This window comes from Lotus japonicus, chromosome 1, assembly GCF_012489685.1.
Source record: "Lotus japonicus ecotype B-129 chromosome 1, LjGifu_v1.2".
In the NCBI taxonomy this organism is placed as follows: domain Eukaryota; kingdom Viridiplantae; phylum Streptophyta; class Magnoliopsida; order Fabales; family Fabaceae; genus Lotus; species Lotus japonicus.
In genome coordinates this window covers 108514808-108581907 of record NC_080041.1, presented here as the reverse complement: position 1 = coordinate 108581907, position 67100 = coordinate 108514808, and the positions used below count along the sequence as shown (strand labels likewise).

The 67100-nt window shown below is 36.8% G+C and overlaps 7 protein-coding genes across 10 annotated transcripts; 5 read left to right on the top strand and 2 right to left on the bottom strand.

The window, feature by feature from the left end:
* The first annotated feature begins 7346 nt into the window (after nucleotides 1-7346).
* Nucleotides 7347-11059, top strand: LOC130729023 (transcription initiation factor TFIID subunit 10). Of its 3 annotated transcripts, none has more exons than XM_057580635.1 (8): nucleotides 7347-7533; nucleotides 8220-8341; nucleotides 8436-8500; nucleotides 8587-8649; nucleotides 9238-9295; nucleotides 9373-9423; nucleotides 10434-10551; nucleotides 10794-11059. In XM_057580635.1, the coding sequence occupies exons 2-7, from the start codon at nucleotides 8252-8254 to the stop codon at nucleotides 10512-10514; spliced, it is 408 nt and encodes a 135-aa protein (XP_057436618.1). In that variant the 5' UTR covers nucleotides 7347-7533; nucleotides 8220-8251; the 3' UTR covers nucleotides 10515-10551; nucleotides 10794-11059. The 3 variants fall into 3 exon arrangements, with proteins under 3 accessions (XP_057436618.1, XP_057436619.1, XP_057436617.1); XM_057580636.1 differs by having other exon boundaries at nucleotides 10783-11059; XM_057580634.1 differs by having other exon boundaries at nucleotides 7348-7533; nucleotides 10834-11059.
* Nucleotides 11060-14351: 3292 nt separating this feature from the next.
* On the top strand, nucleotides 14352-20193 carry LOC130729022 (casein kinase 1-like protein HD16). Its single transcript, XM_057580633.1, has 16 exons — nucleotides 14352-14962; nucleotides 15079-15207; nucleotides 15295-15368; nucleotides 15644-15713; nucleotides 15799-15854; nucleotides 16368-16439; nucleotides 16561-16655; nucleotides 16752-16818; nucleotides 16960-17089; nucleotides 17187-17405; nucleotides 17531-17661; nucleotides 18471-18645; nucleotides 18736-18826; nucleotides 19269-19426; nucleotides 19572-19760; nucleotides 19841-20193. The coding sequence occupies exons 1-16, from the start codon at nucleotides 14666-14668 to the stop codon at nucleotides 19898-19900; spliced, it is 2013 nt and encodes a 670-aa protein (XP_057436616.1). The 5' UTR covers nucleotides 14352-14665; the 3' UTR covers nucleotides 19901-20193.
* Nucleotides 20194-23971: 3778 nt separating this feature from the next.
* On the bottom strand, nucleotides 23972-34788 carry LOC130729020 (DExH-box ATP-dependent RNA helicase DExH9). The gene is made up of 14 exons (XM_057580632.1): nucleotides 34320-34788; nucleotides 34025-34225; nucleotides 33482-33700; nucleotides 33048-33386; nucleotides 32833-32937; nucleotides 32428-32538; nucleotides 30584-30834; nucleotides 29091-29214; nucleotides 27601-27880; nucleotides 27361-27515; nucleotides 26153-26302; nucleotides 25831-26063; nucleotides 24868-25132; nucleotides 23972-24587 (listed from the first exon to the last, which is right to left on the bottom strand). Exons 1-14 carry the CDS (start codon nucleotides 34566-34568, stop codon nucleotides 24309-24311), a joined length of 2961 nt encoding a protein of 986 aa, XP_057436615.1. The 5' UTR covers nucleotides 34569-34788; the 3' UTR covers nucleotides 23972-24308.
* A 1059-nt stretch (nucleotides 34789-35847) lies between these two features.
* On the bottom strand, nucleotides 35848-40662 carry LOC130729019 (probable methyltransferase PMT19). Of its 2 annotated transcripts, none has more exons than XM_057580630.1 (6): nucleotides 39889-40662; nucleotides 39032-39242; nucleotides 38291-38588; nucleotides 37199-37606; nucleotides 36423-36500; nucleotides 35848-36232 (listed from the first exon to the last, which is right to left on the bottom strand). In XM_057580630.1, exons 1-6 carry the CDS (start codon nucleotides 40432-40434, stop codon nucleotides 36031-36033), a joined length of 1743 nt encoding a protein of 580 aa, XP_057436613.1. In that variant the 5' UTR covers nucleotides 40435-40662; the 3' UTR covers nucleotides 35848-36030. The 2 variants fall into 2 exon arrangements, with proteins under 2 accessions (XP_057436613.1, XP_057436614.1); XM_057580631.1 differs by having other exon boundaries at nucleotides 37199-37588; nucleotides 39889-40659.
* Nucleotides 40663-52539: 11877 nt separating this feature from the next.
* LOC130729018 (uncharacterized) lies at nucleotides 52540-59505 on the top strand. The gene is made up of 11 exons (XM_057580629.1): nucleotides 52540-52976; nucleotides 53066-53160; nucleotides 53586-53643; nucleotides 54178-54372; nucleotides 54587-54663; nucleotides 55787-55869; nucleotides 56454-56505; nucleotides 57119-57187; nucleotides 57645-57731; nucleotides 57840-57901; nucleotides 59063-59505. The coding sequence occupies exons 1-11, from the start codon at nucleotides 52856-52858 to the stop codon at nucleotides 59202-59204; spliced, it is 1041 nt and encodes a 346-aa protein (XP_057436612.1). The 5' UTR covers nucleotides 52540-52855; the 3' UTR covers nucleotides 59205-59505.
* A 1464-nt stretch (nucleotides 59506-60969) lies between these two features.
* On the top strand, nucleotides 60970-63981 carry LOC130718190 (uncharacterized). Its single transcript, XM_057568709.1, has 5 exons — nucleotides 60970-61430; nucleotides 61583-61817; nucleotides 61969-62290; nucleotides 62468-63300; nucleotides 63499-63981. The coding sequence occupies exons 1-5, from the start codon at nucleotides 60970-60972 to the stop codon at nucleotides 63979-63981; spliced, it is 2334 nt and encodes a 777-aa protein (XP_057424692.1).
* A 266-nt stretch (nucleotides 63982-64247) lies between these two features.
* LOC130729017 (uncharacterized) lies at nucleotides 64248-66754 on the top strand. The gene is made up of 5 exons (XM_057580628.1): nucleotides 64248-64724; nucleotides 65318-65599; nucleotides 65699-65821; nucleotides 66095-66254; nucleotides 66460-66754. The coding sequence occupies exons 1-4, from the start codon at nucleotides 64248-64250 to the stop codon at nucleotides 66236-66238; spliced, it is 1026 nt and encodes a 341-aa protein (XP_057436611.1). The 3' UTR covers nucleotides 66239-66254; nucleotides 66460-66754.
* The last annotated feature ends 346 nt before the right edge of the window (nucleotides 66755-67100 follow it).

Genomic DNA, 67100 nt, shown 5'->3' with positions numbered 1-67100 from the left:
ACTTTCTCTTTCCATCTACCATTTGGAGAGATGACCATCACACTAGATGATGTTAGTTCTTTGCTACACATTCCTGTGGAGGGAAAGTTCATCACTCTCCCAACCTGACTCGTGAGGAAGCAGCCACTGTACTGGTTAAGCAGCTTGGTGTTACACATGATGATGCTGAAGTGGAGATCAGGAGGTCCTTAGGACCTTATGCTCGGTATACATGGCTCATGAAGATGGCTGAGGAGATGACCAAGGAGGGGAAGACCAAGAAAGCTGCTAGAGCCTTCTTGCTGCGTTTGGTGGGGATGACGATTTTATGTGCCAAGACAAACAACAAGGTGGAGGTTTCATATTTGGGGCTGTTTCTGGACTTGGAAAAGGTTGGAGAGTATGCATGGGGCGTCATGGCATTGACTTACCTTTATGACCAACTTAAGGAAGCCACGAAGCTGAGCACTTCTAGCTTTGAAGGCTACTTGAATCTGTTTCAGGTATGATTCTAGCCCTCTTTTTTTGAATCCAATTTTATGTCCTAAGTATAACATTTTGAGGTTCACTTTGATTGCAGGCATGGATATTTGAGCATTTTCCCTCCGACTTGTTTGGTAGAAATGTGAACAAAAAATATAAAGAGGGAGATGCGAGAGCTTGCAAATGGGTGACAAGGAGGGGGAATATGGACCTGCATCAGAAGAGGCTTATCCTGGACGACCTTACAGAGAACAGTGTTATATGGATACCTTATGACAGGCACAGAGTTTACTGGCCTTTTCAGCAGGTGTGTCTTTATAGTGACTGGATTCGCCATTCAGGCATTATACGACCATACATGCCAGAGCGTGTGATGAGGCAGTTCCAGATGCTCAAGGATCAACCCAATTTACCAACAGCCCACATGCCCCCTGTTGAGGAGTTTCATGTCAGATTTCTTAATTTCACTCCTCATTGCGTGGCTGCTCAACATACTCCAAGTCCAATGACAATGCCTCGGTACTTCAAATGGTACAAGACAATCGCACACCGCTTTATGGTCCCTCATGAAACAAGAGGTCCGGTTGCAGTAACTCCCCCCCTCAACTAGTCTTTTTTTACAATTTATGCATGAATTTTTATTTTGTTTACATGTTGTTTCTTTCCAGGGTGTACTTGAGCAATTAAAGGAGCTGAGTGCTATAACAGTTGACCCCAGCGAGACACCAGAGCAGATCCTTGATGCAAACCAACGTATGCGGGCTATCATACTGCAGAATTCGTCGCACGTCCAATGAGCGTCTCAGACGCACGTTGGATGTAACATCCCGATCTGATGACTGACCTCACGCTAACAACACGAGTCTTTTCAGCGCGCTTTGTCCTCACTTACGCACTTCCCGGAAAAACTTCCTAGGAGGTCACCCATCCCAATATTGCTCCAAGGCAAGCACACTTAACCATGGAGTTTTTATGAGTTGGGCTCCCGAAAAGAAGATTCATCTTGTTGTTATGAGTAGTACCAATCAAATCATTTATGCCCTCCTCAACAGTATAGTCTCATACCTATACAGTCTCAGAATACCTCTTGTTCGGGTGCGAGATCGGTTCATTCATGTGTCCCTCCGCCTAAAAGCTTGTCAGGAGCCGCTCCTTGTTAGTGCCTCACTGCACCGGTGATCACTCCCCGCCCTCGTCGGCCATGGGTGTCACAGGCCCACCAGCTTCCGCTTGGTTCGTCCCTGAACCACATCGTACTGGGATAGGTCGGCTCTGATACCATTTGTAACATCCTGACTTGGCGACTGACCCCACTGTAACAACACGAGTCTTTTCAGCGCGCTTTGTCCTCACTTGCGCACTTCCCGATAAAACTTCCAAGGAGGCCACCCATCCCAATATTACTCTAAGGCTAGCGCACTTAACCATGGAGTTCTTATGAGTTGGGCTCCCGAAAACAAGTTGTATGATTTGTAAATACGCCAAGAACCCCCTTGGGGTAACCAACAGTCCTCCCAAGGTTTTACACATCGTCCATTGCAAATACGCCAAGAACCCCCTTCATGCATAACTTGAATTGCTTTGTAAATATTGCTCCAACCAGAGCTTGACTTGTATGATTTCCTCGTTGTCAGAATATTACCATGAGGGAAATAAACAGACCTAAAAACATGACAAAGTAGAGAATTTGGGTTACTATAAACTTGCCACAAGTTTTTTCAGGCCACCAAAGTTGTATTAAAAGTCTTAAAGTCACAGAAACCAAGCCCTCCTTTAGACTTAGAGTAACAATATATGTTAAAATGATGGATTATTATTTAATCCACATATAGATGAAACTCCCTAGACTCCCTCATGGATTGATCCCTAGACTTTTTTCTCCTTAATCCATATTTCTCCCTCATGGTAAATTAAAAAGTAAAATTTTTAATCATTAATCTATTTATTTAGTAATTTTGTTTGAATAGTATCTATCAGCCCATTAAACCAGGGAGTTGGGTTTGGGGCCCCCCCTATGGGGCTCCCCGCCCCACTTAAAGTGGGGAAATTACTGGAACGCCCCCCTTTAATAGAATACGGAAGCAACATTTCCGTATTCAATACGGAAGTCTTATATCCGTATTATATTAGTATGTAAACCGGCAAGGGTTTATTCAAACCCATTTCAAACTTCATTCCGTATTTTGCCAAGCTCTTCTCCCCTCTTCAACCTTCGATCTCTGTCGCTCCCCTTGCTTGAACCGTGTACTTGAAAGGTTCCATCATCTCCATCAAAGCACTTCACAACCCCATTCTCAGAATTGAAACCTAGAGGTAAGGATTTTTGGATTTTCCCCATTTAACTTGAAATTATGTTAATCATTGAACCCTAGGATAGTCGATTGTTGCTTGTGTAGAGGTATTGTTGGCTGAAATGTCTTGAATGTGGTTTGGGTTTAGGGCCGATAGCTCATTGTCGTTAATGGCGTTTCTGGGTAAATACGGATCACAGGTTTCCGTATTGAATATGGAAAATGGTATTCCGTATTCAGTATGGAACATGGTTTTCCGTATTGAATACGGAAAAACGTTTTCCGTATTCATCTCAGAACCAAACCCAACACTTATAATTGATTCTGGGTTCAGAATCAATTATAGAAGGTTTCCAAAGCATTTGTGAGTAGTTTCTAGATGCCATAATTGATTATTAGGAAAATAAAAGTTGATCCAAGCATGCATAATCCACAGAAGATCCGATTATCATCTATGTACTTATAAAATTCTAGGAATTTTCCATTTGCTTGCATCATGTTTCTATCTATGGCTGAAATGGTATATATAGTGAATGTTTGCTCTGAATATATAGTGAGAATGAAGAACAGAAAGAGGTCTCATGCTTCTAGTGAGGATGTCGGGGCTACTGAGGATAGACACCGGCGGTTACATGCTTCTAGCCGGCGCGGCGATCATGCTGCAACCTCTCAGGCGGTGGAGGCTTCAGCTCCAGTTGTTTATCCGCCGTCTCCCATGATTGAGGTTCCTCTGGTTGATTATCCGCCGTCTCCCATGATTGAGGTTCCTCTGGCCCTTGTGGAGCGATGGCATGAGGAGACTAGTAGCTTCCACATGCCGTTCGGGGAGATGACTATCACCTTGGACGACGTGTCGGCTCTTCTCCATCTCCCCATGGGGTCGAGGTTCTATACGCCTGGGAGGGGGGAGAGGGACGAGTGTGCAGCGCTCTGTGCTCAGTTGATGGGAGGATCTGTTGGTATTTATGAGGCTGAGTTTGATACGAATAGGTCCCAGACTATTCGCTTTGGGGTCTTGCAGACCCGGTATGAGGCTGCGTTGGCGGGTATGTCTTAATTATTATTGTATTGTCTTTGTATCTATTATTATTGTATTGTTATAAACTATTAACTTAATTCACTTCATTGTAGAGCACCGATATGAGGACGCTGCACGGATTTGGCTGGTGAACCAGCTAGGCGCCACGCTCTTTGCTAGCAAGAGCGGAGGCTACCATACGACCGTCTACTGGATAGGGATGTTGGAGGATCTTGGTCGAGTGTGCGAGTACGCGTGGGGCGCGATTGCGCTCGCTACGCTATACGACCAGCTTAGTCGAGCGTCCAGGAGGGGGACGGCCCAGATGGGAGGTTTTGTTCATGATATTTTATTTGTATCTAATGTATCTACATTATTTTTGCAGACTGTTATGCGTCGGGCCGTGGACTTGTTGGAGCAGTCACTCGAGGTGCCAGATGCTCCTGCAGAGGGCACGCATTCCCGATCCCTCACTGAGAGGGCGCTGGATCTTATTAGATCCAATGCCTTCATTGGTACCCAGGGGGTAGCCTTTGCTGCTGTCCGAGGAGCTAGAGCTGCAGGAGGCAGAGGTCGTGGAGACAGAGCGCGTGGAGGCAGAGGCCGTGGAGGCAGAGCCCGTGGAGAGGGTGCTCCTGCAGAGGGTGCTCCTGCAGAGGGTGCGCGTGGAGGCAGAGCCCGTGGACCTAGAGGTCGTAGAGGGGCCGGTAGGGGTCGGGGCGAGTGATTGACTGTATATTTGTATATTTTTTTTGTATTTTTATATTATGACATGTGACTCTTTGTATTAGGACTCTCTTTATATTAATCATGCTTTTTATTTTCACTCATTATATGCCGACTCTTGTATTGAAAAAAACCCGTATAACTACACCGTAAATAATCAAAGGCAGGATAAGTAACATAAATAATTCATGGCAAACAGTTTAAAGGGTACACGAAATTATTCAGAAGCAACACGAAAACAAAATTAATCCTCAGTGATATCGATGAAGTCGTGGGGTCCGCTATCCTGTGGAAATACTTTGACTATGTTGGGCAACGTTATATTCAGATAACGAACAGATTTACTCGGTGCAAACACAGCAACCTGCAAGTAAATTGCAAATTTAAAAGATTAATGCGTACTTGTTCAAAGGAAGCAAGTATGTTCATCGTCGATGAGCTGCAGGCATTTGTTTGACACAAATCCTCTAATATTTGTGTAAAATGGGAACATGAAAATGTGATCAATTCTGTGAATACTGCGCTCAAACGATGCTAATATTTCAGTATGTCGATTACATGTCAAACTATGCGACGCATCCCATGAAGTGGCCAGGTCACCCTTGCAATCCCGTAACATCTTCTTCAAACTGGCATGTGCACCCTCAGCCCTGCAAACAACAAATAGATATCTTATTAACAACAATCTATCAAATGAACAAACAACGCATAAATTAAGCTCATGTAATTTTTTTACCTGTTACTTGTTGTTGTTCCAAAGTGCATCACATGATTTGTCCATGCCTTGGCGAATTTCTCCTTGTGAACCAACCATGTAGTAAAACAATAGGAGGTAAAGTTGCTGTATTTTGCCTTGCACATATTAAACAATTGCATCCATTTCACTTCAAATTCTTCAACTGTTGCAGCATCCACCACCTCTGCCCACTTCATCATAACCAACTCAGCAAAATCATCTGTGCCAACATAGAGTTTGCACTTTGCCAAAACACACTTGTTGATGTGCCACAAGCATAATAAATGTGTAGTGTTAGGAAGGCTTTGCTTAGCAGCACTCAATAAGGCAAGATCCTTGTCAGTAACAATCACCTTAGGCAACATGGCTTGATCAGCTAATAGAGACTTCATACACTCCAGTGCCCAAACGTAGTCATCTGTGCCCTCATTAACAATGTAGCAAAAGGCTATGGAGTATGTCTTATCTGTGGAAGTCAGTCCAACAATCTCAAGCAAGGGAATTGCATATTTGTTTGTCTTGTATGTGCAATCCATAATCACTACATATGGAAATGTGTTGAACAGTTTGATAGCATTTGGATGAGCCCAAAATACATCCCTAATGACTTCCGATCCAGGCTCATGTCTTTCAAAGTGGACATACTTGTCACCGTCCAACTTCTTCAACAAGTGTTGCATTTCTGTCAATCCCCCGCGGAGGGATTTTCTTAACCTCTTGCAAACACCATAAATCTGAGATATGGTAGTCAAGTTTGAAGGATTGTTTTCCTTCAAAGTCAACAACATCTTTCTCGGTGGAACCCAACTCCTTGTCATTTTTCCCACTTGCTCCTTCTCTCCGGGTTTTAGACGACCAACAAAATTGTGCCCAAGTAGTGACCTAGCTGGTTCATGGTTGTGTATACCTTCCATCACCTTTAGCCGCCAATCTCTATCTATGCCATTTTTCCTAGGTCGTCCTTTTAGTCTAAAAGGACAACCTGTCTTTTGTGATCTCGTCCCTTCAACAAGGTCAGGGTCTCTATAAGGAACATATTTACCATGCTTCTCGCACCCCAACATGACATAAGCTTTTCTGCTTCCATTCCCACCATAATCTGACTTTGTGATCAACGTAACATATCCATTTTCAATCGCAATTCCATGAACCCAATTGATAAGATCATCACGGGTAGGGAAAATCTGTTATAATAATAAGAATTGATTACAAGGGTGATCAAGACATAATAAGAATTGATATATTACACTCTCAAAACAATGCAAAAATATGTTCAAAGAATACCTGATCAGTTGCAAATAAATGCGAGACATCTATACTTATACACGGGGGCACAAATGCTGGTGGTGGCACCTCTGTAGTGGCCTCTTCAGGTTGACCATTGTGAAATCCAGCTTCAATCAATTGTGACTCACCAAAGAAAAATGAATCTGTCATCCCTGGAAGAGAATACGGAAAGTTACATTCCATACTCAATACGGAAATCTACTTTCCATACCGAATACGGATTGTTACTTTCCATACTGAATACGGAAAGTACCTTTCCATATTCAATACGGAAGATAACAATCCGTATTATATCACGACTCAGAATTCAAAAACCCATCCTTCTAACTACTTAAACTACTTAATCTAACTACTTAAACTACTTAATCTAACTACTTCCACTACTTAATCCTACAAAATAACAACAAATAAACACATAGACTTACCTCTACTACAACACTTGTTGTAGTGGTGGAGAGCTTGGGAAATGAAGGAGTGGATGGTGGTGGAGAGCTTGGGAATGAAAGTGAGGTAGGAGAGGGTGAGAGAGAGGGTGGTCTGGAGGCATTGAGGAGGTTCAGGGGGGCTGGTGAGGGGTTGGTGAAGGTTGGTGAGGGAGGAGTAATGGTGGAAAAAGGGAGAATCCTGTCAGAGTTAAATACGGAAAATACCTTTCCGTAGTCATCAAAATATAATACGGAAAGTACCTTTCCGTATTCAGTTAAATTGAATACGGAAAGTACCTTTCCGTATGGCACTTTTGGGTTTAAAAAAAAAGGGTGGGGCGCGCAGCCCCATGGGGAGGCCCCAAACCCAACTCCCATTAAACCAAAATAAACGGGAACCCAATGTCCAACTCCAATCCTATATAGAGTTATAGACTCTCTCTTTGCTTCTCCTCTTGTTCTTGTTCTTCGCAGAGCCCAGCCACGCACCGCGCCCACCACATCCCACACGCACCGCACCCACCACACCTCTGTTTCGCTGAGCCACCACAGTCCACAGGCCCACACAGCCCTGGCTTGATTTTGCAGGTAAAAGCTTTGATTCCATTGATTTATGTAAAACCTTGAGCCTTGAGGTTGAATTATCAATGGAAGTAACCGAGTTTGATTTTTTCTTAGCATATTTTAACTTGTAATGACACATGAATTTGTTCACTCAGCAATTCAAGTTCCTTAATTCACTGTCTATGATTCACAAGCCACTTCCGTTCCACAATTTTCGTTGTCGTTTTTTGCTAGGTTTATTGTTTCTGGATGTTAAAAAACTTACCTAGTTTAGATGGCTGTTAAATTACTGAAAGAAATTCTGGAAGCTGCTAAAGTTGTTGTAACAGTTCAATGAAATAGTATGCTTTAATAGCTTTTGTGAATGAAACTTCTCTTATCATTTTTCTGACATTGTTTGCTAGATTTTCTATATATTTCATGCTTCATTCTTGCTTCAGATTTCTACTGTTATATTTCTGGTTGAATTAAGTTTGATTTTGTGTGTGAGGTCTCATTCTTCTGGTTCTAAAGTTTGGTGCCATTTTACATGATGTGTATCCAAATATTTGATTATGGTTTTCAAATTAGACACTTAGGCTTAACATTGCCCAGGCTCGACAAAAATCCTGGTTCTGCTATACTGTCACCGTCACTCGCTTGCTGCCGTTGCTCTTTCTCCTTTATTCCTTTCATTCAATTTTGATTTTGATTGAGTTTTGGGAATGCAGGGCGGTGTGATTGATTGTTGATAATAATAGAAATGAACAACCCTCAATCAAGTGAAGGAAGGCCCGATGATGATGCTGCACTCTCTGATTTCCTTGCTTCCTTAATGGATTATACTCCCACTGTCTCTTTTCTTTTCTCTTCTTTTTCTTTTCAATTTTCTACTTTCACTTCAATTATTCAAATTAATTTTACCTTTTTGTTTTGAGTTTATGTAGATACCTGATGAGTTGGTGGAGCATTACTTGGCCAAGAGTGGCTTTCAGTGCCCTGATGTTCGATTGTGAGTGTTTGTTTATTCAACTTCGATTCCAAATCTTAGCCTTTCATATATTCATTCCATCTTTGACTTTGAAATATTTGTTTCAGGACTAGACTTGTAGCTGTTGCCACTCAGAAATTTGTTGCTGAAGTTGCAGGCGATGCACTCCAGTACCTTCCCTTTGCCCATTTTTGTTTTTGTTTTATTTCGCATTTGTTTTAACTTTTAACCTTCAATCACTGCATGAATTGACACCCAAATATGAAAGGAAGAATGAAAATTAGAAAAAAAAGTTAGTATTTATAGGGCGTGTTTGGATATCCAACTCTAAGTTATTCAACTAGTATCCAAACACACATTATGTTGTTGAGTGGCTTTTACCCCCCTTAGGAGTTGGGAGATTGCCTGTTCTGCTCTCTTTGTTTTTTGGATGCTTGTTTCGTTGTCTAAGAGTGTGTTTGGATGCAGATCAAAGAGCACTTATTGGAGCTTATCCAATGCTTTTATTTTTTTCTTTCTAGTTGATTAGCTCCATTAAGATTTCTTTAGTCCGTTTCAAACTGGCTTTTAAGTTGTTTGGTTTTACCATTGTGTAATCTGAAAATGTTATTTCTCCTTTTTTTATAATCATCTATAATAATGGCATTGCTATTTCTTTCGGCTTAGTCATGAGTGCATTGTTATTTGCCATTTAGTTGCTATGTCTTTCTTTTACATGTCTATTCCCGCATGATGATTTCACTCGATGTCAACTGCAGGCACTGCAAGGCAAGACAGGCAACGATTCCAAAAGACAAAAGGGACAAGCAACAGAAGGTTTTGAAAGCTCTTAATCTGGTTTTAACTTTACACATTCACTGTATGTTTCTAGTACTTACATTTCATTGTAACAGGAGAAGCGCCTAGTTTTAACAATGGAAGACTTATCAAAGGCACTGCGTGAGGTAAGAGTCAGAGAAGTTATCTAAATTTAAATGGAGTGAAGTTTCCTTCTTGTTTAAGTGTCATAAGACTTGCAACAATCTGTTATTTGTAGTGTTTACTTTACACAGGCCATCAATCATTATGCTATACATATATACACTGCTGCTGGCTGTATATTTATCCCTTGGTGTGCTCCCATCCCTGCATCTGGCTACATATAGATATACGAATATCCACTCTTCTAGACCACTTTCTAACATTCCATGATTCCATCCATCTTTTAACCCTTTGCAACAATTTTTAGTCTAGTCTAGGCTTTTGGAACCATCCATTCCACTCCATTGAAAGCCTACTGCTCCGCTATTATTAGCTTGTCACATTTGTTGCAAGATTAGATAATAATAATGGCTGATATTCACTACGTAGAGTGACTTAAAGCCGTGACAAATCACATCTTCTTGGGGTCAAATTACTGTGGTCTCTGCTGCTTTGCACACCTCCACCTCGGATGTCATCTGTCACTAATTCATTTCCCTCTTATGTCTGAATTGAAGAATGAAAACGAAGACTGAGCTGGTTTGGATGCTTTCTAGATCAATTTATGATAAGACTTGTGGTTTGAATGTGTTCACTGGTTTTTTTAAACTTCCTGTTTAGGCTCCACTCTGCCTAATTAGGCTCCACAGGGTTTTGGGTGGTAACAGACACATGCCATAGGTGAGCAAGGCCTTGTTTGGGATTCGATTTCCCTTTGGGCCAGGAGCACTATAGGTAAAGCCCTCTCCCTTGGGATTTTGACCCCCAGGGATTGAATTAAGTTCCTCTTGCCAAAAGACACAAGCTGTACCCTTTGTGCCATCCCATGCTGGTCTATTCCCGTTTTTAGAATATTTTTTAAAGCTTCTGGGATCAATGTTATTGTATCAAACTGAGCTTGGTAGAAGATAAGATGTTGTTCGTTTTTCATTGATTGTGCTTGATGTGTTAACATCTCTTCACATTTAATTTACTTATTATCTTTTATGAACAGTATGGCGTGAATTTAAGGCACCAAGAATATTTTGCTGATAGCCCTTCTACTGGAGTAGATCCTGCCACCCGAGATGAATGAGACCAATGATGAATCAGGCTTCTACATTTTCATATGAGTAAGTACTTATACATACCAATGGAGAATTGAATCTTTTCCATTGATGTATTGCTAGTTCTCTAGTTTTATGTTATGCCCAATATACCCATTTTATGTTGTTGGATGCAATTCGTTAATTAATGCACAAACATAGCAGTTAAATTCTAGTCAAGTTACAGTCCCTAATCATCGCTACCATTTTAGTTTCATTCCATGGTTCTAACTAGTTCTGTTTCTAAGAGTAATTTAGTTGTTTTGTAGTCTAACTAATGGGGTGATTTTCATGATGCACAAACTGTAGCAACGTCTTGAAGCTGCAAAAGCACTGCAATTGGTCAGAACTATCATTAAAGTTGCTTGTCATAACTTGTGAATCTTGGTCCTTGGAAGTATCTACAATCAACTTGTCTAATGTTTTTCTCTCTAAATGCTCTGTCTGTACCATATTTTTCTTCCTTGGAAGTATGAGATTTGTATAATGCATTGCAAAAGTCATTAAGGTTGTTATGTTATTCATTTTCATCTTATCTCTTTTCATCATGACTTAATTCATAGCAAGATATTGCTCCAACCTGTCCTTGCCTCCGTGCTTTATTGGATACATTGTGGAAAATCACAGTAAGCAAAAATCAAAGTGGGCAGAAGTAATTTAGTTGGTTTATGTTTTTGCAACTTTTTTACAAACACAATCCAAGTGTTCGTTCGAGTGATCAATCAGGAAAACTTATGATTACAAAGGTTGTGGAATCAATGGTCACAATACTACCCTACATATCACTTTCATTAACACATTGTAAACTAGAATTGTCAATTGCATGCTGTTTCACATAACTGCTATATACAGATTTCCGTCACTTTAAAACAATGTTTTTGAATGGGCATGACACCCTTCATCCAATCTTAAACTGTGGTGACTAATTTCTCTCAAGCGGTGTTCTAGCTATGAGGTAATTTTTGTCAATCAAACCTTAGTGATTTTGCAAAGACACTTACATGCGAAGAACAAAGTAACAAAAACTAATAGGTTAGTTATGCAATGCTACAACATAAGAATAATACAAATCAAAAGATGCTCACTCATTAACGGAAACATTACAACTCAACAAACGGAAAAGTCAAGAAGAATAATTAACTAAACCAGCAATCCATAAATCTCCAGCACAATCTTTGACTCGTTGACCCAAAAGCGAATACACTTTTTTTCTACGCTTATTCCATTTATCACCAAATAGGCTTCTTGGTGCTACTGATGTTATGTAAGAGACACCGACTTAAATTAACATAAGGTGCGATAAACAACATTCCTCTGCAGAGGTAGACAAATATCAGATGATATCTTCACTTAGATATGTTAAGTCTCGACTGCGGGTACCTACAAATTTCTTAATAGGTTTTGATGATAAAAATCATGAAGATATCTGATTGAACATGACCTAAAGATGGATCTTTTAGATTTTTGAAGTACGACTAACAACAAAGACATCACCTACAAGGATGTAATGACATCGTCAACCATCTACATTGACATTGTCTAGATATTGAAGACATCGTTTGTCACCAAATGAAGACATCACCTAGCTAAGCAAGACATGGCCTACTAGGGCCTAGTCTTAGACCTCGTATGAACAAAGATCTAATGTGGCATATGCCTCAGACTCAAAAAACTAGTTTTATCATATCTTAGACTCCTTGGAAAGTCAAACTTGAAGTTTATGAAAAAACGGAATGCTAGTACATCTCCTAGGCTGAAGGATATATTTTGTTTATTTGTTTTGGCAAAGGTTAAGTTAAAGCTGAAGTGAAGATTCACGTAGTACAAAAATGGATCTTTGTATTTAATGAGGTACTTTCAAACCGTTTGAAGAATAACAAAGAAGCCCTAACCCTAACGCACTTTTTTAAGGGTTATATAAATTATAAAGATGAAAAAGAATGAAGACTAGTGAACTAACTTGATTATTCATATCTTGCGCACAAGCAATCTTTCTAAGTTTTTATTCTTTCATATGTTGTAAATCTCCAATGAAAGCTTAAGTTCCAAAACACTTAGAGAAAAACACAAGAGAGCTACTAAGCTACATCGCCTGTTCTATCATCTCTTAAGGAGAATACATAATTGTTCATCAATTTCTTTTAAAGAAAGTTGTAGAGCTTGAAGAGGTTTTCTAAAATAATGAGAGGTCTTGAATAATACTTGTTTAATTAGTGGTGGTAGCCCACGGCTTAACAGTGAACTAAAATATGTCATTGAGCACAGTGACGGATCCAGGACCCCGGGGTCAGGGGGTTCAAAATTTTTAAATGAACACATCGATAAAAATATAATTAAAAACAACTTTAATATGTTTATCCATCAGAAAGTATACAAGTCATAGTTGATACAAATAAGTGGGTTTTTGGTGCAAATAGGTGCAAAACTTAGTCTACTAGTATAATTTAAAATTTTCAGGGGGTTCAAAAAAAATTATATAGGCAAATAAGGGCAATTTTTTTTTGTTCAGGGGGTTCAGTTGAACCCCGAACTTAAGGTAGATCCGCCCCTGATTGAGCATTTATTTTCATCTCTTACTCTTTTATTTACTCATTATTTATTCCGCTACAACTTATTTTATTGAAAACTTTTTTTAAAAGATTTTATTCACATTGTCTTCCAAGTTAAAAGTTTGCAACAAATTTTGAAACACAAATCAATCCCCTTCTTGTGACTATATGATCATTTTAAGAGGAAGAAGAGGGCCCCAAGATAGGAAGTAAAGGAAAAAAATCAAAAGGAGATGGAACAAACAACTATCAACACCAAAGAAGAACAAGAACATTAACAAAAACAACAAAGTGCAAACAAGGAAGAGGGTGGCGACATAGGTGGAGGGTGGTGGCGAAGTGAAGGTCAAGGGTAAAAGAAAAATGTAACTCCCGCATAAGAGGAAACCCTCACCAAGGAGGGAATAAAACCCATTGGGAGTTGGAAGATATATATTTCATGTGAGTAAATCTTCGGTACTTCTACAATATGGAATTCGGTGCTCCATCTTTAACACCTACAATTATTATTATAATTTTTAAAAGATATTAAAAAAGGAATAAGTAAACCAATATCCAATTATCCATAAAGGATCCATGATAGCATTATAAATGCGTGTTCGTACTACTCAACACTGAAAAAGTTCCCCTCTCAAAGAAAACCTCTTCTCGAGGAGGTTAGAAACCTAGTGGCATAAAAGAATAGACAAATATGAGGTTCTTAGGGATTTTTAGGGTTCAGAGAGTGTCGATGTTGTGTTCCATGACAGACTTCCTTTCACTCTCAATCACTGAAGCGAACATTTTCTTGTGAAGTTTTCTAGGGTTCAGAGAGTGTCGATGTTGTGTTCCATGACAAACTTCCTTTCACTCTCAATCACTGTACTACATATTTTCTTGCGAGGTTTTCTAGGGTTCAGAGAGTGTCGATGTTGTGTTCCATGACAAACTTCCTTTCACTCTCAATCACTGTACCACATATTTTCTTGCGATTACAGCGTAACTCATTACTCTGACGACTTTTCTGTCAGTAACGAGTATTATATGATTAATAACCTTCGCTTTTCAACTGATAATCACTTTGTTTTGTTTATCCTTTTCGTCTTCTTTTTCTCTGTGCTCAATGTATTTTTTCCGAGTAATATAATATTTTCGACTCGAATAAAATTCCATTTGTATAAGATGATGTGAACTTTGTCCAAACTCAAGGAGGCTTGGAAAATGAAAGATAAAGAAGGTTGAATGGGTCTATTTAAAAAATAATGCGTGTATAATTTCATATTTCTCTAGACTTTTTTATCACCTAACAATCTTGTGATGTGAATGTCGGTCAGGTGACTCAGGTTGTACTATAAAGTTTAGATTTTTCATTTTCTCTGATTTTTGTTCATCTTATTCATCCAATTGGATATTTCTTTCGCCTCATCCATCAAACCCTAACCCTAATCCTCTGATTAAACCCGTCAATTCCCTTTTTCTTTCGATTTGTTCGTCGATTTCTCTTCATTCGAAAAATTCTCTCCTAAATTCACCGTCAATTTCATCCATGAATCAAGGCATATAATGATCGGGGTGATTCCTGGCGCTGCGAATCGATTGCATGGGTTTCGAGAATGCCGGAGCTTCGTAGTGAACCGCAACGCCGTCGTGGTGCTCCGGTAGGCCGTAGAATCTCTGAAACACCGTCTCCGGCTGCCAAATACGTCAAAACTCGGGCTGCAGTCGCGGCGGCAAAGAAGCTCGAGCAGGAGAAGCCGGCGGTGATCGTGATATCGGAGGACCAAAGGAAGGAGAAGGAAGAAGAAGAAGTTGAAGCAGGCTTGATGGGTGGTGGTGATAGTGGCGGGTTGAGTGCTAACAAGGGCATCCCTCAAGAGGATGAAGGCAACACTACCCCTTTTCCTGAGAGGGTCGGTATTCAGATGATTACCCTGTTTATTTTGATGGCTGATATAATCTTATTGGTTATTATTCATTTCTATATCCAGTTTTTTGTTTAAACTTCAATTTGTTTTTCATCTCAAAGGTTCAAGTAGGAGGATCACCTGTGTACAAAGTGGAGAGGAAACTGGGTAAAGGTGGATTTGGACAGGTCTTTGTTGGCCGTCGAGTTACCGGTGGTACTGACCGTATTAATGGCCCCGGTGCCACTGAGGTAAGCTAAGCAGCTGAGGAGGGTATATGGTTTTGGTTATAGAATCCTATGGCTTGAAATTGACTATTCTATCTTTAATTTTTTCAGGTGGCTCTGAAATTTGAACATAGGAACAGTAAAGGCTGTAACTATGGCCCTCCATATGAATGGCAAGTGTACAAGTAGGTGCCTTATTCATCATTATGTTATGGATATATTAAATTTGTTTTGCATTTAAAGGCTTGTTAATTGCGCGCCATAGCGGCGCAATAGTGCTATAGCGTAGCGCCCTGGGGGTTCTCCGCTACTCCACTATTCACCGCTATAGCGCTCAAAATAGCGTTTTTTGGGCCTGCCGCTACACTACGCTATCCGCCATTAACAACCCTGGCATTTATATACAGTGATTGAAGTTAATTAGCATGAGGTTTGATTTTTTGTTTTGTTTTGTTCAAAGCACCCTTGGTGGCAGTCATGGGATACCTAAAGTACATTATAAAGGAAGACAAGGAGAATACTACGTAATGGTATGGTCTACACAACAACCATTGTGTTGTTATTGCCAACATAACCCTTGAAATTGAAACATTTTTTTCTTTGGTATATATGCAGGTTATGGACATGCTTGGTCCAAGCTTATGGGATGTATGGAATAACTCAAACCAGGCGTGAGTATAACTATAAGATACCTTTATCATTGTATCTACTTCATTATAGGTCTCGTTTTGAAATAAGGGCTATTATACATTTTCAAAACACCCTTTTGAAGGTTTTTATTTAAGTGTGGTTACTGTTCTTAGATTTATTTTCTTCTACATGTATAGGTACCTAAGTACCTAACTATTAAAAAATGTTGAAGTCTGAGCTGTAATAGGTGTTGATGATCTGTTGTTCTTTTTCAGATAAAAATGGGTCTTAACTTGAGCTTTTTAAACATCTTGGTTTCCATTCTTTATGTAAATTTTTACTCAAGTGAATACTACTTATATTTTAACTTTGACACACGATAGGCATTAATTGTGTATTTCCCTTCATTGATGTTATAAATTGGTGCTTTCCACTTCTGACTGTTCAACCTTTTTCTGCCTTTTCATTTTTCTTCCTTTCTACAGCAAATTAGTGACTAATTTGTTTCTTGTTTTTTTCCTGACATTCTGTTATTGCTTCTTTTAAATGCAAAGGATGTCTGCGGAAATGGTTTCATGTATTGCCGTTGAATCATTGTCGATCCTGGAGAAGATGCACTCAAGAGGGTATGTTTTGTATTCAACTGTTCTCTTCCTAATTTGTTAGTTATACCCTGTCATCGTTACAATTTGAGTTTCTAATTTCTTGTTTTTTATGTGATCTTCTGGTTCCTATGATTCATTTTAGATATGTGCATGGAGATGTAAAACCAGAGAATTTTTTACTAGGACAGCCAAATACACCACAAGAGAAGAAATTGTTTCTTGTTGACCTGGGATTAGGTGAGTAATTTGAATTGAAGGATGAGATGTGTTCTTTCTTACTTACATTTTTCACTTTTTCTTTTTTTTACTTCATATGAGCTTTTATTTTTTCAGCAACAAAATGGAGAGACACCTCCAGTGGACAGCATGTTGAGTATGATCAACGCCCTGATATGTTCAGGTTTCCTGTGTTTCCTTTCTTTTAATTGTTTTCTCAATTTCTTCTGGTTGCTATTTTCTTTTTTACTCCTCTTGTTATTATGGTTTTTGTTCTTGGGATGTTCATCAAACTTCTTAACACTTATCATTTTAAATTCTCTAGGGGGACTGTTCGATATGCCAGTGTTCATGCACACTTGGGAAGAACTGCTAGTCGAAGGGATGATCTTGAATCTCTTGCATATACACTCATTTTCCTACATAAAGGCCGGTTACCGTGGCAAGGTTATCAGGTATTTACATTTATTTATATTCTCATCAAGTAGGTTACTGTGGTAATTGGATTTCTTCGCCTATTTTGCTTTAATCTGGTTTTGCCTTCTTTTTCAGGGTGATAACAAATCCTTCCTTGTTTGCAAAAAGAAGATGGGAACATCTCCTGAGATGTTATGCTGCTTCTGCCCTCCTCCCTTTAGACAGTTTCTTGAGTTTGTAGTGAACATGAAATTTGATGAAGAACCTAACTATTCCAAGCTAATAACTCTCTTTGATGGTATGCTTGGACCAAATCCTGCATTGCGGCCTATTAATACTGAAGGTGCTCAAAAGGTAAGCATGATTTTGTGATTTGGAGGTCTCTTATTTTTTGTTTTATTTATATTATGTTTTCAATTTTTTGGTCGGTCTTCATGCATAAATAATGATCCTTTCTTCCCTTATTCAATATTTACCAGGTTGGGCAAAAAAGGGGTAGATTGAATACTGAGGAAGAGGATGATTCACAGCCCAAAAAGAAGGTTCGTTTGGGGGTTCCCGCTACCCAGTGGATTTCAGTTTACAATGCAAGACTGCCAATGAAGCAAAGGTAAAGCTGCCATAACTCTATAGCGTTTCCTTTAATAGGGTAATCAGATATCTATAAGGTCTTAGTTTTATTCATGCACTGAATCTTATGTCAGGAGTGTAAAGAATTGTTTTCAAATGGAAGAATTGTTTACTTTAGTGTTAAATTGTCTGAACCTTTTTTCAGCTCACTTATTCTATATCTATATATTTTTGTTCAGCATATAATTACACCTAAATGATATGGGTCATGTTGTTTATAAGTTTGGAGCCATTTTTGAACTGGAAATTCTCTTTGTTATATAGAAGTTGAATCCTTAAAGTAGATGAAGTTCAATGTGTCCTGGCGTGTCTTAAATATTAGGCTCGGAGAATTGGGTTTTAATGATTGGTTGCACAGGTGGAAAAGTTAAATCGATAGGTGTTGAAACTAAATTTTAGCAATATGAAGATCTTTCTGGTGGCGATTGTGATATTCATAGTTGTTAGATTAGGCACCAATAGTTCTAAAGTTTATTTATCTCAACACTTGAAGCAAGAGTTAGGGGACGGACCTAGTGCTGATCTTACCTGTTAGTATGCTGGAGAAAATTTATTGATACAAATTTTACCCATTGCTATGCCAAGGACTACATTGCATGGCATTCTTTGTAAATTTATACATTTTGAATGTGTATTGATTTGACTTGGGTTATTAAAGGTGTATTTTTCTTGATCTGCACAAATTAAGCTATGGCTAGTCCTTGAAGGCAAAACTGTCAACTGTTTGAGTGTTTTGTTGTCACCATGATGTTGTGTTCATACTAAAGGCAAAAGTGGATATATCATTAGGTATCATTACAACGTAGCGGATGCAAGATTAGCACAGCATGTGGAGAGGGGGATTGCAGATGGGCTTCTTATTAGTTGTGTGTCTTCTTGTACCAATCTCTGGGCACTTATTATGGATGCTGGAACTGGTTTTACATCTCAAGTTTACAAGTTGTCGCCTTTTTTCTTACACAAGGTGAAATTATGTGAAGTACATCAATGCATGTCATAGCTTAGTTATCTGTTTTCATTTTATGCAAGTTACTCATATGATTCTGTTTCCCAGGAATGGATCATGGAGCAGTGGGAAAAGAACTATTACATTACTTCTATAGCTGGGGCTAATAATGGGAGCTCTCTTGTCGTAATGTCAAAAGGTCTGTTTGCTTTGTTAAGTTACATTTTACAAATGGTGAATGTGATTTTATTTTTTCCTCGATGATCATGCATCCTGTCTAATAACTAATACATAATAAGTTTTTTCCAGATTAGTAACTCTTACATACATTTATTCTTGTTTTTGGGCTAAGATTTACACACAGTTAGGAAGTTAGTAGAATATAGAAAGGGAAAAGGGACTCATTGGGGATTCTCAGCAGCTGTGTTCATTTTTCTTTGAATAAATCAATTCTTTTTCTTTTGAAGCCATTCCTATCAGTAACCTTTTAAGTATAGGTTGTGTCTTCCCTGTTTGTTTAAGTGAGCTTTGCTTAAACCTTTTTATTTGGACTACAATTTGAATTTTGCAGACCTCTAAATACAGGGATTATGCAGTTGTTATCATCGATTTTTTTGTGACTTGTGTTCTAATTTATGCAGGCACACAATATACACAACAATCATACAAAGTAAGTGATTCCTTTCCCTTCAAATGGATCAACAAGAAGTGGAGAGAAGGCTTTCATGTGACTTCGATGGCCACTGCTGGAAGCCGCTGGGGCGTTGTTATGTCTCGAAATGCTGGATTTAGTGATCAGGTTTGCTGTTTAGTTTGTATTCTTTTGTATGATAATTTGGTGTTTTGTGTATTTATTGTCCTGGCTCGGTTCTAAATGTTCGTATTCTATTGTTTCTATGCCAACCGGCATTTTTCTTGCTCTCATATCCATCTTTTGAATGTAGGTTGTCGAACTTGATTTTCTCTATCCTAGTGATGGAATCCACAGACGTTGGGATAATGGTTACAGGATTACTGCAACTGCTGCTACATGGGATCAATCTGCTCTTATATTAAGCATTCCGAGGCGCAGGCCTGGTGATGAAACCCAGGAAACTCTGCGTACATCTCAATTTCCAAGCACACATGTCAAGGTTTGGATTGAATTCTGAATTGATTGTTTTTTTTTTTATCAAAACCGTTTTCTTCTCATTTCGGTTCTGTTTTTGTTCAGGAGAAATGGTCAAAAAACCTATATCTTGCTTGTCTGTGCTATGGGCGCACTGTATGCTGATTTCCTGTACAAGGCGAAGTATTTTGTTGACTATGAAATCATATATAACTTTCTTCTTGGGTAAAGCTCGTTGTGCAAGCAGAGAGCTTTATCTTCACCTGTTATATAGTATTTGCTCTCCGCTCCCGTTCTTTTACTAGTTCTCGGGTGGCAGCGGATGTAGTCGTTACTGTATACAGCTTTGTGTTGTATGTTTTTGTAATAATTATAGGTTCTAGTAATTTTTTTGGTATGATTTTTCAAGATTGTTTCCATTACATGTCTAATAAAAGAAATTACTCTGTATGGATATATTTCCTGTGAGTAAGTGTTCACTAATGAGGGTGGAAATAGGGGCGGATCGGGTAAACGGGTCCGTTCGGTTCTTTAAGTGTTAAATTGAGCATGTTGGGTCAGCTATTGGGTTTAGAAATTTATTATGCTGTTGTGTGGGTTTAGCACGGTGGTTGCTCGATTGCTGCAAAATGGGTTAAGGGTGAAAGGTATCTGAAGGTTTTTGGTTGTCATGTGGTATATTTCTGGCTAGAATGACGCAATTATAAATGATGTCAAATGTTTACGTGGAGTTCTTTGACTACTTAACGTTTTGTGCAAATGGATTGGACAAGAGTGAATTTTATGGGTGTTCAGGGTTGGGGCGGTTGTGTTTTTGTTTTTTGGTATTTAAACGCAAATTTGAATACGAATTTGGCAAAAATGATGTTAAAATGAATTTTTACTTAACTTCAAAATAATTTTAGTCTAATATTTGAAATCATAAAAAATGGTTTAGTTTCAGGAATATATAATTCATCACCACCCACCATGAACGCCACCGTTGTTGTTATTGTTGTCACCTCTTTTGCCACCATCCATTGCTTCCGTCACTGGTGCTATGATCACCACTACCACCAACCGTGGCCACCACCAGGAATTGCTACCACCACTAATTACTGGCACCATTACCATCGCCACTGCCCCACCGCTATTACCACCAACCACCACCACTCTTGCTACACTGTGGCCAACACTATGCACCACAACTCCCCTCCGTCACTGGTGCTATGATCACCACTACCACCAACCGCGTCGCCACCAACACCAACCTCCATCTACTACCACCGCTTACGCTGTAACCATCACCTCTGCATACCTTCCACCACCTCGATCACACAATCTTCCACCACTACCACTGCATCCCCACCACCCACTACCGTCACCACTATCGCTGCCATATAACATCCACCTTATATACCACCACTACCACTATCACCGCCATATAACATCCACCTTATATACCACCACTACCACTGCCACTGCATCTGCATCCCCACCACCCACTATCGCCGCCATATAACATCCACCTCCTCATATACCACCATCACCACCTTCGTCACACCAAGTAACATCCACTACCATCACTAGATAATGGTGATAGACCAACACCTCCTTCCACGACTGCAACAAGAATCCCCACCGCCCTTTACCACCAACACCAATTTCGTGGTTGTTGTTGTTGCCACATGTAGTATCCACCCCCATGACCTCATCCACGACCACCACCATCACCACCAAGTAACATATACAACCACTACCAGGTAATGTTGATAAAATGTGTTACAACGATGATCACTACAATGAATTTATAAAGTTGACAATAACTTATTAAAACTGAAAAGCCAAAAATTAAAACTGGATTTATGGAACTGAAAATCGTTGTAGTTGTTAAAATTTCAAAACATACGACTAAACCACCCCGAACGAGGCCTAAATTATAGTGGTTAAAGGGTGTTTTCAAATGATAGAACTAAAACGAAAGTGAAGCTATTTTACATGGATCAAATATTTATTTAAGTCAATAATTATATTAGTTGTATTTATTAAATGGGTTAGCATGTTAGACTTATAAGGTTTTTTTATTGGTATGCTCACTCTTTTTAACCAAATTGATTTTCAAAAACTGCCTTGTTTGATTCAGATTTGATGTAGACTATAGACTATAATAGCCTAAAATAATAGTCTAACATATTTTTATCACTTAACTATCAATTTATTCTCCTTTCCTTACACCCTACAATTTAGTTGTTTATTGAGCAGTTTTTCCTTTTATGTTTTTAGTTATGGAGGGCCACACAAGGTTATAATCAGAGTGGTTGATTATATGATTTAGGGTGATTAAATCATGAAGCGAAATGAGATCAAGGAATACAGACAATGGAAAAGAATGTGATTCTGTTGTTGTGTGTATATATAGTAGAAAACTATGATGATTTTAAAATCATAATATACAGAAGTAAATGCTAAGAGAAATTGCTTTTATTCATTATATTTTGGTTCACTGTTGTTTTCTACCATTTAACAATCTAGTTGGACTAAAGGAAATAAAATTCTGAGAATTCAGGCGTTACTTGTTGCCCTAGTGCTTCATCTAAAATGAAAATGAGAAGATTCCATCAATGGTCATCTCTTCAAATTGATGATAATGAGTAGGTTTAACAATGATACGAACCAATAAACGTATAATCTATTATTGCTGTGGCTTAGAATAATTGTGATCAAGATTTTGTAAATTTCATATTTAAAAATAGGCTTGGCTTAATCCTCAAATTAGTCTCTGTCTTTGTCTCGCCGTCTGAACTAGATCCCTGATCGGAAAAATTTGTGAAATAAGTCCTCTATTTTATAAAACGTCTGGAGCAAGTCCTCGCCGGAGTTCGAAGCTCCGGCGAGTGATGATGTGGCTTGCTGATTGTATTAATGGGGCTTACGTGGATTTAAAAAATAAAAATAAAAATTACATGTCAGAAAATTAAATTAAAAACACAAATTACCCCAAATTAATTAATTAAAATTAAACTTATTAATTAAAAAATAAAAATCACTGAAAACCTTTTCAGAAAAATAAACTTTCTCTAGGATCTTCATCATCAATTCATCATCTTTTACCATCTTCATCAATTCTTTTCTGAAAAGATACTCTCTCCATCGTCTCATCTTCCTCCCTCTCCCACCATACAAGCCCACCCTCAACCGAACCTCCAATCCTCACCCCAACCGAAACCCAAATCTCCCACTCCTCACCCTTAACCTCAACCCCACCACCAACCGAAACCCCAACCTCAATGCAAGACCAGAAAGGGGAGAAGAAATAAAGAAACAACCCAAGGAGAAGAGAGAAGGACAAGAGGGTGAGAGAGGAACATAGAAAGAGATTTGCGAGGGAGAAGAGGGTTTGGATCTGAGTTTCTTCTTCCGTGGTTTGGATCTGAGTTTGGAGAAGGAGAAGAGGGTTTGGATCTGAGTTTCTTCTTCCATGGTTTCTTCGGCCTCACACCAACACCAGGGACCTCCGAAGCCATTCCTTTTCCTCTTTCAGATTGAAGATGAACCAGAAATTTGGGTTTGGGGTTTTTGGGTTAGGGTTTTGGATTTGGGGTTTCTAGGTTGAAAGGGGATTTGGGGTTTCTGGGTTGAAATCCCTCTTCAATTGGTGTTGCTGGTCGTCCTTGTTTGCCAAGTACTATCCCAGTAGTGGCTTGATGTAGTTTCCAGTTCGGTTGAGTTCTTAAAGCATTAAAATTTCTAATTATGATGAGACGTGGGTGGGTGTGGATTAATCTTTGATTGTGAGTTCTATATTGATATTGTATGGATTCTATATTGTTGAGACTTGGGTGGGTGTGTGAATTTCCAGTAGTTGCATTTTGTATGGATACTAGTGTGTGAATTTCCACTAGCTTCAATGAATTTCCAGTGGGTTTTTGTTTGTTTTTAAAATTAAGGATTAAGTTGTTGTAATTTTTTTTTTAAAATCAAGTTGTTGTAATTACTGTCAAAAAAGTTGTTGTAATTAATACTTATTTTTTATTTATTTTTAATTAATAATTAATATTTTCTATTTATTTTTTAAATCCACGTAAGCCTCATTAATACAGTCAGCAAGCCATATCATCACTCACCGGAGCTCCAGCCTCCGGTGAGGACTTGCTCCAGACGTTTTACAAAATAGAGGACTTATTCCACAAATTTTTTCGATCAGGAACCTAATTCAGACGGCGAGACAAAAACAGGGACTAATTTGAGGATTAAGCCTTAAAAATAATTTGAATTTGGTATTTGAATCAATTAAACCTTCTAAAACATTTGAGTACTCCATGTCCAAACCAACTCATAATACATGTCCCAATGTTGGGTCATTGAGCTTAAGCACTAGTAATCTTAAGCTGAATTTCTTCACTGCCTAATTAAACTCGCCTGGACTCGTTTCCAGGCTATAGAAGTATACATAAAAACTATTTAAGAGCAAAACTTATGGGGATAGATACGGATGACTCGCACAGTACACCCCTTCCATATGATGTCCCACGTCCATTATCCTTCATGGACTTAAATCCATGTAAAATGCATAGTTTCTTGGAAGGTGAAGAAGTTACAAATACAAGGATGCTGCGAAGACAATATCCCTCTTGATCTTGGACACAGCCTCTTCAAACTTTGTCTCAAGTTGAGTCTCTCCAATTGACTTGGCTGCTTCTATTAACTGCTGAAGAACTTCCTCAAGTCTTCTAATTGCTCTAATCAAGCTGCCTTCAAAGACCTGTGTAATTTCCATGATCTCATAAAACTTCGAACCTTTCGCCCACGCATACACAGCCTCCATAATATCAGGCCTAAACGATTTCACGAAGCTCTCAACATCAATTTCCACCTGTTTATTATTTTTCAATCGTTAAAAAAAGATCAAAGCAAAGAGAGATTGATTAAGCATTGTACAACTATTAAGTGAAGGAACCTAAAAATGTACATGTTAGCAAACTGATAAACTGAAAAAGGGCTGTAACTTGTAAGTGGGGCTGAATCACCAATATTCAAGGAGTCGCACTGTCAATTGAATACTAACAAGGGTAGATTTTCACGAAATCAAAATTGAAACTCTTCATATGTGCAATTAGATGTCAGTCATGCGATGAATTGATTTCTATTATTACCTTGCATTCAAGCTGAAGTTGGGCAACTCTCCGAGCAGTGTCTTGTAATTGTGCAAAAAGCAGATCAAGTTCCTCCCGAGGCTTGGCACCGTCATGAATTTTTTCTCGCCAGACCAAACAAGAGAGGAGAGAAACCATTTCCTCAACCTTTATGTCCTTTAACACACCACTGAACATTAGTTCTGTTAAGATCAGTTCATCTGCACTACTAATTTCACAAGCAACCTTCCCTTTCAATTCCACCACATTGTCACTTGTAGCATATCTGCAAATGAAGATCTCACATGAGTATCATCATAAAAAAAGACAATCACATTAGGTAGCTGAAATTATTTGATAGAAATTGCCATATCCACAACTTGGACATTGACATGATTGTAATAAGCAATAGGATACTAAGATCATATTGAACAGTTCCAAGTTCTAACCACTGCATAAGAGTGTTCTGCCACAAATACATGAGTTTTTTTTTGAAATGAGGCTAAATTGGACTCTTTAAGTTAATACTATTAATGCAAAAGAAAACAAGAACAAACACACGAAATAACCAAATCAGCAAAAAATCATGTGTTGATTTGAACATTGAGTGTGAAGCGGTAGGCATTCTACTGCATTACTTTAGGGGAGACAAAAGAAACATTATTAAAGAAAAGACATCAATAGAATACAAGAAAAAACAATGTAGAGCATGATTAGTTCTCTTAAACAAAAGTAGATAGAAGACCACATAAATAACAAAAATAGAAAAAATAAAGACATTATGTTGCATTTGGGAGCAAAACTGAGATAAATTTTCAAGGAAGCGCTTAATCACTTTCAGCATTAGGCAGTATAAAATGATAGTATAAAGCAGCTTTGAACAGAACTTAAGAGCAATGTCAAAGCTTCAAGACCATTCAGCAAAAAAGGGAAAGAAATGAAATGAGGGGGATAAAGAACAGGGCACTTCAGAATTTTCAATACCCTAGCCTGCGAAGAACCCTCTTTCTTGCCTTAAGTTCATCCTTGAAGGCTAAAACAGTAGAAGATCTTATTGTTTTCTTAATGGACTTTATCCTTGCAGTCAGTTCTTGCTTCCTCTGTAAAACCTTTAACTTCTGCTTTATAAGTGGTGACTTCGCAATTTCATGCTTTTCAAATAGGCTCTCCAAAGCCTCTATCCTACGAGATGCTTTTTTGTATGAGTTGCTTTGAATCTGAGAAAGAAGAGAATCGACATGATAATTTAATCAGACATATACGAAAGAAAAAAGAAAGAAGGAAATTGAATAGATGAGCACAGCACCTTCATGTCTTCTTCAGGATCTAGAAGTGGCAATCCTTTCTCACCGAATCTAGAAAGAGTTTCCAGCACTTTTTTCAGCGTGTTTTGCCGAGTTTCCAATGACAAAAGATCCTTTGGTATATATAACCGCAAACTGCTAATTGTATTAATCTGTTAACAATGAAACATCAAATAATTTACAAATCGTCAGTAAACTAAAAAAGCCATAAATAAACAATTTTGTCAAGCACAACATTTTGACAACGGATTGAATAGAGGCTTTGATATCACATTGTAACTAGTGAATTTAAATACATAAGTTATTTAAAGCACAGCTAACATATATAGACACAAAAATAAATATGAACACATCAAGTGAGAACAGTTCTCATAAAAATAAATGAGAACAATTAATCTGACCATACAGTTATAAATGGATACTCAAAACTAGTTTCTTTAATTATGTGGATAGTCAAGATTACATTCTAATCCTGTTTTGCATGGAGGTTTTCATTCAAAGCTATAGAGCACCGAGTGCGGCACGGACACCGCGACTACAGCTTATATCAAAAAAATAGGATACCGAGACACCACATATTTATATATTAAAAAAAGAAAATAACAAATCTATATTCAGCTTCTCAAAGTCAAGACAAGCTAAGTTTTACAATTTTCTTATGATAATGAGCCTCACAATGCACACTTTGTCCGTACAAAGGAAGTCCTATGACAAGAAGAAGATTCATACCTCTTAAACAACCTATCAGATTTGAAAGGGTAACTTATAAGTTTGTTTTTTAAATGATTATTTTAGAATCTAAAATATATAAATAAGTTGACTTTTTAGAAAAACAATTTTTGTTTATGAAATCATTGTTCTAGACTCCTAGTGGTGTCTAGCCAAGAAGAGGAATCAACTTAGCCGTTTGAGGAGTGTTTGAGCCAAAAAATGAAAGAGTTGTGTCGGGCCACCAATGCCTGACACCCAGACATTTCATTGTTCAGAGGCATCGTGCTTCTTAGATTCCAAGTAATTGATCATATTATGATCTCCGTCTCATTTTGTCAATTTTCTATTTCACTCTATAGGCTCTTGATTTTCAATCATAACTTAAACCATATCGATTACAAAATATCATACTTTGTTGAAATAAAACCTTAAAAAAAATACAATGCAGGGTCACAGGCTGCAGATATATTACATCATTTAACAGTTTAAAAGAATTTACCTGAGAGATTGGAACTGAAACCACTAGAGGTTCTCCAACTTCTTTCAGAGGAACAATCTTAACAGATTTTTTCCCAATTTTATCCTTGCTCACCATACATCTTGTAAGAATATCAACATTGTAAGATGCGTCCTCTGGTTTAATACTTACATCATCTGAAAATGCTTATATTTTACAACAAACGAACTAAAATTTTATATAAAAATATATATAAATCACCATAAACCACTGAAAACTCACCTTCAGAAACACTTTTAACCCTTTCAAAATTAATGACCAACCCCCATGTCAACTGGTCCTCAATAATAATAGGAGGATCGTCATCACTTGAAGTGCATTGAAGAGAAACAAGCCTCCCAGGCTGTAAGAAAGGTAAACAGTGCCTTGGAGATAACACAATGTCGCGAACCTCTTTATTCAAACTTCTATGCTGCTCCAGCAGATGGTAATAATCCTTCAAGCTGTTTTCTTCCTCAATAACAATTGATTCCCGCTCTTCTTCAAGAGCCTTTATTTGTTTCTGTATATACAAAATTATTAAGAGAAATTACTTTTTTCGTGATATAATTTCCATATCCACTATACAAGGAAAGAAATTATGAAAAAACATATGTTTTTATCAAGACTATGATAAAAACCTATGTTAGAAATTAAAACTATAGATGTCTAACAGCTTTGCTTTTTGAAGAGTTGATCATGACATTGTATTAGAGCTTCTATGACCAAGTGATTTAGAAGTTCGTCTTAGCTGCCACCATGCTTATAATAATAGTTAAGTTTTAGCACAATGTTAGGTGAGTCTGTGCATTATCCACGCTTTAAGCCCAAAATACTCTTGTGTAAGGGAGCATGCTAGATATAAAAACAATTATTATTTATGTGCTTTCCCCTAACTCAGGAATCGAACCTATGCCCTCTGTACCATGCCTTCGTGTACAGAGTGATAACCGTTTTATGTTACACCTCCTCGCTCTTTTACCCTAAAGGTGGGTATATGGGGTTGGGGGTTATTTGAAGGCAAAAGAACAAACAAATATTGATTTCTTGAAGAATTTTTATAATACCCAACAAAATTGTGAAAATAAAGAAGAGATATTTACATCAAATATTATAAAAAATTCTTCAAGAAATCATTCTTTTTTTGTTCTTTTACCTTCTTTAAACTTTTGGGGGAGTCGGTTGATGACAACTAGTATGCTTCTTTAAACAAAAGTCCTTAAAACTTGAAGGATGGAAAATACAACTGCCTGCTTCACTAAAACTAAATCTAATTCTCAAGAATGGAGGAGGCTGTTAGGGTTCTAAATATTGGGCCTAAGACTTGTGGGCCTGAGTTTAGTTCATTTTTATCTGTTAGTTGTTAGCCTATCTTTATTTCTTTAGTAAGGTTAGTTTATTATAAATAACAGCTCTCTCATTAGGTTAGGGGTAGGATTTGATTATTAAGTTTGTGAAAGGTTTTTACCTTTGGAAGGGGTGATTTCAAACCCTAAAACTTACTCTACACAGAAATTTTTCATCTATTTTTTATCTGAATCAAAGTAACCTATCTTGACTTCAACAGGCATGAGAAATATTTTACACAATTAAACCCACAACATAAAGAAGTTTCTGACATGAAAAAGAAACAGGCGTAAAATTTTAAAATAATAGAAACATGATTAGCATAACCTCATGAAACTATATATCATATAAAATCTAGCTTCCAGCCTTAATTAATTTAAACAAACCTCATGATCAGGAATGGCACGATCAGCTTGAAACTGATAAAAGGAATTACGGAGCAAATTCTCAGGATCACCATCTTCACAACGCATTTGATTCAAAAGCATGTTGTAGCTTAAATGAAAGGCACTGAAAATGCAAGGAATATAAACATATTAGAGACAACAATATTAAAAATAGAAGACATATATTTTGGTGGATGAAGATAATAATGTAGCAAAAGATAACAGCCTAAGACAACCACGATTTAGCTAACTTTAAAGTATTAGCTTTTGACAGTCTCTATCATATCACAAGTCACATAACCATTGCAGTTAACGTGTATTGTTTTTAACAGTTTCTGATAAATCCTACACAAGACGGGCATTCACAACAGGCTGTCCGAGAAGTCCAGGCATCTCTGATTCATTGTTTTAGATGTGTAGTTGTAGAAGTTTGTAATACATACAAACTAATAGAAAACCAGAAGGGAGAGAGAGAGAGAGAGAGAGAATAACTGAATCTGTTATTGTATTATGAAAGGTAGCTACAACTATGAGTTAACCTCTATATTTATACTAGAAGCCAAGCTTCTTACACAAGCTATTACTATTATACTCTAATACAAACTCTACTTGCTAAATAAAACTCAGAGTGCAGCGTCTGAGCAAGACACAAGCTCCATTTTTCATGTTTAGGCATACCTCTCTCTGTTAATAGAGAGAACTACTTACCAAGCTGGAGAACAAGTAGCTTTAGAAAAGAGTAGGAAAAACAGTAATTGACAAGTTACAAGACACCACCCAGGTCAATAATAAATAGTTTGAGAATCTACCTGTATTCATTTGAGAATGCACGGAGTAGGCTTTATTTATTTATCATGTTAAAAGAAATTCTTCAAGACAAAGGGAATATGATTACAAAGGGTTGGGAGGACATAACACTATTGAAAAGTGAAAAGGTAACATGAGTGCAAAGTAAACCTCTAAAAATTAAGCTACATAAACCTCTAAAAAAAGAAGGGGGGGGGGGGGACCCATGAGCTTGATACCAAGAGGAAGACAAGTGCTTAATCTTAGCCCAGAGAACCTACATGTCCAAAGAAATCTCCGGAAGGATGCAAGAATTAAGCTCCAACCAAAAGCACTAAATTCCTAGAGCATGCTTTATCACTGTAAGCAATAACTCAGATTAAATCTCTCTAAGCTCTATTGATCCAATAGAAACATTAGAAAATAATACCATGTAGGAATACACAGTCCCTCAAGTAACATCCAAGTTCTAAAAGATGAAATGCTCCAAACCCTCTGCATATGTGCAACATTCACCAGAAACACCAAAGTGTATGCCGCTGATATATACCCAAGTCAAGAATACCAAGAATAATTCCGGTTCTAAAACTTGAACAATCATTGAGGTTTTGACAAAAAACAGAAATTTTGCGAAAAATAAATGAATTAACCATTACCTTGCTGTATTTATATAATACATAATTCTTTAAATTAGCTCAACAATGTACCTGTTTAAACTATCAGCTGCCCCTTTAACCATCATTTTAGCAGTAGAAGGCTCCAACTTCTCATCGACCATGAGGATACATATTCCGCGTTCATCAATACCTCGTCGACCCGCACGGCCACTCATTTGGATATATTCTCCACTGGTAATCCATCTGAACTTGTCCCCATCAAATTTTCGGACATTTGTAAATACAACAGTTTTTGCAGGCATGTTCAAACCAATGCTGAAGGTCTCTGTAGCAAACAAACACTAAAGGGAAATAGTTTAATATTTGGTACAGTTTATGATTTTATCAAGCAAAGAGTGTGTATCATGATGTTCTTTGATCCATTAGCCAACCCCCAGCTAGTGGGAAAAGGCTTTGATTGCTGTGGGTGTATCAAACAAGGAATGTTTAGTGTTTCAATATTAATTGAGAAGCTGTTATGGAAATATATTTGTTCCTAAAATACTACAGTTATCTGAATAGGCAAAAAATTTAGAACAAAAAGATTAAGCCAAAAAGCACACTAGAAAGCCACTGAGTACTATCTATAAATTTAAAAGCAATAATATTTTGTAGTGGACTGGTGGCCTCTTCTAACTCGGCCACTATGAGTGTCATCCCTGAACTACTTACACAACTAAAACAGTGGTATCTATCTGATTAATGTACTAAAAATGTTTGTTTTGTAGCCACTTCACTATCTTTCCTTTGTTCAAATTCTAGTCAGGGTGTCTCAGAAGATGGAGGTCAGGCAATCAGAGAAGGATCACCTCATTAATTAGGGGGTTTGTAGCTGGTATAATAAGAATGAAGGGGTAATTGGGTTTTTAGAATTTGATGTCCAGGAGAAATTTCTTTGGTAACAGAAAAGGCTATGACATTTCCCTTAATAAGACTACTACATTTTGGCCGTGAGCACTGTTCAGACCCTAATGGGTTTAGTCTCAAACCTGAAATTATAGCAATTCTTTCTAATCCCTGGAAGTTTATTTCTCAGGGATATGCTTACTTTAGACCACATCTTCTTTGTATCAAATACATGGTTCCTAAATTAAGTTTGGAAGGATGATTGACTGAGCAAAGTTCTTATTCAAAGACTTCTCCTTGGAGCAACTCTCTTCTATACACAAAACATTCATATAATATTTCAGTTTTATGCAGGCTCCTAATGTTTCTTTCATTTTCATTGGAACATGAATAATAGATAAGGAAACAAAGATTTCGCATGACACGCTTTGTTGGTGTACTGTACCACTTGGTGCGTCCTTTCACTGTGGGAGTTAGTTTTCAAGATTTTGACAGGAATCAGGAACCTAAATGTGCGTCAAAATTCTCTGGTTTATTTGGCTGGGATGGAATTCCTGTATTTTCAAGGGTAGAATTTTGTTCATGGCCTCTACTTGGTGCTCACTCTACCCATTGTCTTATCAAGGGAATTGCTATTGAAATGCAAAGAATTGGACAAATTTGATGCATTAGCCTTTATGGCCGGATGATGTTTGTTTCTTAGTTTCTTATAAAGAAGGATATATATTCTCCCCAGTATGTAACTGCTTTCCTTTCTTCATGATAACATTTTCTCCCATAAAAATCAAAATCAAAGCAAAGATAACATTAGTAGCATGCAATGCCCCCTAAGAGATTGCTGCAACTGCTGCTAACTAGCCTACTATTGCTGTATTAAACTCCTTTACCACCATTATGATGATAATCAGATAATGTAATATTTGACTCAACATTACGATCACATTGGTAAATTGTGAATCTATCGAAGGTATGGATCCAGCTGCATTACAGGTTCACAACTTATATTTGATATATAGATGTAGAAAGTATCTTATGATTTTCCAACTAACCTTGATTAGCCCTTCTTGAAATAAGATCTCAATCACTTCCTTTAGAATTGGAAGTAAACCAGAGTGATGGACTCCTATTCCACGTTTCAACAAGGGCAGCATGTTTGAAACCTGAAAGAATAAATAAAAACTGATGAAAAAGAGAGATAAATACCATAAAAATGACTAACATTATAACATGCAACTACAATGACATTATTGTATATATAGACAGTAGCAAGTCAAACAAGTTTTGGGAGGACCCTAGGGCAAGAAATGTCTCTTGCTAGAGACCTTTCATTGACTACAATTTTTTTCTACAATCACCATAACTTCAAATTGAAATGTTCAGTTTGGTAGCAAGCGGTATGATAATGTGCCCAAAGAGGGGAGGGGGGAAGACCAAAGTTATAGGAAGTAAATTGCCTGAGGAAGCTTCTTATCATCATCTGAAAGCATATCCATAGCACTCCAAAATATTTTTTCTATGTTGTCCTTCTCATCGTCCCCATTCAGATCCATTTTTGCCATCTGCAGAAACCAAAGAAGACATCAGAGACATAGCATAACGCATGAAAGAATGGAAAGAACATGAAATGAATAAACACTTTCAGCAATGAACAACAGTTTGAAGTTGTTACCTGCATTGCGAGAAATTCACACTCCCTTTTGCTAAAGCTGAACAGTATGACGGGATCATATTGACGCTGAATGATCATTTTCACTATCTTGAAAATGTCACTCTCCTCACCAACCTTTCCCAGCATCAAACCTTTATGAAATTTGCCATTGTCTTTTTTCCTATCACCCTCACTCGGAGGAACAAGAGCATTTAAAGATTTCTGAAAGCTGTCTTCACGAAATTTTCCCTTCTCATCCACAACCAAATATAGACCATCACCTCCAGAAGGGAAAATATAATGCTGAAGAGGAGTAGGTCGGTAATCAGTATAAACTATGTGACACGGCTGTTGGTGCACCTGCAAATAATCTAAAAGCATCAGACCAACAGCTATTTACTTTATGCAATTAAAAAATGGACTCCATGCAATAAAGTAAAGAGTGAATGAATCACCTTTGCCACCCAATCCGCAAACTCCTTTGCATTAGGGACCGTGGCAGACAGGAAGACAAAACGGGAATTCTTTGGCGACATAACAATACTCTCTTCCCAAACCACGCCCCTCTCGCGATCTCGCATGTAATGCACTTCATCAAAAATGATCCAAGCCACCTCTCTGGTGATCTCGGACCCTTTGTATTGCATGCTACGCCAGATCTCCGTGGTCATCACCTGAAAATGAAAAAAAAGAATTCAACTTTTATCAATGACACAAACGGGCGACAGCAGTTAAACTTAGGCCCTGTTTGGAAAAACAGCTTAATTAAGCGCTTATGGTCATAAGCGCTTATTCATAAGCTATTTTTAAAAAAAAAAATGAAAATAAGTTGTATATTAGCATAAGCTTTTTTTCATAAGAAAATAAGCTCAAAACAGCTTCTGGTAGGTCATAAGCTGTTTGCATAAGCTCTCCTAAACACTTGCACAAGCGCTTATGCTATCAGATAAGCTCAAATAAGCTCTGGCAAACGTTAAAACCCTGGGGAGCACACCTACCAAGCAAGAAGCATTGGGGTCAATGGTGACATCTCCAGTCATCAAACCAACATCAGAGAACTCTTCCTTGAACTCTCTGTACTTCTGATTGCTAAGCGCCTTGATAGGAGAAGTGTAGATAACACGCTGTCCGTCTCGAAGTGACATGGCAATAGCATATAAAGCGACAACAGTTTTCCCAGCAGATGTGTGTGCAGACACCTGAGTGAAGTGAGCTAGTGAGAAAATCATCCATAATCCTATTGAGATTCGATATGAATATGAATATGAATAAATGAAAATGCAGAGTTATTACCATGACGGATTCGCCGTTTTCGATGCAGGTAATAGCTTGGGACTGAAAGGGGTCGAGGGTAAAAGGGAACTTCTTAGCAGGCTCAGTGTGAGTTGAAGAAGAAGAAGAAGAAGAAGAAGAAGAAGGAGGAGGAGGATGAATGTAACCGTGTGGGTAGGAGACGTCATGTACACAGTCATATTGCAGTTCCTCCCCCCTCTGTAACTGTGTTGTTGGTTCTTCTGGTGATTTCCTCTTGAGTGACCCCATATCTATACCTTCTTGTTGTTACGGCGCAGCGACAGGGATAGGGTTACGGCGCCGCCGCCAACCAACCAGAATGTTGAGCCTGAACTGTGATGAATATATATATATATATATATATATACCTGGCTTCCTCAAACTCCTCCTCACTCGCACGACGGCGTTCTGGGCAGAGAAGAGGAAAGCAGTGGCGCCGGCGGATGAAAATATCCAGACAAGAGGGTTCCGTTTTGTTCAAATGCGCTTAAGACTCACTTTAATAGCAGAGTCAAATTGTTGGTTTGCGACCGAAACCAAATTGTCACAAAATCCTTGTCATCAAGTTTGCGACGGAAATTAAATACGTCACGAAGTCCTTGTAATTATAGGTGATTTTAGTGACGAAATACTACTTCGTCGCAAATTCAATCATCAATTGTTGAAAGGGAAGTGGTGGTTTCGAAGCGCATGACGAAATTGTTCTCTCAAAGATTCTGTCCAAATTCCGTTTCAAACCAAGGATTTTGTGACGTATTAATTTCCCGTCGCAACAAACCTCATTGAGGAAAATTGTTTTTGAACTATATTTATTTGGCAAATTGTTTTATTTTACACATTGTTTAAAACAACAGAACCTACCAATACCATGATGCATTTGCAATATTCAAATAATAATTCTAAATTTCAAGCAAAACTCTTATACAATAATAATTTTTACGATAATACCTTCAAAAAAAATCAACTGTAATATTATGTTTTATTTATCTTCATAATACTTCACTTTAATTTAACGTTTGGTGAAAAACTGGTGAAATTTGAGTGGTCTATAAAGTCATTAAGTTGTCTAACTTTACCCCTTTTTGTTTGGTGTGTTAAATTGTTATTGTAGTTCCGACTCAGGTGTGGTGAAAACTAAATGTCTCCCTAAAAGTGCGATTCCTGGAAATCAAACTCTCGACCTAGAAGTTCAAACAACAATTTTTTACCGCTAAAAGTGACACCACCCCCTTTACCTCTTTTAGTATTTCTTAGCTAATAAAAAAATTAGCAATTCTTTTTATTTACCTATTTTCAACAGTGAAAAACTCGAGTATGAGTGACAAATTAAATGCAGAGGTTCGATTTTTCCATTTGGTCACATAACCTCCTCCTCTATCATTGTGCATGCATTTGTGCCTTATACAAATAAATTTTATGAACTACCTATTTCAAAAGTTTGACCGTAAACACACCAATGTTGTTCTCAATTATATTTCTAAAGCTAATCATCCAAAAGATCAAACTACATATCAACTATTTGATCATATTTACTCAAATACCATATCATGAACTTAAATTATTAAGTGAAGACATATAAATGGTGTTATGTTATTTTATATTTCTACCTAAAACAAAACAAAAAAAAGTCTAAGTCTATTGAAATAATGATTTGGCAAAAATTAACTATCCAAAGCTAGATTACAGGAAACGAACGAACAATGCAATCAATTTACTGAGCATTGTTAACAAACAAAATCATTTCTGGATGAAAAGGTCCATTCTGATCACCAGCTAGTAACACTCCTTCCCATCTTATTCGATCGGTTATTTCTTTAACTCTGAGAATCACATCTCTCTGATCTCTAATAATAACAGCTCCTCCGGGACGAAGAATCCGATGCATCTCAAGAAGAATACTAGTAATATCACACCTACAGCAAACACAATTGTGTAATATTACTATTAATAATGTATCATAAACATTTATTCTGATGATTTCTTGAGTCCATTACAAGTTTGAATTGACCATAAACAGGACTACATATATTCACTTCAGCACATTAATCATATCAAGCATCAAATAGTAATAACAAACATGTTTAAATCATATGTTAAGCTTACTTGTCCATATACATGCTGAATATACCACTAGCATGTATCAAGTCATATGTTCGCGGGTATGTTGAAAAGGGCTCACACCTGCAACCAATGTTGTTTCCTCCATTATTTCAACCTCAATAATAGTTCATAGTCACAGGGTGAGATAAAGTACATGCATGAAGATATGTAAACTCCAATAATCTGTCAAGATATTCAGAATTGGAGAAATTAAAGAACTCAAAGGACAATGCAAGAAAAGGGGACAAAAGATGTGAAAATAACATAACAGAAAAAGCATAAGAAAGAAAATCAAGTTTCTGTTCATAACCAACTTTTAGTAATCATACTTTATGCATGTGGTGGTGATTTGAAACTAAGTGTGTTTGGATTAGCTTTCTCATAACTCATTTTGGATAGAATTGACTTTGATAAAATTGATTGTGGTAAAAGTGAGTTGAAAGTGAAATGATTTATGTTTGTTTATATTTTGGGCGAAAAGTTTTTCTATTGGAGCTACTTGTTTAAAATTCAGTAATGAAATACCACATTTGATTATACCCACCACAAAAGCTATTTCCTCTAGTTTCTTCAAAAAATTGATTATGTACTAAAATGAATTATCTAAGTCGATAGTCAAACATCTATAAAATCACCTAAAAGTGATTCTGGTAAATGAGAATTGATTATAGGGTTCCCAAAAATGGAGCCAAACACACACTAAAGGGGTAAAATTTAAAAACCTGAAAATTTCTTCAGAAATTAAAATGGAGAAAGTAAATGTGATAAGAAGTAAATACCAATCCATGTAAGTTCCTATTAGGCCTCGCTCATAGACAATGCCGAGATAGTTGCTTTTTGCATCAAATGGAACAACATTCATAACCCAAACTGGATATTTCCCTATTGCAGCTGCAAATCCACCAAAGCCAGCATTCATATCCATAACATTTCTATATTTACCAGAAGAGAGGGATGGGAGCAAGTCCGCGTAATAGGAGACTCTCCTTTTCCATGTCTGGTTATCTTCTTCATAGATTTTGAGTGTGAAGCCATCATTATTTTCATTTCTGATCCTTGGTGGAGCAGTGTTCAACCTCATAGGCCATTTCTCAACACCACCACCAGATATTTCATGGATATCCTTCACCTCTGGAAGAGGAAAAAGGCATGCTGTCATTTCGGTATACCTGTTGAATAGCTCATGCCTATGAAGTATGAATACAAAATATGGGAAATGATCTAGAATATAAACTTGCTATGGAAAATCTGTTAACATAAACCTTAGCAAGACAGAAAACTCAAAGTTCTTGCATAGATTCGGGATAACAGAAACCTTGGATAAATGCATATTTAACTTGCGATTTACATCAACTCAGTGCCTTTTTGGATCAACTTTGTTACACTTGATTTTGACAAAATTAATTATGGTAAAAGTGAGTCGCAGTGAGTTGAAAGTGAAGTGGTTTATATATAGATACATTTATGGAAGAAGTGATTATGTTCAACGCAGAAGGTACTCTCTCTAGCTTCTGCCTAAATTTGATTTTGAGACTGAAATCAATTCTCTGAGATTACTCTCAAACATCTATATTAATTGTCATTCAAAAGTGATTTTACTCACTGAGAATTGATTCTGATATTCTTCAAGGAGGAACCAAACATACACTCATTGTGGAGAAATGTTAGCAGCACGCTCTTTTAAACTCTCCAACACATCTTATATAGTTATATGATTGATCAATACATTTTTGCCTTACTTTTTAAAATAAATGTGTCTGACTACTAAAAAAAAAACAATCACATGAAGTTTGTTGAAAAATGTATTTAAAAGAGTGTATTGCTAGCACTATTCAAGTCAACAATAATAATTTGAAACTAAAGAAACTTACCATCCAGCATCAGGGTCAGATGAGCTGCAGAACTTGGGGGATCTCAAAGTCTTCAACTTTTGTTTGCAGCTGATATGATTTATGGGTTTTTGCCAGATAGCAATTAGCTCTCCCTCAGCAACTTTTTCCCAACATAGTTGCATTGCAAGCTCTTCTAACATGTTTTGCTCCTTTTCCAACACCTCTGGCTCTGTTTGCCAAGCTTTGTAGTTCTCCTTCCAATTTATGGGTGGCCCAGACAGTACCCAAAATCCACCGGGACGCAAAATCCGGTCAATCTCTCTTAGATATAACCCATCTTTAACAAATTAAACAATGTCAGATACTAGTATCAGAAATTGTAACCAAGTTCTGTACAATGAATATGCTACATATAACTAGCATGACATTCCAATAACTAAAAGCATGTTTGGATTGGTGGTGACACAATTGAAAGCACAATGACTCCAGAAACTACACTTTGTAGTTTGTATCTTCTTTACAGAAGTGATTATGGACTTCTCACCACAAAATCAAACACACTATAAGGAGTTTCTAATTACAAAATTGATGTTTGATGGTTATAAAACTTTAGTTATTAATATGCATGCTATCTTTGTATTAGTGGCCATAAGTCCTAACATTTTACTTTAAAATGTATCCCTTAATGTTGAACACTTGATTCCTAGTGAGGAACATCAAAATACCTTATTTTTTCCAATAAGTGTAGCTAGTGTCTAAGTAACAAGATTAAAGTAATACCATAAGCAGTCCATTGAACAAGGCATCTGGAGCAATGAGCCATATCAAATGATCTTGAAGGGAATGGTAGCCTGTGAGTGCTTAGTACTCCAAGCATAGCTGGAAGTCCCCTTTCCAGGGCAAATAGCACTTGAGCATCATGTTCATCTCGCGGCGCAATTGACATTGTCAAGATATCATAGTCTGTTAGAGCTGCCCCAAAGCTTGCAACCTACAGTTACAGATTCAAAATACAGATTCATCATAGGCACCAATCTAAATTTAGCATTAAAAATATAAATCTTCAATAAAAAAAATGGATCAACATTTTATAGTTAAAATGATTCCTTGTAGGCCTATTAGATTCTGCAGTAAGGGAAGAAAACTAAAAGAATTGAGTTAAAGTGCATTTCAAAAAAGACATGACAATTTGTGTGTTTGTACACTAGTTGAATGCAACATGAACAAAATAAGGAGTTTCATTAACGTTTTGTGCCGTGCTAACGAATATCCGAACATAGCCGGTCCTACAATTTTTTCTTGAAAAATTGAAAAAGCAATCTAAATTCTAAACCTCCTCTGTTTTCCTCATTAATAAACTCTCTGTAATAGCCATTTGTAGCATAACCTCAAAATCTGAGATAACAAGAGGAACAATAACCAAATTTAGGTATCTTTGGGTATCCGTTGGCACCAGCATAAACTGACATTAGCACTGATTTCAAGACAATAAGTGAACAGAAATATTCTTATAAACTAAAGATAAAAATATGTTCACATTGCGCTGAATTGGTATCCAAACACACACGAAGTGTCACCTGAAGAAGTAAACACATCAAATGAATCATAGCATACACATAATTAAGCTAAGGTTATACCCCACAACCAACATCAAGAACTGTTCTGATATCCCCAGATTCCAAAGACACAGGAAGAATACTTTTGAGAGCATCGACATAACCCTTGACTCCTTCAGGAAACGAGGTACCACCACCGGGAAAAACAAAACGGTCACCTTCCAATCTAACCCAATTCTGTGACTTCTTATATTCCGCAAGCTTTGGAAAAGGAACATTACTAAACCATGCACTCTCCTTACTCTCAGGCCAAGGAAATGGTCTTCTGTACCCCACAGGTTTTGGAATCAAGCATGTAAGCCTTTCATTGCTTTGTGGGCAGTGACGCTCCTTGCGGAACCATCTCTTATTGGGAAATCGTTTCTGCCTTTTGGGGTCTTCACAGGGACAGTAGCTGGTGTAGTTACTTGGGCAGAATTCAAAGTTTGATATTGTTAGAGATTTCAATTGTTGTTGTTGATATGAGGAAGAAGAAATGGTATACAGGAGATAGAAGGAGATCAGGGGGAACAAGATTTTGAGAATTGGAGTTGTCATCAACTTTGAAGTGAAATGTTGGAGGGGCATGCTTGCTGATGAGGTTTGTTTAGCTAACTATGTTGTGTGGATAATAGAACAGTATCTATATCTTTTTGTGTGATGTGTTGTGTGAGTGAGTGAAGTGCAGTGCATTGGAGATAACAAACAAAACAGCATTTGTGGAATGGAGTGAGGAATTTAAGGAGAAGCAGTGTTGGTCGGTTCAGATTGATAGGAAGTGAATGCAAAAATTCTGGGGCTTTGGACTATTCATGTGTCATGCTATGCTATGCAACCAAAACTATCAAGTTACCAATAGGGGTAATAATTAATTAATTTATGGTACTGCAGTCCAACTAATCACATAAGTGTTTCATTGAGTAGAGTATGAAAGTCATTTCAAAAAAAAAAAAGAGTAGAGTATGAAAGTGTCATGTATCTAACAGGTTTTCTACCTTGAGGCATGATTTTCTCATCCTAAATTTTGGTTCGACTTCTCTAAAATAAGTTAATAGTAAAATAAGATACCACACGATTAATTTAATTGTTTTTATTGACATTTTAAATTAGGTAACTAATATCATATAAAAAAAATTGTTCCCACCAGACTGGCACACACCTCATCAGCTCATCTCCAGTTTGTCAATCTTACACACCACAATTATGGCTCATCCATTTGTTTATTTAGGATAAGTTTGGGATTATTTAAATCTAATATGTTACATTAATTAATTGTAAATATAAAAAAAATGATGTCTAAATGACCCATGATAAAGTTTGGGTTAAATAATTCATCATCCAATCACATTGAAGATAAGTGAGTTGAAATTTCTATATTTTATTTATTAATTTATTTCCAACTCATTCATCTCTCATGTGATTGGATAATGAGTTATTTAACCCAAATTTTATCATGGGTCATTTAGACAACCCGATAAAAAAAAGTTTAATATAGTCCTTCAATCAAAATTCATCAATTTTTCTTGTGATAATTAATTTGAATTTAAAAACATTTAAAATGAAAAATAAAGTAACATTATTATATGCATGTATAAAACTCTTTACACAATCAACTCATACAAATTAAATCTTATAAAAATATTACCGTCAAAAAAATATTATATTAAAATTACATTATATTTCTTAGTATCGTGCACGCAAGAGGAATAGATCCAAATGTCGTTTGTACATATATATATGATCTCATCAATTTCTATTGTCATAAACACTTTACTTGTAGAGTTTAGTTACTACTATTATACACTAACCGTCTAAAACAAAAAAATTGCAATCATTCAATAAAAAATTTATTAAATTATATGATTAACGGTTAAATTTGACCCTGAATTTATAAGCGAGTCTGATTTTAGTTCCTTCTAAAGAAAAATAATGTTTAGTGGCGGTAAAAAACTGTCAATAATTATAAAAATGATTGTCATTAAACGTTATTTTTCCTCGGACAGACGAAAACCAAACCCGCTTACAACTCAATGACTAATTTAACCATTAACCCTATATTATAATTAATTTTGAATTTAAAATAGAAGATATAGAGATTTGATTTAAAGCACAATTTTTAGTCCTCGAATAATAGTTTGAGTGGTAAGAGCTATGAGACATGTGATTAGGTGGAGGAGGTTCATAGATCAATTCTTAGAAGGTACAATTTAATTTTCTTATATGTAAAAAAACACGAGTTTTATTTGATTTACTTCAATAAATCACCAAGGTTAAAAAAAAAATAGAAAAATTTATAAGGCCTGAGCTGAAAGAATTTAATGTCAGAAACTAATGCTCATAAACACTGACACGCCATCGCGCTCCATATTTAAAGTAGTTTTTTTTAGGACAACTTTTCTCCTTTTTTAATTATATGTATCTTCTATTTCTTACCTAAAAAAAATATGTATCTTCTATTAGGCAATTATTTCGAATATGATAAATGTTAACGTCAAGCGTGTCTCATATAAATTGAATTTTCTAGTTTCACTTTTAGGATTTAAACAGCCCCTTTAATTAGTGCGACGGTTATCACTTGATTTTTTTTTTACATCAAAAACATAAATTGCACCCGTCAGAAATCGAATCTTGGACCTCCTCTATCTAACACATATGTCCCTCAGCTTCTGTCACTTAAATTATCCTACGAGGACTACCGATTGAATTATGAGTCCACCTATGATATTTTTTATCATAATATATTTAATGGGGATTTTTGGCATTATTCAATTTTTTTTAAAAAAAGCCTGTTTTCTTACTGAAAGAAGCATATATATTAACGTGGTTTGATTCCATACAAAAGGAATCGAAAGTTTTTTTTTTTTCTGGTGAACAAAAGAATCAGAAGTTTTAAAGGCCAGCAGCAAATAGTCACTAGGTCACGAAACTTATAAAAAAGAGTTCATCAGATCACCGACGGTGAAGAAAATTTTATACCCATTATGTGGTGAGAATAGTATAATGTTGCAAACTAGCTAGAGGAATATGAATGCTTTTCAAAAAGAGAAAAAGTTTGATGCACCGACGGTGTAAAGTTTTTTTACACCGTCAACCAATCAGATTTCAAGGATGTGAGAAAATCTCTCTTTTCATTTAATTTCTTTAATTGACATGTCACATCCTTGAAATCTGATTGGTTGACGGTGTAAAAAAACTTTACACCGTCGGTGCATCAAAATTAAACTCTTTCAAAAATATCTTTTATCATTGAACGGTTTATATATAATTTTATACTAATATTCTTTTTATTAAGAGAAAATGGTGGGTGCACATACAGTATAAACTTTTTTTACACAACATATTAGAAATTTGGAAATCTATACTCAACTACAAAAACTAGTTGAAGAGTTGAGGTTTGCACTACCCTTATAAAGGTTATCTATGCTCTATCTCTAGAGCAATGTGAGACTTCTAACACACCCCCTCACGTTCAGGACTGAACAACCTGGAACGTGAGATCAACAACAACGGGTGGCCCAATAATAGGAGGTCTCCACAACAAACAACAAATGAATCTAGGATAGGATCTGATATCATATTAGAAATTGGGAGACCTATACTCAATTACAAAAGTTAGCTCAAGAGTTAAGTTTTGCACTACCCTTATAAAGGTTATCTATACTCTATTTCTAGTCAATGTGGGACTTCTAACACACTCCCCCAATTGATTTCCGCCACATCAGCAATTTATTAATTTACTAATTAAAATTAAAAAGATTTGTAACCAATTAATTCTATGTGACATAATGTGATTGGACGTCTTTTTTACACTGACTGTGCATATCCATTAATCTCTTTTATTAATACTATTTAAACTTTTATTTGTGTTGATTTGTTTTACACGCACTTGAAGAATTAAATGAAAAAAATGAAATTTTGCCAGAACAATATATCTATTAGAGATCAATTTCTATGCACCGACGGTGTAAAAAACTTTACACCATCATTTAATCACAACCTTCAATTTTCTATTTAAGATATTTTTAAATTTAAAATTAATTGTGAGCTAACAAAATGAAGGGATGTGATTGAATGATAGTGTAAAACTTATTTACACCGTTAGTATCTATCGTTAGGTATAGTATGACATCTAAATAGAAAAAATACTTATATGAAGAAAGCATGGGCACGTAGTTAGCTAATCAAAACTGGCTAAGGTGGCCAAATAAAATGATTATATATTAAAGCACATCACTAATATTTTCAAGATTTATATACAATTTAAGTTTATCATGAATGAGGCATATGCACAACTTTAAATATAATTTGAAGTTATAATTGAGATTTTCCCCCTAAAAGATTGAGATTAATTAGGCTATATAGTTATAGTTAGGAAATTTAACATTTCAACTTAGCCATTAATCAAATGTATTGGAGCTAAGGATTGTTAAGGGAGAGGGGTGGATCGTGTTGGCTTTTGGTTGTTTGTGAAGAAATATAGAAGGTGGAGGGTGTAGCCGTGTAGGTAGAGAAAGTGGAGGGCAAGGCAACAAGGGTGAAGTGGACAATCTCAACCGGTGATGGCAGAAGAAGAGGTTATTTGCATGGGCGTATCTAGGTGGGGGCAGGCAGGGGCCATCGCCCCCCAAGAATTTTGAAATGTTCATCGATTATAGGTATTTTTATATAGAAGATGTTATAACATTTTGTGATACTCATCAAGTTGAAGTTCTTGACATGAAAACCCCTTATTTTATGGGTAATGATCTTCATAAGAAACAAGATGGAGATATATGGAACATCATTATATGATATATGTATTTTATTCTGCAATTGATTTACAACTATATGAATTAAATAGAAGATTTAATGTAGAGGTTGTGTAACTTCTCATACTTAGTTCAGCTTTAGATCCTAAAGAAAATTTTAAATCATTTGGCAATGAGAAAATTTGTAAGCTTGTTGAGATGTTTTATGCAGATGATTTTTCCGGGCTAGAAAAGAGAAATTTGTCATTCCAACTAAGACATTATCATTCATATGTTTACCGAGATCCTAATTTAGGAAATATTTCCATTTTATCCGAGTTTTACTAGAAGTTAGTTGAAACTGGAAAAACAACAATATTTCCACTTGTTGTTAGATTGTTACGTCTTTGTAACACCCCAATTTCTCAACTGAGGAGTCACATTAGTCACCTAACAAAATCTAAGGACTATTTCGTAATCCTAAGAAAGCACGATATTTTTTTTTCCTTTTTAAAACAACTAAACATAGTTGTATACATATCATAATCTTAATTAAACAACCCGTTCCCGATATAATAATAATAATAATAGTGTCTTACAATACCATAAGCAAGTTTCCAAAATAAGTACGCACACTTAAACAGTGGCGAAAACAGGGTTTTAGTAACAGAGTTTTCAGATAACGAAGAAGACTCAAAGCATAAACTACTAAGAGGAAACTATACAGCTTCTCCCATCCTTGCTCCGCCGGTTATTATCCCTCCTCCATCTCAGCATGGCTAAGCATCGTCGGAAGGCTCTCCATCGCCTAATAGCGTTAAGCGCCCAAACAACAAGTAACAAACAGAAATGGTTAACTCCATACAACTACCACATATAAAAGAGGAAAGCATGCTATTCAAATTTGATTACTTAACATGGTAAATAACCTAGCAACTTAACTCAAATTAGATGACAACTCATCCTATCGATCATGAAATCAAATCTTATATCAGCATATCAGCAAAATCAACGATATGATTTTAAAACAGATATCAACAAAACTTAACAACATAAATTAACTCAGGAACCAATAACTCAAAAGTATAGATTAATTTAGATAACGATAACTTCAACAGTATAGATGTAGATCAAATTTCAACAAAACCAACAATGCAAATCAACCTATATATCAAAAAAACCCACAATATGAATCAAATCAGATATCGTCAAGCCAACAATATAACTCAACCCATATATCCATAGAACCAACAATATAATCAACTCGGATATCAATAACCTCAACAATATCAATCAAACAATAACGTCTCGCAAGACGGGACAATCACGTGGGACAAATCCATCTCATTGCCACTTTATAACGCCTCAACAGACGGGACAATCCCGTGGGACAAACTCACCTCATCGCCACTTTAGCGTCTCAAAAGACGGGACAATCACGCGGGACAAACCCACCTCATCGCCACTTTATAACGTCTCGAAAGACGGGACAATCCCGTGGGACAAACCCACCTCATCGCCACTTTAGCGTCTTAAAAGACGGGACAATCATGTGGGACAAACCCACCTCATCGCCACTTTATAACGTCTCGAAAGACGGGACAATCCCGTGGGACAAACCCACCTCATCGCCGTTTCAAGCAAACCAAAACATCTCATCCAACTCAGTAGTCACTCAAACAACAATCTCAAATCCAATAATCAAATTAACATAATCACATATTATTCATGTTATCAACAAACATAATTCAATTTAATTGCATACCAACTCAGTTCAATGACAGAAACCAGTAAACGGCCGAAGCCTCTCAGAAAACGGAGACACACACGTCTCAATAAGTTTACTTGGCCGAAGCCTTCAGAAAACATTTGGCACAAGCCTCAGAAACAGTCAATAATAGCAAGCATACAACATTGCAAGCATAATACTCATAATCCAACGCCAAACAATATAAACATCTTCATCTCAAACACAGGCAGTGCGATAAATACATGCAAGACTCAAGGACACTCTAAAACTGAGTTACCCTTACCTTCGGGAGTAGAAGTTGTGCATGGAAGTTGTGAACCTAGAACAAGGAAACACAATCATCGACACAAGCCTCACTAGAAACAACACTATCTAATAACACTAATCGAAATCGTAAAGAAAGCTTTCAAAGCTTCAGAGTTCCTATTTAAGCACAAATTGACAACGGAGACTTCGTTTGCTAAAACGAGCATAACTCGAGCTACATAACTCGGAATGACACGAAGCCGGCGCCAAAATTTCGACAATCGAAAGAGCTACGCAATGGCTCAGGTCATAAAGACCCAAAAATTATTTTTGGACACGGTACCCTAACAAATAGGTTTCGGCCACTCTCAAAAATAGGGTTTCCGAACTTTTTCTTCGATCTAAATCGATTCCTAGGTATTCTTAGGCGATATCTAGGCCAGGGAAACTCTCAGAAAAATTATCGGGTCGAAAACTGTCGCAGGGGTATTTTGGTCAATCTATTTAGCTCAGAAACTCAAAATCAGAATTTCGAAAAACAAATTAGATGGGGTCGACACCAACGACGATTATGACGACTAATCCTACTAACGCTAAGCTCAGTCGAGATTTTTAAGCCCAAAGGACGGAACTTTAGCCAAAAATGGGTATTATGAGCATAATTGAAATTCGGCGGCGATTCGACGAGAATCGGCGAAATGTAATCCGCTAAACATGCTCAGGGGCACGCAGAGAATAAGTTTAGACAGAGAAATCAAGTTATTTGGACAGTTTTACAAAAAGCTCAAAACTTTGAGCACAGAAAGACATAGAGAAAAGCGACATAATTGACGATCAGAAGTAAGGATTAACATCAGTACCTCGAGGCCTACGCGTAGCAACGAACTGTGCGACGATCAGACAAGAATCAGCGAAAAGATTTTCTCCTCCTCCTCCTCTTGAAACCCACGGCCGTGTGTGTGTGTGTTTGTGATGTTTTGTTTTTTTTTTTCATTTTTTTGCTATTTATAGGTTTTGGAAAATGCGGAAAAATGAAAATTTTGCGATTCCGATTTTTCCTGCGCATTCCTCTGTGAATTCTAAGATAGGTGTTGAAAGATTTTTTTTTACACCGAACCACTTTTGAATCCTTCAAGATTCAATTGTAGTATAGCATAGGGTTTTTGTCGTATCCGCAGGGAATTGCTAATACAAATTCCGTTCTCTAGTAAAATTACCCAAGCAATAGATTTTCAAAAGGTTGATAATTGTTTCGGTGACCAAAACACATTCAAATTAAACAAAGCAAGAGTAAAACGATTGGATATCAAGATGAGAAAGCTGTTGGAATTGGACTTCACCGTTTAACTACTAGTGTCCTATGATTCTATATGGAAATTCATTCCTATTTATGATTCATCTATACCAACTCTACCCTACTTCATTGATTCCTCACATGAGTGGATATCTATAACTTACTTTCCTAAACATTGATTCCTCACATGCATAGCAAAGTTAAGTTATCTTTAAGCTTAGGTGTTTCAGTGACTAGCAACGCCTAATTCCATTCCTAGACATTAGGATTACTAGATGATTAACTCTATGTCAGACTCTAGACGTCGTAGCTTCCGCTCTTACGCCGAATCAAGCGATATGTTCTAGGTGCGCAACTAAAACATAACATTAAGAACAAGAGAAAATCATTGAATCATGTAATAGAAACGATATTTTCATATAGAAATCAAGAGAAACACATCATAGTTAAAGGCTACATCCAAATCCAACAAAAAGGGTTTAGCAATCCATTTCCATGGATGCTTTAAGGCTTACAAAGAGAAACAAGAAGATGATGACGATCCGTGACGTCCGCCGAGCGTTCCCACCTCGATGGATGATCAAAGAAGTCCAAAAATATCTTCTTCTCCTCAGCTCTATGAGTTCTCTGTTCTGTTTCCCTAATTTTTCCGCTCCTCTGCAAAATACGATGGTATGTTCTTTTTATAACATATTTGTTCGCTCAAGCGGTCCAAAGTTCGCTCAAGCGAACTCTTTCTTTAACGTGAAGGAAGAACTGAGAACCGCCTTTCAACCGCTCAAGCGACCAAATGTTCGCTTGAGCCAACTTCAGAGCCAAACACTTAAAACCTTCTGTTACTAGATGGCTTGAGCAGACTTCTGAGCCAAGCACTATTCTTTGATGCTTTCTTATGATTCAAGCCTCTTTGAAGCAATCTTCATTCCCAATTCATTCCTACATCAAAATTTGATAATTAATACTTAAATTCTCCAAGGACCTCTACTAAACCAAATCTTCACAATTGAGGGTAAATTTGATAGCTATTTCACATTTCTAACCTAAATAAGTACCCAAGAATGATATCAAAATTAAGTAAATTTGGCACTTATCAATAGGTTCTGGCGACAGAATTCCAGAACTCAAAACAGATTTCTTGGAATTAAATCAAACGATCCAAAGTCGGTGTAAATCAATTTTACCCGAAAAACTACTTTTTGCAGTTGATGTCGGATGAAAAAACTTCGTTCTGAAGAAAGATTGGAAACATCAAGAGAAATAGTTGTATGCGTGTGGAATCTTCATTTGAAGCTCCAAATAGAAAAAGTCTTCATCGTCGGTTGATTTTAGGTTTCTTGAACTATCAGTGATTTAGTTTCGGCAAACCTCCGAGAATTAGAATCGGACGTTCGTACATTTCAGGGTTTCGTATCGAAACGCTTGTTTATAGAAGATTAAGAGAAGTTCTAACTTTTCTCTGAAGATTTTTGAAATTAGTTTCCATCGTGTCTTTAAGTGTAAATTAGTCGTTTACTAACGTTTTCGCCCTAAGGCGGAAGTGAATACTACTCGTGCTATAACTATATCGACTATAGTACTATTCTTAGTCATTTCCTGAACTTTCTTCTTCATGATATAAATCCAAACATTAAACGAAAGTCAAGTTCCTCTTACGCTTACACAGAATCCTATGCGTGAGCTGAAAATTATTTATTTATTTAATTCCAAAATCTTGGGTCTTACAGTCTTGTTTTGACATTTTCTCTTTCAACAGCATCTACAGAGCAATCTTTTTATGCAATGAGAGTTGATAAGACTTCGGCTTTGCAACAAAATTGAAGATGATCTTCTCAGAAATTTATTAGTTGTATAGATCGAGAGAGAAATTGCTGAAAAAATGTATATTGATACAATAATAGGTAAATTTAGTACTATAAAACAACGAAGAGTTGTATTTAAATAATCTTTTATAATTTAAAGTTTATATAATATTCAATGAAATTTTTTTTAGTCTTATATTTCGCCCCCCGACAAGAAAATCCTGGATACGTCCCTGGTTATTTGTCAATGGTTGCGGAGGGTGCTAGGCACAGGCGTATATCTAGGATTTTTTTTTTTTTATTTTGTTTAGAAGAATTGGAATGAAATGCTTTTTAAACAACAAAATTAGATTAATCATAAAAATATACAAACATCATATCCACTCAAAACAGAATACACTAATTCAATAGACTATCTTTTAATCACCTGCCAAATACCATTCCGGCTTAAAATGGTATAAAAACCACAGTTGCATCCAACACTGTCTCTAGAACCACATTCTTCTTGATGACTGAAACAATTTCAATTATTCCTTGGGAACTTCCTTCATATGTGACCTCACCTCCTCAGTCTAAACAACTCTCCCATTTTTCTCCCATATCTACATTCACCTAGACAAACATGTTGCCAAGTCCTCGTCTGTCCCCATCACATCAACAACAACCTGCCTATTCTTTTCCTCCTCAACCCTAACACCCCACCAGAAGTGGAGCTCTCTTCAACAACAATGAGTTTATCATTCTTCTTTTCAGACGCCCTAGCAAACATGGGAAAAATCATGGACCTTCATCTTAATTAATTCCTAAATTGGAATTAATACTTGCCCTTCAAACCCATATGACTGTAGATATAACCACGAACCAAAAGGAAGATCATCCTGATCATCACCTCCCCCCCCCCCCCCGCACAACTTCTTCATAGTCCTTTAGTAGATGGTTAAAACACCTCACGCCCAAAGCAAAAATTGCCCAACCTTTCATGCTAAAATCGAAACCTTCATTGGCTCCTTCTCCGTACGAGCAATCATGGTCCCACGTTAAAGTGATATTGTTACATCCACTATTGCACGTAACCTTATGAACATACCTAGACGAAAATCATATTTCTTGTCCCAGAACATGAAACCGCACAACAATCATTGCAATGAACTCCTTATGATAAGCAAACAATAGATCAAATTAATACACGTACATAGGAGGGTACTTTCGCAACGTAACCTTTGATGGGTCCTCCAAAGGATCCATCAAACCCAGGACCACCAAGAACTTATCGAAATTCCAAGGTTCTTGTTTGAGGACAAATTCCCCATCATTTTCGTCAAAGAATCGGAAAGTAAAGAGATTCTTCTCAATGCCTCTTATTTCCACCTCATGTTTAACCTTCCAAATATGAGCCATGATAGACTTGAAAGCCCTTATGTTAAAAGCTTATTGTATGCACAACTTCTGCATCAACCAAAATTTCAAAAGAGCCCCACCTACATCAAGATAATCCTCAAGATTTACATGCTGTAACTAGCAACTGATCTTCACACCCACGTAACACCAGTCCTTTTCCATGTTCCATCAGATCAAAAACTAGGAGACAAGTCGTATGCCATGATGGAAGACAATAGCCAAGACGACCGCCACCTCTAACACAAAAACCCTAGCAAAAGTCAATGACCACAATCAAGAGCTTGCGTACAAAAATATATCAAAAAAGTGTTTAAGAAGACATCGTATGAGGAAGTGATGTCTCATAACACTTTCCTTAAGAGTATAGTACTAATAGATTTATTTCAGCTCATTTTTTTTTTCGGATTTTGATTATTGAATAAATTTTCATTAGAATTCATTAAGGTCCTATGGATATGATGGAACTTTTGACTATTCCATGAGGGAAAAGATAACCTAACTCAGTGTTCACTCACTAATGGAAACTTGGACAATGATGGTTTCCGTAAAGACAAAAGAGAAGAGGTGATCCTCAAAATTGGCACCACAAAGAACAAATGTACAAGTATCAAAGTTGACTAATTATACTTTTGGGCACAAACTTTTCTTTTTTTATAACCATGGTACATGCTTATTTATATGTTACTTTCAAATTTTTAATACACTCCTTTTTAGGGTAATTTTTTATACACTCTTGAAAAAATATAAAAATGAAAGTACTTTAATACTAATATTTTTATCTCTCATCCAAATCTAACTCATTTTCTATTTTTATCACATACTTTCTTTACATTATATCATCAATTGCATCTTTTACCTTTGTCTATAATTTACTTCCAATCTTTTCCATGTCTTACACCCACCCTCAAATCTCACGATGTTTACAAATATTTTTAATTCTTTTTATATATAGCTTCAATCCATAATTCATATTTGTTTAGTTCATCAAACCCTATTGTATGAAGAAGTTACTCTTATTAAAGTTTTTTTTTGGAAAACTCTTAGGACTTTAAAGTTACTCCATTTGATAATTTATTTTATAATATGGATTAGGAAAATAAGACTATTGAATTAAAAAATTTAAATCAATACATACATCAAATGTACAAAATTTCATAGAATTTTAAAACCATCATATAACTTCTTTTTTTTTTCAAACCAAATCATCATATAACTTGAATTTAGTGGACAATATACATTTTGAAATATAAGTACCTAAAACTTTCTGATTTAACTGAAATTTGCTATGCATAATCATCATGATAATATCACATGATATTGAATGATTAAACTTGTTAAATCCATATCTCTAATAAAGGAAGTAACTCTTGCTTAATCATCACTCATTAAGTAACTGAATCCCTCTTCTATTATATTATTATCATTAGGCTTAATAAATCAACCTTTGAAAAAAATCGAATTTTGATAAAGAAAACAAACATCCGAGGAAAGCGAATTTTGATGAAGGAAACAAACATTGAAACGCATCATAGGAAAGCTGAAAAGGGATCGATTGTGTTTGTGGAGTAATGAAATGTTTGTGTCAGTGTCGCCAATAATTGACGGCTGAAAAACCTCAACGCACTTAACTTTTTATGCGCTTTGGTCTCACCGCTCTTTTTCTTTCACTTTCTCACCCAATACCAAATGTCCAATTCCAATTACCAATACCAATACCAATACCAAACCTTTCTTCAAATTCAATCAATCTCTCTATAATATTGCATTGCACTACAACCAGCTTTGAATTTGATACATGGCGATGGATTTTCGCAAGTTTTGGACGAGAAACATGTTAATTGGTCTTGGTTTGGGACAGTTTCTTTCTCTTCTCATCACTTCCACTGGCTTCACTTCTTCTGAATTGGCTAAGAAAGGTATAGGTTTATGAATTTCCCATGTGGCTTTTCATTATAGGCTGGAATGGATGGCCTCCTACTCACTTTTCTGTTTGTCCCTTTTGCAGGAATTAATGCTCCAACTTCTCAGTCTTTTCTAAACTATGTCTTTTTGGTTATTGTTTATGGAAGTATCTTACTGTACCGAAGGAAACCACTCAAGGTTAGTTATACTACATGCTTCATCATCACCTTGTGCTTAATGTTGCTACAAATTGAATTTTTCTATTTGCAAAATATGATGCTTTGCCTTAGTATATGATGAAATACTATTTTTTTTAATCAATTCTATTGTACTCCTTCATGGCTGGAGTTTTAAAGCAATAAGTTCCCCTTGATTTTCTGATTACATGATTAACCCAACAGTTTTTGTATGATCTGTGTAATTTTGTTATACATTCATATTATTCTCCTTATTGGTTTTTGTGTATAAGAGATGATCCTCTTTCATATCTGCTTTAAGGATAGTTAGTGTGTTGGAGGGTTGTCTTTGAAAAAGATCAACTGTTGTTACTGTAGCTCTGTTTTTTCCTCTCAATGTCAAACATTTGAAGACAATTTCATTAACTTCATATGGTTCTCACACAGGCAAAATGGTACTACTATATAATTCTTGGATTGGTCGATGTGGAAGCAAATTTTCTTGGTAAGTGTTTCAAGGTAATAGAGACTGTTAGAGTATATAGCTTAGCCAGTGGCTGTTTATTTAATTAATCACCAGTTACTTTTTGCAATCTGTTAGAAGCCTCTAACCGAATAAGTAGCGGCTGGTCAGCTGTCATGTTAGTTAGATTAGTTAGCATAGAGGAGAAGTTTCTACAGGGTTATATGAATCCTGAATCTGTACATTCACATTGAGTAATGAGAATACAATTTTCACATTTCTTAATTCTCTTCCTCTTCTCTATTTCTAGTAGAGCAATAATAAAACAAATACATTTCTATGCAGTTTTCTCAAATAACATTTATATGCTGTCTGCAAAAATTAAATGACCAACCTATAGGTCCCAAACTTAAATATCCATATCTAAGTTACTCACTCTAGTGTGAGTTTCATTTTTTGTGTATATTTTAGTGGGCTCTTCGCCTCTTCCTATGTATTAAAACGAAGCTAGTCAAATGTTGACTTGGAAGATCTTACTTTCAACTATTGACTAACTAAATCTCATTTAATGAACAGTTGTGAAAGCGTATCAATACACCTCACTAACAAGTGTGATGCTGCTTGACTGCTGGTCCATTCCATGTGTCATGCTTCTTACATGGATTTTCTTGAAAACAAAATATAGATTCTTGAAGATTACTGGCGTAATTGTTTGCATCGCCGGCCTTGTCCTGGTTGTGTTTTCAGATGTTCACGCAGGAGACCGGGCAGGTAGGTAGTTTTTAATGAGCTGGATTATTGGCATCTGTATCTTATATTTATACTTAAGCAGACATATATAAAGAGTGTGCATGCGCATTCTCCACATCTTTATCCTTAAAAATCACGGAGCTAGTAAATTTTGATCCTATCTTTCATTATCATCACTAACATGCACATTCCATTTATGGTAATTGTCTGATGGTGTCTTATTCATGTGGCATAGGTGGAAGCAATCCTCGTAAAGGGGACGCTATTGTTTTTGCTGGTGCTACCTTGTATGCAATCAGTAATGTCAGCGAGGTAAGTTGCTTGCTCTTGTGCATTAATGCATTTTACAACACTCTGGCACAACACAGTCAATAATATACTCAGTAATTACTATAAAAGATATTGGTTAATACTTAATATACAAAGGCTGCACACTTCTCCTTCTCAATGTGCATTCTTATCAGGTGAGTGTTTCAGAGTTTGCCGTCTACTGAATCTAAAATTTCATGATGATTTCATTCCTAAGTAATACGGATCTGTACTTTGTTTCCTTTTTAGACCCTTCCATCCCTTCTTCCATCCAATTCATTTGCTTTTATACTTCCAAAACTAGTGAAACTCCTAGTATAAACCTTTTTAGTGTGATTCAAAGTACAGATTTTTTTCTGCCTATTTTTCTATATCTATATGTTCCATTCCCAATTTAGTCAGTGTTTTAAAACTTTCAATCATGTATCTTTCACTTAATAGAAGTGTTACTGGAGCTAGGACTTAATTTGACCATGCTCGTTGTTATGTTCATGATTTGTCTATAATGGAAAGTTTGATTAATTTGAAACACTTACATGCAGATACATCCACAACTACTTCTGGGTTAATTATAGGCATGTGTTTATTGTCTGTATTTTGAGAAGCCTCAGTCCCTGTCCCACATTGTCTAAGAGATATGGCCAAAATAACGGTTATAAGTGGTAGAACAACCCTCACCCCTAAGCTAGCTTTTGGGTAGAGTTAGGCCCAACCCAAATTCTAAAATGGTATCAGAGCCTATCTTAGATCCGTTTATTGGAGACTACACCCATATATGGGCCACCGGCAGATGTTCATTCCTGCAAATTCCACGCTCCATATGTCCAGCTCTGGGCGTGAGAGGGTGTGTTGAGAAGTCCCACATTGACTAGAGATATGGCCAAAATAATCCTTATAAATGGTAGAGAAAGTCTCACCCGTAAACTAGCTTTTGGGGTAGATTTAGACCCAATCCAAATTCTAAGACCATACTATCACAAACTGAACTAGGTTTTTGGCCTCCTAATAGAAAAACATCTATATATTGAATTTGGGCTAATTCTTGATATATGCACACTTGACTGCTCATATTAGTCTTTCATGTTGTGCAACCTCTCGTGTTATTGTTATTTCTTCTCCATTTCAGGAATTTTTGATAAAGAATGCTGATAGAGTTGAGCTCATGGGAATGTTAGGTCTCTTCGGTGGCATTGTTAGTGCCATTCAAATGTATCCTGGAAAGTTGAATATATTATGAGGACTATGGGATCTTTTTTTTTTGAATTTTTTTTCTTAACTTCCTGCATGCTTAATTATTTCTCACAAAAGTGTTGTACATCTTCAAACTACCTCCTCCATGAAAATTGCACAGAGAATCTATTTAGTGAACATTCGTTCCACCATATATTGTCCAATACATGATTATATCTGTTTGCCCTTACAATACAGTTTGATATGTTGCGTAGCTTAAGCATTTAATTTTAGTCTTTATGCAGGATAATATTGGTTTGTTTAATAACTTAACAACTTCTCATAATCATTTTGTACTCCAAACTTGCTTTTGGAATTAATATGAAATATTGAATTGATTGAGTAGTTGTTACATGTGAATGACATGCAATTTTAGTTTAGTTCCAACTCCATATATTTTAAATTCAGAACTTATTTTTGCCAAATTAAAAGTGGCAATGTTGGTATGTAATTTGAATTTGATTTAACAAAGAAAAATAAAATGAAAATACATGTCCATTCTATTACTAGAATTATTCATTCTTAGTTTTCTTTCACCTGTTGTATCCTTAATGATTTTACAGAAGCGTACTCGAGCGCAATGAACTTAAATCTATTCATTGGTCGGCTGGGGCGGTAAGCTCTCTATTACTCTCATCCTCATATGATTGAGTAACTGATAGAATTCCACTTTAACTAGAATGCATGCAATGCAAGGCTGTGAGTGTCCAATGTATACAAAACCTTTAGTTGACATTGTTGAAGTAGATTTAAAATGGAAATGACCTGTTTTCTCCTCCTATTTATCCCTCAAGAAAGAAGCTACAATGCTAATGAGCTAGGTAAGAATTGAAGGAAGTTTATACAACAATAACAACAACAACAATAAAAGCTTTATTCCACTAAGGGAGGTCAGCTATATGGATCACACTACGCTATTGAACTCGATCAAAATCCGGATTATGAGGGATACTATTGATAATGAAATTTAACCAAGTTTATATTCAGGATAAAACCACTTGGAGTTGATTCAGAATAGACTTCAAAGTTTATAGCTGAGCTTCGAGTTTAGTGGATTCTTTTTATTTGATTGTTTTTCTCTTACCTTCAATTTTTGATGCAAGACCTTTCTTATTATTGTCTTAATATTTATATCTAGTTGTATATGTCATCATTATATGGCAGTTAGTATGATGTCAGACCTGTAAGCACGATTATTCATGCTAATTTCTTTCAATGTTGGTTTCAGGCACTTCCTTTTGTTGGATTTTCAGTGGCTATGTTTATGTTTTACTCGTTAGTCCCTGTTCTGCTTAAGGTGTGGTTTCAGACCATGACAATTCTACAGTTTTTTTTTTCACAAATTATTTTTGTTATGATGACTGAGGAATAAAACGATGGAAGTATACTAAAAAAACAGAACTTATTGAAATAATTAATTATAAAAACTCTAGGATGCAGTTCTTTAGTGTTAATCTCTCTCTGAATGTTTCTCCAATCTCCATAATTTTTCACACTGATTTTTAATTCTAGAGCACAATAGTTTAATAATCATGTAGCACTGAAAACTTTCATGACACTGATCTAGTTTCTTGCAATTTTCATGGTACAATTGTAACATATTTAGTCTAAATATCCAACTGGCAGTGGCATTTTTCTTGCACCATGGTGTAAGTGCTAGGTTGTGTTTTCCGTAGCAGAAGTAGACATGTGAAGAATATCCAGCTTTATACTGGAAACAAGGGTTCTCTAATATGCTTGTTGTTTTGACACAGATCAATGGATCTACCATGCTAAATCTTTCTCTGTTGACCTCAGATATGTGGGCTGTCGTAATTCGCATTTTTGCTTATCATGAGAAGGTCTGATAGTATCCTTAACTCCTCTTTGTTTTGTATACTCAGAAATTCCTGGTATATGAGTCGCATTTTCAGTCTGCTAACATCTTTAGAGCTAATTGTGCTTTGCAGGTTGATTGGATGTACTTTGTGGCCTTTGGAGCTGTTACCGTTGGGATTCTTATCTACTCTGGGTATGCATTCTTGCACTTTCTTCCCGTAATTTATGTTTCTGTTGTGAGGTTATTTCGGGATTTTTCCAATAATGAGTTATTTTAAAACTGGTTCAGCTAATTCTAGCATGTTACATAAGTTAGCCTCTACAATGGATAACAATGACCATTTACTACGCATTCAAACTAAGTGTATACATACTTTAATACCATCTTTATGTTGTTTTAAGGGCCTATTTGATATTTTGATTACTGTTTTGCAAAACAGTTTTTGGTTTTCAAAGCAGAAAAAGAAAAGAGCTTATTCTTTAAAATAGTTCTTATTTTTCAGTTCAGCTGTTTCTGTTCCAGATTATTGGTTTGTAGTATCTGTTTATGGTGTATTCCTTGCATGGCCAAGGCGTTTGTTTACTCTCGGGATTCTTTGCTTGTTGTGTTAATACTTAAAACTATGATAACCTCTTCCATATGTCTTCATCTAATAGTTCAAGCTTTTGAGATGGTTAATTTATGATATGTTATCAAAGCCTTTATTACCATAGTCAATATTTTGATCTTTGTAGCCTTCATTCTTTTAAATACAAGTTGAATTTCAGCACCAAGGTCTTGCAATTTCCAGGCTTCTCTTGCAGAGAGCTTTTGTCTGATGGGGTGTCAAAAATATAATAAAACCATTCATATGCTTTTCACAAATAAATTTAAACTTTTGAGATACTTGTTTCATGATAGTTTAACCTAGTAGTTACTAGTTATCAAAGAGAGCCATGCCTATTTGACTACTGTTTTGTAAAACAGTTACAGTTTTGTAAAACAGTTAACAGTTTTGGAAAACAGAAAAAGAAAAAAACTAATTTGGTATGAATAATTTTCAAAAACAGTTCTTATTTTCAGTTTTTAAGACTGAAATCTCAAAACATCTCGGATATAGTTTTCAAGTCACATGTTTTTAAGCTTTGAAAAAACATATCGTTCAAACAATTATTTGCTTTGATTCTTTTGGAAAACATGTTCTAAAAATTGTTTCTGGAAATAGATTTTAATTTCAGAAAACTGAGAATGAAATCAAACAAGCCCTCGATAACTTGGTTGTGGAAGAAAGTAGTGACTTGTGTTGTGTATGATACCCTTTAATATCTGTAATAGATTAAGTGTTTTTGCCTATGGTGTTTCATGTTATTGCAGAGGTGACAAAGATGAGGATGAGGATCAGCACCCTCTTAATTCTGCTGAAGATCCTCCCAGAATCAAACAGGATGAGGAAGCCAAATCAGGAAATTCTAGCAGAGGAACTGGTGCTGGAAGCTCAAAAACCTGGGTAGCTTAAGAAATAATAGACCTGGGAAGAGCCTCCTTCAAAAGTTGATGAGACTATACTCCACAAAGCAAACATTTTGATTATTGTCCATATTTTCTATCATTTGAAGGCCGAGCTTGTTCTTTAGAGTTTAGATGGAATTTTGATGAATCTTTTATGATTTAGAAATTAATAGTCAAGTTTATTTTTGTCAGTATGTTGCTAAATATCTGATGTTTTTTCTATAGAAGGAAATTGATGAGGATAATCTATCTATTCTATTTTAATATATCAATTCTGAAGCGCGGAATGTGGCGCCGACATTTAAGCATTTTACAATTCCTTGAACTTGCTTCTCTTCTACAACATTTGAATTTCTTAAACCTTCTTACCCAATTTTAATTCATGAATAAAAACCGTTTTTACAACACTAAATGCAATGTTACTCATCATACCAAGTGAGCATTCCATTGGACTTTAGTGGCTCAATTCTGTTACTGAATTTTTGGAGTCAAAAAAATATTACAAAACTAAAATGGGCAGCTAAAACGTGCTAATAGTATTAAGCGATCCAATGGACCTTGTACATAAAACATGGAGTTGGCTTGATGATCTACATTTACACAACCTTAGTTGCCCCATTTCTACACCATATAATTTGAAGTGAGACTTTCTGACGAGGAATATAGTTGGTGTTTCAGCTGGATGGTGGGCTGCTTCAGATTCAAAGCTTTTAGTTGTGTGTGAACTTTCAAAGTTTGATGCTAAAATATTTGTAGGAAGGTAAAATGATTTGGAAGTCACATTTTTTAGTGAATGTGTAATTTATGTATTCTGTTTTGTTAGGGTTCTGGTTTATGCAGTCATTTGGAAATCCATACAACATGGGGCTGAAGATGACATTTGTTGTAGACGACAGTAAAAGGCCAAATGAATCTCTATTACCACCTCCAAGTAACCTTCCGAAGTTTTGGATAAAGTACTAATTAACTTTCTATGCCCAATTAGGAAAGACAAACATACAAAGAGATATCTAAGCACTACTTGTAAGGTGAAGACACATTATGAGGTGCCAACTCTACAATTGTAGAATTCTGCCTCCCATTCTTCTCTTTTTATCATCTATCGAACAATTAAGAATTTTTGAAAAAAATAGTCTTACCCACAACCGAATGCACGGGTAAAAGTGTAGTTGTTTGATTATAACCTAAAGAAAAAGAAACTTTTGGATTTTGGAGACAAACTAATAAATAATTTTGTATCATAATTAAAAAAATCTATTCATTAGATGAAAAAATAAAATTTATATTAAAATTTAGGCTAAAAAGCATTTTTGGCCCCTGATGTTTCAAGTTTGTGCAAATTCTGCCCCTATCTATTTTTGTCGATGTTTCTACCCCTCATGTTTTCAAACAGTGCACCGTCTACCCCTGACGGAGGGGTAGACGATGCACTGTTTGAAAACATGAGGGGTAGACGATGCACTGTTTGAAAACATGAGGGGTAGAAACATCGACAAAAATAGAGTAGGGGCAGAATTTGCACAAACTTGAAACATCAGGGGCCAAAGTGCATAAAATTTAAAAAATATACTACACAAATTAAAATGTAAGAAGTTAACATGATGTGTCAATATCGTGGTTTTATGTTCATTTCTTCCAATAATACATACTAGAAGCTTGATTTCGAGTCTGGTGGAAAGATCAAACCAAGGAAGATCTCAGATGGCCAGGCTCTCCTCCAAGAGCTTCAGAGGAAAGATCATTAACGTGGTAATTAACATAAGGAGGTCCTTATGGTAATTAACGTGGCGAAACGAGAGTTGGATTCTCTTTTGGAACAAGAAGAGGTTTGGTGGAAACAACGGTCCAGAGCTTCTTGGCTCAAACATGGGGGCAGAAACACAAGGTTCTTTCACCAGAGGCGAAAGAGAAACTTAATTGAGTTCTTGAAAGATGATCGAGGCAGGGAAGTGGAGGAGGACCCTCACATTGCTCGAGTGCTTGGTGATTACTTTGCTGGTTTGTTCACTTCTTCAAATCCCGAGGGGGTTGAGGAGACGACGGACCTGGTTGCTGAGAGAGTCTCCCAGTCTCACTTGACAGTGTTGGGGGAGCCTTTTACTAGAGAGGAGGTGGAGGAGGCGCTGTTCCAGATGCACCCTACGAAGGCGCTTGGTTTGGATGGCTTCCCGGCTTTATTTTACCAGAAACATTGGGATATTATTGGTGATGAGATTCTGATTTCTACCTCCAGGTTCTTCAGGGGTCAATCCCCCCAGGTATGATTAATCAAACTTTGCTGGTTTTAATTCCTAAGATTAAGAAACTTGAGCATGCGAACCAGTTTCGTCCGATAAGTCTTTGCAATGTGCTTTTCAAGATTATTACTAAAACTATTGCTAACAGATTGAAAATTATTCTGCCTGATATTATAGGTCAAACTCAAAGTGCTTTTGTTCCAGGTAGGTTAATTACTGATAATGCGCTTGTCGCTTATGAGTGCTTCCATTTTATGAAGAAGCGAATTTATGGCCGTAATGGCATGATGGCTATGAAACTTGATATGTCCAAAGCATATGACAGAGTCGAGTGGCCTTTTTTGCAAGGTGTTCTTCAAAAGATGGGGTTCCCTCCATCTTGGGTTTCTTTGATTATGAGCTGTGTTACTACTGTGAGGTTCTCTATTATGCTCAATGGGAATCCCCAACCAAGTTTTGCCCCCCTTCGGGGTCTGCGTCAGGGTGACCCCCTTTCGCCTTATCTTTTTATTCTATGTGGGGAGGTGTTCTCAGGCCTCAGCTCTTATTGAGAAGAGCGTTGCATCTAGAATGTTGCATGGTATTAAAGTGGCAAATAGAGCCCCTGTGATTTCTCACCTTCTTTTTGCAGATGATAGTATTATCTTTGCTAGAGCTAATTCTCAGGAGGCAGAGTGTGTTTTGGACGTCCTGTCCACCTATGAGAAGGCTTCCGGTCAGGTTATTAACCTTGATAAGTCGATGCTCTCAGTAAGCCGCAATGTGCCTCAGAATGGTTTGGATGAGCTTAAACAGCTTTTGAATGTTAAGGCAGTGGAGAGTTTTGATAAATATCTTGGTTTACCAACTATGATAGGTAAGTCTTAGACTCGAATCTTTAATTTTGTTAAAGATCGTGTCTGGAAGAAGCTCAAAGGGTGGAAGGAGTCCACGCTTTCCAGAGCTGGTCGAGAAGTCTTGATTAAAGTTGTTGTTCAAGCGATACCATCTTATGTTATGTCATGTTTTATTTTACCTGACTCTCTTTGTGCAGATATTGAAAGTATGGTGTCCAGATTTTATTGGGGTGGCGATGTCGAACAGAGAGGCCTACATTGGGCTAGCTGGCAAAAGTTAAAGAGATCAAAATTTGATGGTGGCCTTTGTTTTCGTGATTTTAAGTCTTTTAATATTGCCCTTGTGGCTAAGAATTGGTGGAGAATTTTTTCTCATTCGGAAACCTTACTTGCTCAGGTTTTTAAGGGAGTTTATTTCCCGCATGAAGATTTATTGTCGGCCAAACTTGGATATCGCCCAAGCTATGCTTGGTCGAGTATTATGCGGTCCAGTTGGATTTTCCATGAAGGTGGCCTTTGGAGAATTGGAGATGGTAGTAGGGTTGATATCCTTAATGATAAATGGTTACCAAATGGGGCTCTTGTTATATGTAGGCAGGATTTAATGGTTGAGCTCGGGGTGTCTAAGGTCACCCATTTAATTGACCATGCGACCAACTCTTGGAAGCATGATTTAGTGGATTTTATTTTCCACCCAACAACTGTTTCCATTATTTTAAAAAATCCTTTACCTTTGCATGGTCATATTGACACTCTTATGTGGCCAGAAACAGTGGATGGCAATTACTGTTTCAAATCTGGATATGTTTTTGTTCGCAGGAAGCTTCTCGGTGCTTGCTTTTCAACATCTTCTCAGCCTTCGCTTCCCGCACCTTTGTGGAAGAAGTTCTGGCGTACCGATGCTCAGCCCCATTGCAAGGAAGTGGCGTGGTGTGTGGTCTCTGGTTTGGTGCCTGTCCGTGCTTCTCTTCGCCGAAGATGCCTTGATGTTGATCCTTTGTGCCCATTGTGGGCTAGTGATGAGGAGACGGTATTTCACTTGTTTGTTTCTTGTCCCGTAGCTTAGAGCTTCTGGTTTGGTTCTCTTCTATCTCTTCGGTTGCACAGGTTTGGAACCATGGAGGAATTTCTAGCTGACTTTTTTCCTGTAGCGGATGATGATGCTCTCGCGGTTTGGCAGGCAGGTGTGTATGCTCTTTAGGAGTCGCGTAACCGTGTTGTGTTCCAGGGTGGTGAGGTGCCTGTCCCGGTTGTTGTGGTGGTGCAGCGCTGCTGCATGCTTGCTGCTACTCCCGTTGTGGACGTAGCCGTGGGGTCCAGACCAAGCTCGACATTGCCATCTTCTTGGGTAAGGCCGATGCACGAAGTTTATAAGCTAAACTTCGATGCATCGGTGGCATCCACGGGGTTGGTAGGCTTTGGTTTGATTGTGAGGGATAGGCATGGCGAGGTTCTTGCTTCTGCAGCGCAGCATCTCCTTCATGTTTCTTCGCCACTTCTTGGGGAGGCTATGACTTTTCGGCGGTCCATGCAGCTTGCGGTTCAGATGGGGTTTATACGTGTGCTGTTTGAGATAGATTGTTTGCAGCTGTTTCAGCGTTGGAAGAAGCCGCCGGATGGCAGATCGTATTCATCTAGTATTATTAGTGACTGTTGCTGGTTATCTCGTTATTTTGATTATGTTGATTTGTTTTTTGTTCGCCCTGGGTAATTATGTTGCTGATTTCATAGCTGGTAACGCTTACAATTATTATGATATGGTTTGGTTGGAAAAGGTTCCGGTTGAGGTTATCGATTGATATAATGACTTCTATGCCTACTTTTGCTTAATATAATTGCAGTTTCCATTAAAAAAAAAGTCTGGTGGATAGAAAAAATCTTGGTTGGAAAAGAGAGATAGTCTCATCATAATGTGTTTATTTCCGGCTCGAACAAGATTGTTTTGTATGGAGAAAGATATAATGAGTTTGTTAGTGGATGATTTCGTCGGTGGAGTTGATCCCAGCAGAATCACGTGAACTTGTATTATTCATTCCTCAATCAGTATTTTGTCGACGTAGTCCAGCGAAAACGCACACTTCACTTCACACCACCGGAAGCAGCAGCAGAAAAATGGAGAAAGGAGTGAAGGCCCTTCGTCGACTTCTGCAATCCCCTGGTGTTCACCAGGGCCCTATTGCTTTCAACGCTCTCAGTGCCAAGCTCGTTGAATCCACCGGATTCCCCTTCATTTTCACCGGCGGTTTCGCCCTCTCCGCCACCAGATTGGCTCTGCCAGATGCCGGACTCATTTCCTACGGCGAAATGGTCGATCAGGGCCGCCTCGTCACCCAGGCCATCTCTGTTCCTGTCATCGGCGACGCCGATACCGGTTTCGGAAACTCGGTCAACGTCAAGAGAACTGTCAAGGGTTTCATCGATGCTGGCTTTGCCGGAATCATGCTCGAAGATCAGGTTTCTTTTCTTTCATTGCTTTGATTTTCATCGCTAACCTGAATTAGGCCCCGTTTGGCAAAACAACTTAATTAAGCGCTTATTCATAAGTTATTTTAAAATTTTTATTGAAATAAATTGAAAATAAGCTATATATAAGCCTAAACTATTTTTTATAAGTTCCGATAACATATGAAAATAAGCTCAAAACAACTTATGGTAGGTCACAAGTTGTTTGCATATATTAGAAATTAGGAGGCCTATACTCAACCACAAAAGCTAGCTCAAGAGTTAAGGTTTGCACTATCCTTATAAAGCTTATCTTGGCTCTATCTCTAGCTAATGTGGGACTTCTAACAGCATAAGCTCTCCCAAACACTTGCACAAGCGCTTATGCTATCAGATAAGCTCAAAAAGCTCTCCCAAACTGGACCTTAGTAATAATTGTGCATAATCATTTTTCCATGGATATATAGAATATAGATTGTTGGGAATCAAATGAGAATTAATTTTAATATCAAAATCAATTTTGTGGTGAAGTTAGAGAGGGTGACTTAATTTTGAGTCAATCACAGATAAATTATTAATTGTAGCTATGGATTTTGATTTGGTAGATATCGCCAAAAGCATGTGGGCACACCCAAGGGAGGAAAGTGGTGTCTAGAGAAGAGGCGTTGATGCGGATCAAAGCTGCTGTTGATGCTAGAAGAGAGAGTGGCTCTGATATTGTCATTGTGGCACGATCAGATGCTCGACAAGCTGTGTCTTTGGATGAAGCCTTCATCAGGACAAAGGCTTTTGCAGAAATTGGAGCTGATGTTCTTTTCATTGATGCACTCGCCTCAATTGAAGAGATGAAAGCTTTCTGTCAAGTTTCTCCCCATGTTCCTAAACTGGTAAATATTTTTTTTTTCCAGTTTCACAATTTACAGGCCACACCCTAACTTTGAAAAGAGGGAAAGGGAAATGGTATGTTAACTTGTACTCTTGTGCAGGCCAATATGCTTGAAGGAGGAGGTAAAACACCAATACTCAGCCCTCGTGAGCTTGACGAAATTGGCTACAAGCTTGTTATTTATCCACTTTCCTTGCTGGGGGTTTCTATAAAAGCAATGCAGGTGAGGAACATGTCTTTCCCTTTTATATTCTCTTGATACTGATTGAAGTTTTGCACTTATAAGTTCAGGTGCATGCATGTGAAGTCTTTTTGTGGTTATGAGATACTTTTCTTTGTGGTGCATGCCTGTGAAGTGTTATACCTTTTAACTCCTTTGTAACAGGGTAGACTGTTAATTTTTAGAATTCTTATAACATATTTGACCTTTTTCTGAAGTATCATTTAGATTTGATTATTTATAGATAAGTGATATCTTTTATGACTGAATTTGTAGGATGCGCTTGCTGCCATTAAGGAAGGCGGTGTTCCTCCGCCGGAAAGCATGCCATCTTTTGAAGAAATTAAGGATATCGTAGGTTTCAATGCTTATTATGAAGAAGAGAAGCGTTATGCCACAACCTCCGATCAACAGCTTTAAAAGAGAAGTAGGAGAGGTCAGTCTTTTGAAAAACTAACTTGCCTTTTACCAAGGGGCATTGTTTGGAAAGTGATAATGGCAATGGCTGGAGGCTTATTAGATTCATATGCAATCATTTCCTGCTTTTATCTTCTTAACTATGTCTCTACTCTCTTGGATATGTTCAACACTGAATATCAAGCTAAATATCTTATCAGTGAATTTCTCTGTATCATCTCTAGGTGAAAATCAAAGACTGAAGAAAGCTCCTGCTGATACATTGTAATCTGTATTTCTTTCTTGCATTCTCACAGCTATTATTGTTTGTGGTAGCCTATGTAACATAATAAGTGAGAGACCAAGTTGATTCAAAGACTGAAGAAAGCTCGTGCTGATACATTGTAAATATACTGTATTTCTTTCTTGCATTCTCACAGCTATTATTGTTTGTGGTAGCCTATGTAACATAATAAGTGAGAGACCAAGTTGATACAAAGCATTATTCTAAATTGAGTAAAGATTGTTTGACACCTTTTATTTCGTTATTCGCATTATATGCATAATGAGATTGGAGGTGAGTAATATAATCTCCACATAAGATGAGAAAAGAATAAAGTGAATGAAAGAGATATAATATAGAAGCAAAAGTTTGAAAAAAATTACAGCTCATTCTAAATTTACTTGGATTCCTAGTTCCTGCTAGGCTGCAATCTGAGAAGTGCTCATTTCCACTATATTCATTTAGATATTCATGTTCACACGTCATAGCCTTACCTTATGATATGTTATCAAAGCCTTTATTACCATGTAGTTAATATTTTGATCTTTGTAGCCCTCATTCTTTTAAATACAAGTTTAATTTCAGCACCAAGGTCTTGCAATT

Excerpts from the sequence above, each read along its gene's own strand:
- LOC130729023 (XM_057580635.1), top strand. The coding sequence starts at position 8,252 with ATGAACAACCCTCAATCAAGTGAAGGAAGGCCCGATGATGATGCTGCA. Across the intron at positions 9,296-9,372 it reads AAAGGGACAAGCAACAGAAG|GAGAAGCGCCTAGTTTTAAC; the intron begins GTTTTGAAAGCT and ends TCATTGTAACAG. Across the intron at positions 9,424-10,433 it reads TATCAAAGGCACTGCGTGAG|TATGGCGTGAATTTAAGGCA; the intron begins GTAAGAGTCAGA and ends TTTTATGAACAG.
- LOC130729018 (XM_057580629.1), top strand. The coding sequence starts at position 52,856 with ATGGCGATGGATTTTCGCAAGTTTTGGACGAGAAACATGTTAATTGGT. Across the intron at positions 52,977-53,065 it reads TTCTGAATTGGCTAAGAAAG|GAATTAATGCTCCAACTTCT; the intron begins GTATAGGTTTAT and ends TCCCTTTTGCAG. Across the intron at positions 53,161-53,585 it reads ACCGAAGGAAACCACTCAAG|GCAAAATGGTACTACTATAT; the intron begins GTTAGTTATACT and ends GTTCTCACACAG.
- LOC130729022 (XM_057580633.1), top strand. The coding sequence starts at position 14,666 with ATGCCGGAGCTTCGTAGTGAACCGCAACGCCGTCGTGGTGCTCCGGTA. Across the intron at positions 17,406-17,530 it reads ATACTGAAGGTGCTCAAAAG|GTTGGGCAAAAAAGGGGTAG; the intron begins GTAAGCATGATT and ends AATATTTACCAG. Across the intron at positions 18,646-18,735 it reads CGCCTTTTTTCTTACACAAG|GAATGGATCATGGAGCAGTG; the intron begins GTGAAATTATGT and ends TCTGTTTCCCAG.
- LOC130718190 (XM_057568709.1), top strand. The coding sequence starts at position 60,970 with ATGGTAATTAACGTGGCGAAACGAGAGTTGGATTCTCTTTTGGAACAA. Across the intron at positions 61,818-61,968 it reads TGGGGTTCCCTCCATCTTGG|GCCTCAGCTCTTATTGAGAA; the intron begins GTTTCTTTGATT and ends AGGTGTTCTCAG. Across the intron at positions 63,301-63,498 it reads GGGCTAGTGATGAGGAGACG|GGTGGTGAGGTGCCTGTCCC; the intron begins GTATTTCACTTG and ends GTTGTGTTCCAG.
- LOC130729019 (XM_057580630.1), bottom strand. The coding sequence starts at position 40,434 with ATGCCCCTCCAACATTTCACTTCAAAGTTGATGACAACTCCAATTCTC. Across the intron at positions 39,243-39,888 it reads TTCTTGATGTTGGTTGTGGG|GTTGCAAGCTTTGGGGCAGC; the intron begins GTATAACCTTAG and ends CTGTAACTGTAG. Across the intron at positions 38,589-39,031 it reads TGTTCAATGGACTGCTTATG|ATGGGTTATATCTAAGAGAG; the intron begins GTATTACTTTAA and ends AATTTGTTAAAG.
- LOC130729017 (XM_057580628.1), top strand. The coding sequence starts at position 64,248 with ATGATTTCGTCGGTGGAGTTGATCCCAGCAGAATCACGTGAACTTGTA. Across the intron at positions 65,600-65,698 it reads CTCCCCATGTTCCTAAACTG|GCCAATATGCTTGAAGGAGG; the intron begins GTAAATATTTTT and ends ACTCTTGTGCAG. Across the intron at positions 65,822-66,094 it reads TTTCTATAAAAGCAATGCAG|GATGCGCTTGCTGCCATTAA; the intron begins GTGAGGAACATG and ends CTGAATTTGTAG.
- LOC130729020 (XM_057580632.1), bottom strand. The coding sequence starts at position 34,568 with ATGGGGTCACTCAAGAGGAAATCACCAGAAGAACCAACAACACAGTTA. Across the intron at positions 27,516-27,600 it reads GGTTAAAAGTGTTTCTGAAG|ATGATGTAAGTATTAAACCA; the intron begins GTGAGTTTTCAG and ends AAGCATTTTCAG. Across the intron at positions 24,588-24,867 it reads AACTTCAGCTTGAATGCAAG|GTGGAAATTGATGTTGAGAG; the intron begins GTAATAATAGAA and ends AATAATAAACAG.